Source organism: Triturus cristatus, chromosome 2_1, assembly GCF_964204655.1.
Source record: "Triturus cristatus chromosome 2_1, aTriCri1.1, whole genome shotgun sequence".
NCBI classification, from domain to species: Eukaryota; Metazoa; Chordata; class Amphibia; order Caudata; family Salamandridae; genus Triturus; species Triturus cristatus.
The window spans coordinates 815564610-815636698 of record NC_140581.1 but is presented as its reverse complement, the minus strand read 5'-3'; positions in this window follow the sequence as shown (position 1 = coordinate 815636698).

The following is a 72089-nucleotide window of genomic DNA, read 5'->3' as shown; positions in this document are numbered from 1 at the left end:
CCCCCTCACAGGGAAGCAGAGTCAAGAGGGAGGAAGCATCGGCATGCTGGGAAGGTGGGCGTAGCCAAGAGTATGATGGGACTCGCAGTCCCAGACAACCTACACCCACCCACATGGCCCAGCAAGATCAAACTGAACCATACTCGCCTCACAGGGAGTGGGAAGGGACTGACAGGATGTCTGACACTGGGCTCTGCTGTGGGGAGCACAAGGCCATGCTGGCAAATGGCCAATAACAAGATCAAACTCTGTCTGTGACAAGCTGGGAAAAAGCAGTGTAAAGGCAGGCATCTGTTTGAAAAGTAGAAAATGTCATGTTTGTGAACCAACGTTGCATGTAGAAACATAAATCACATTGTGTGTCTCTTTCAAACACAGGTCGTGCTGGGCACCCGGCACCAAATGACGAGGATACCCAGTCCCAGACTCTGGTGGACACTTAGCTCTCTGGTCTGACTCTCTCACTGTCCTCTTCAGATGACGACGACCAACCTGGCCCCTCCGGTGTGAGCCATCATGCAGCACCAGCAGGAGCAACATCTGCCCCCCCTGTACCCATGCCTCCAGCATCTGGACACTGACAGGGCACCCCCGCCAACACGGACAGACCAAGGACAATCAACACCCACAGCACACGGACACAGGACCCCCCGGAAGCTACAGCCAACACCACCAGCAACACCACCCAAGTGGTCCCAGTGTCACCTGTACGTACCGCCGCTGGTCCTGCCCGTGTGGAGAGGGGTGCTGGGAGGGGTGGGAGGAACAGGGCACGCCTTGCAGAGGGGTCTGGACTGCATGATGACGCCCAACTGGCACATATCTTAGATGCGTACCAGGATAGCACCGGAGGATTTGGCCAGGTAGTGGGGATCCTCAAGGACATGCAACACGAGCAGGTCACCCACCATGCCCGCATAGAGGCCAAGTGGGATGACATCACTGCGGTGCATCAGGACATACTACAATGCCTCCACCAGATCAACACCAACCTTTCCACACCCCCCTGTGTGCCCACAACATCTGTCGCAAGACCATCTACCAGCGCCACAGGGAGGAAGGAGGACTCTGGCGGAGAGTCCCCTGCACCGCAGAGGCCTGCACATGAGGAACCCCCCCCCGGAAGAAGAGGGGTCGTCCGAAGAAGGACATGTGCGAGGCAGATGTCCCAGCACATTCCCCACGGCCTCCAAAACTGTTCTGGACAATGTTCTTTGTGCACAACCCATTCACCTTGTCCAATCGCACACAACACGCCCACATGACATGGAGGGTTCATGTTGGGCCAATGTATCAGATGACTGTGGACTTTATTCTGGACATTTCATCTACCAGCACTTCCAACTCCAATGTGAACTTTGGATTCCCAAAACACTGTACAGCACCCACCATCCTATGCACTTCACTCACACATGTTTGTAAATAGACTCACCAGTACACCATACTTGCCTCTGTTGTGATTCCACTTGTGATATTCAGGGAGATGCCGATCTGTTACACAACACAGTGCATGCCAAAAACTGCAATAATGTGACCAACATAAGGTGTGTCATGGGGATGTGACACATGTGAGGGAGACACACCACTATGGCAACACAAAACATACTCGCCATGTTACTCATCACACACAATGATGTTGACCTGAAACACATTGGCATGCACAGACAAAACACCAAGCACAGTCAGTGGTAACAAGTCCACAGGTGAGGTAAGCAGATGTCACTCAGATGTGGGAAGACAGACAACGCACATAACAAAGCGTAGCACAGGTTCATTACACATCAGCAACACATTTATTCCACACTAGTTGCACGGTAATTCCACGTAACAGTGCACACACACGCTCACAATGTGTTGGAGAATGGAAGTCCAGGGATGTGTGGTACATCAGTTGATGGGAATTGTTAACTTCCACCCTGGTGTTGGCTTCTGGGTGTTGGGGGTCAGTGTTGACCACACAACAGGCAAAGGACCCTGGGAGGGACCGACAAGATACAGTCAAAAGCACAGAAGAACAGGAGAGAAATGCAATACACATGCACAAAACATGTCGCAAAACACCTACACAAACACTAGTTAGCAGTACTACCCTATTGTGGAGTACACACCACTTGAATGGACACATCACAGCACGCATCAAGTCAAGTGGCACACAGACACACTCAGACAGCAACAGAGCTGGCTCAACGCATTCCAGGCTACCACCATGCATTCACATAACAACACTGGAAACTCACATTCAGGTGAAGAAGTTGTTGATGAGCTGGGAGCGGACGTCACCATCATCTTCATCATCACTGGCATCTTGGCCCAGGCCGGGATCCTCCACAGGTGCCGGACGTTGGTCGTCATCATCGTCATCCTAGATGAGAGACACCTCCTTCTGCACCGCCATGTTGTGTAGCATGCAGCAGACCAGTATCATTTTGCACACCTTTGCAGGCTCATATGGGAGGGCCCCTCCGGTCTTGTCCAGGCAGCGAAAGTGGCTTTTCAGGAGGCCGAATGTCTGCTCAATCACCCTCCTGCACCGACCATGTGCCTCATTGTAGTGCGGCTCGGCTGGTGTCACAGGGTTCCTGAGGGGTGTCAGCAACCATGGCATGTTGGGGTATCCAGAGTCACCTACACACACAAAAATGAACAAGTAGCTGAGTTTTGTAGGAGTGTGGAATACAACACTGACAAACACACACAATGAGAAACAGTCAGTACACACCGACAAGCCAGGCACGCTGAGCTGGCATCTGTGACATCAGTGTTGCAATGCGACTACTCCTCATAATGTAGGCACCGTGCGCTGAACCAGGGAACCGTGCACACACATGTGTGATCAACATGTCAGCAAGACAGACCACCAGAGCATTGATCGAATGGTAGTGATTCCTGTTCTGGTATGCCTGCTCATGTGCCTGTGGTGGTATCAGGGCAACATGTGTCCCGTCAATTGATCCAATGATGTTTGGCATCCTCCCCAGTGTATAAAAGGCATCCTTAATTTCAGGGAGTTCATCTTGGCTCGGGAACTTGATATACAGGTCGAGGAATTGCAACAATCCCTCCAAGACATCGCTTAGCACCCGACTAAACATCGTTTGCGACATACCACCAGCAGTAGCCACAGTGTACTGGAAGGTACCGGTAGCAAAGAAGTGCAGGGCTGCCATCACCTTCACCTCTGGGGTCAGTGCTGTAGGGTATGTCCGGCCAGGTAGCAGATGTGGCACCAACTGCTTCACCAACTCCTCAATCAGTGGCCTGGTGAAGCGGTACCGTCTGATGCTGTCGCGTTTCTGCATGGTTGCAAGGTCTGGGAACGGACGATGGACAGCTGGTGCCCTGCAGTACAGAGATGCACAAAGGAAGATTGTCAGTACATTCACCCATGTGGCCATGACCACGATCACTATCACATGCTAGTTCATGACATTACACAATGTACTGAGGTGTGTGCTGTTGGTCATGGACACATATATCACCTATAAGACCACAACCTCACATCTCAATTCCATATGTCCACATGAGTGCCATATAGTGAAATGTGCTAATCATCTGGCTGTGTCACCCAACCTATGTGCTGCTGCAGCGTTCAAAAAACCCACCCCAGTGACAAATGAGGACTCATGTCTCCCAGGCATCACAGATCTTTGCCATGCAGAAACCCAGGCTCCCTGTATTGCCACATCAACACAGCAATGGACATGGCGTAGCACGTACACACCACAAGGCAAGCGTAAGTCCCACAGGTAGTGGGTACTGTTGTTCCTGCCGGCCCTACATGTACGTCTCGTAGACACACACCCCATCAAGGTCGATGCATATACCACATGGATGTGGAGTCTGTCACCCATTGGTAACATGTGATCAGACACATCTGAGACACAACCTGCACACAGACTGTGGGTGCACATGAGTATTGGGGCTACAGGTCTCACTGTGACGTACATGCCATCACCCCCAGGACTCAGGGTGTATGTGACATGTCTTAAACATATCCAACCTGACACTGTGGCCGTCACTCATGCCCATTACTGTCCAATTGCACATCACAGTGGTAATGTGCACAACACACAAAGAACTCGGCCCCCATGTTCAAGATAACAGCCTGGGAGTGGCTGCACAAAGTGCCAGACAAAAAAACAGCTGTGGCCCCCTCAAACACCCAGGGAATGCAGCCTTACATGCCATGGGACACTGTGTGGCCAATGCTATAGTGTGGCAGGTGTGCGCAGGTGTCCATGGCCAGTATATGTGTGTTGCATCCGTCTAATAATAACACTAATGAGGTCCGACACGGGTGACAATGCGTACGCAATGCACGGTTCATGACCGAGTCGTGCGTGCGCTTTGTCATTGAATCCAATGAGGTCCGACAAGGGTGACAATGCATACGCATTGCACGGTTCATGACCGAGCCGTGAGTACGCTTTGTCATTGAATCCATTGAGGTCCGACGCGGGTGACAATGCGTACGCATTGCACGGTTCATGACCGAGCCGTGCGTACGCTTTGTCATTGAATCCAATGAGGTCCGACGCGAACGACAATGCGTACGCATTGCACGGTTCATGACCGAGCCGTGCGTACGATTTGTCATTGAATCCAATGAGGTCCGGCGCGGGTGACAATGCGTACGTATTGCACGGTTCATGACCGAGCCGTGCGTACGCTTTGTCATTGAATCCAATGAGGTCTGATGCAGGTGACTGTCATGCATACGCGTCGGACAGACATGGTCCGAGACAGGCGTACGCCTTGGCCATTGAATCGTACGGAGATGGGTGCATGTGTATATTCAAAAAACGCGTTGTACAGTCAGTTGAACGAGCCGGGCGCATCCATTGGCTCAGGACTGTCATGGAGACGGATGCGGATTCAAAACTTGTAAGAGTTGTGCACTGCAAATTAGGGGTGGGCCGAATTTGCGAAAGTGACTTTCGCAAATTATCGCGAAAATGTTAAAAATCTCCGCAAACACGCGGAAATACCGCGAAGATGCGGACGTTTTTTTCCCGCCCATTCGCGGTATTTTCTGCGTGGTCGCGGCTCGCCAACTTACCCATGCGGTTGCTCGCGGGCGCGGCCATCTTGTTTTCACTCTTCTCGCGGTGCATGATCACGAGAAGAAAGACGTGATCGCGTGACCAATGACATTACTGCGGGCGCGAACTGTCGCGAGACAGCGCAAATGGCTACCAACAATCCAACATCTCATGGAGAACGCGACCGGATCGGGAAAACTTGCCGGTGAATGCGGGGATTCAGATAAGGCAATCGCGTGAGAATGTATTATTTTACAGCGCGAGCAAGAACCAAATTATCGCTAAGCTGCGGAATGCGGAAATTGTGACATTTTCGCGCTCTCCGCAGAACGCGAAAATGTCAAATTATCGCAATTTCCGCGAGCGGAACAGAAATTTAGCCCAGGCCTACTGCAAATTCAGTTGGATGCCTACAGCAATGTTGCAATTTCAAGTGTTCCATGAAGGTGAAGATTTGAACGATGTGGAAGGTGTGTACGAGTCGTACTTTTGAATGGATTGGCCAGATTCATAGAATGCAACTGTGTTGGACCTATCACTTGGGACACATGGCACAGAGTCTGCCTCTGCAGCACAGATATAAGGCTGGCTGGCCCCCAGGGAGCTCACTTGCCTGCACTACATGCTACTGGACCACATCCCTGCTACCACTGCTGCAGTCTATGCATCCTCTGGCTCCTGCTATGGCACGTTCTCTGGAGAGGGCCCCAGCCTTCACTGAGGAGGAGAACCAGGCCCTGCTGGACGGGCTCCTTCCTGAGTACAGAAAGCTCTATGGGACACCAGGGGAGCAGGTGAGTGTGCTGTCCACTGCCTTCCTAATTATGCATGTTGTCTGACTAGCAGTACTAGCAGTGTGTACACCAGTGGCAAGCATTCTCATTGACTACTTTCATCCACCAAAGTGTGTAGGTACATGTAATGATTAGTTTCCCTGCTGCTAAAGTGCATTATTGCAAGCTTAAACTATCCAGGCATTGTTAATATGTCAGACATGCATGTGAGTTTTCATTCCCCATGGTTGCACTACCTATGTAATTTATTTCCCTTTGTGATGATGACATGTATATTCAATTGTGTGCTGTACAAATCTGGGGCATGTGTGTTAATGTACTTTTCACTTTGTCATCCTCACAGGTTGATGCCCACCAGAAGCAGGAGATCTGGCTGACCATCGCCCGGGCTGTTCGTTCTGTGGGGGTCTACAAGCGCCGCATCCGCAACTGCCAGAAGAGGTGGCAGGACCTTCGAGGCAGGACCTGGAGGATAGCTAGAGTCCAGCTGAAGCTGTCACCTCCATGCAGGAGGGGCGGACAGCGGACCCAGACTCCCCACATGCTCCGGATACTGGTGGTGGTCTTCCTGGACCTGGGTAGGCAGCTGAAGGCCAGACAGCAGCAGGAAGGGGGTAAGTCCATGCCTGATCTGTGTACTATGTCTGACATGCAAATAGCAGTCTTTTGTCTGGGTCACACTTCCACATTACGTAGGTCTTGTAGTCCCAAAATCAGGTCCCTCATTTGTGTGATGCACCCTCCTCATCTGTTCCACAGGTGTGGCCCCTACAGTCTGTTGCTTGTGTCACTAGGGCACTGTGTCCTTGCAGTCAGCTATGCTTTAGGTACCAGTCAGCATCAGTTCCCGTGACTCTGTTGTGTGTTTCATGGGTGGGTCAATTGTTTACACAATGCCTGAGATCTGACATGTGAACTGTGTGTGCCCTTGAGATGTGTACCAATTGCTGGTCTGACTCGCAACATGTGTCTGGGGTATTCCAAACAAAACCATGCAGCAGGGGACTCCAATTTTTGGGCATCAGGAGTATGTATATCAAGTATGTCACAATTGCTTAGCCACCTGACTACTGTCCGGGGCAAAACACTGTTTCACTTAGTCCTGCCCAGTCGTGCCCCCTCAAGGGCATTCAGAAACACTCTGTAATCCCAATCCTGTGTATGAAATTGCAGGCTGTGCTTAGTGACATGTTCCCTCAGGTGTCTGCCTCTGCGTCATTAGGGTGTGGCTTGTTGCTACATACAACTGGGGTGTCCATGATTCAGAGGGTCAGCGTGACATCTGCAATGTGACTGTGGGAGACAAGACCTGTGTGACATATAGGAGTGTGATCATCTGACAGCACACAAGGGTGTATGCAACTGTGTCCCTCATGCAGCTGGGTTACATGCATGGCAGACTGTGATGTGCTAATGTACATGGATTTTAATTTGCTGAGACTCATATGAATGAGTTGCATGATGTGGGGCCTTCTGGGTCCTGGATATGTTGTTTGCATGGGATGTGCAAGTGCGCCGGTCATCTGCAGAGTCAGCTTTACTCCTGAGCTGGGATTGTGAGTCAGTGCATATTGTTGTTGTCTGGATGCCCTGCCCCTGTGACAGGAGACAGTGTTGACTGACTTTCAGGGCATCCCAGTGCCATGGCATTGAACTTGCTATGAGTGAGCCTGCATTGTGTTCAAGTGTGCACCATGCACCCCATTGTGGCCTTGCCCATCAGGACATGAGTACATCATAGTGTGTGTTGCTGGCATGCATCCCAAGCATGTGAAATGAGTCTCTGCCCATCCCTTCATCCGGACACCTGTACTGAGTCAGTCGCAAGAGATGTGCTGTGTGTATAGTGACATACTCCTACATGTTCACTTGCATGTACAACTAATGTGTGGGTGGTGCATGTTGGCACATTGGTGTGTTAGCATCCAACATGCAACGGACATATGTGTGAAAGTCAAGGAGGGATATGTGTGCCATGGTTGATGTTGAGAATGACAATTGTCTTATCCTAAACAGTGTTGGCCCTTTGAGCTGTGTTCAGCTGATGATGCCAGGGCTTGCCCTGTGATGTGATGTACTCACTGTGGTGTGTGCAGTCAGTGCAGGTGACTGATGTAGTTCTGTTACTTCCTATTCCTATCCAGATACATCCACGGCCACAGGAGGGGACAGCTCCACGGACCAGGAGGAGCCACAGAGCCTTACAGGGACAGAAGGAGAGGAGTCAGGTGGACCCAGTGGCACGGAGGGCGAGTTGAGCCACACAGAAAAGTCGTCAGCACCATCCCCACAGCTGAAGGCCACAGCAGCTCTGAGGATGACTCCCTTGTGGAGGCAGGTGTCAGCAGCCACCAAACCCCAGCTAGTGAGGCTGTCTCCGCCACCGCCACTGCCACCACTACCACCGCCTCCCATCAGTTCCCATCCCAGAGGTCCCTGTGGGCTCCCGTGTTCGTGAACATGTCTCCTTTGTGCCAGGCACCGCACCCCCTGCCCCTGTGTCCCCTGCTGCTCTGAGTGAGGAGTCTGTGGACTTACTTCGACAGATCCATGTAGGGCAGATGTCGATGCTGAAGGTCCTCCATGCACACACAGGTCTGTTGACACAACTGGTGTCACTCATGGAGGGCATTTCCTCGGGCATGTCTGCCCTACAGAGGACCAACCTGTCCGTGGCCTCCTCCCTGATGGCAACAGTGTCCCTCCTCCAACAGTCACGCACCCCTCCTACCCCTGCACCACCCACGATTCCTAGCACCCTATCTGTACCAAGCACAGAAACCCCCAAACCAAGGGCTAGACGTGCACACAAGCAAGCGCAGGGGACTGATTCCACACTCACAGGGGCTGGTTTGCTGACACACACACAGTCATCCACAACCACTCCACAGTCCTCCGAGACCTCTCCCTCCCAGCCCCCTTCCCTTGCCTCACCTGCAACCCCATCCCCTAGTAGCTCTTCCTCTGTGCCCTTGGCCTCTTCCCCACCGACCAAGCAGATTCTGATTACAAGGGGAAGAGGAAGTCCCCACACACAGAAGGGAGTACCCCTCACACCAGGACACGCTCCCCCAGGCACAGTCAGACCGAGATGCCCACCCGCAAGTCCCCCCCCGCGCAAGAAGAGCAAGACCCCCCCACCACCAGGCAGCTCCAAGGCAAAGTCTCTGTCCTTCATCCCCCAGGCCACCACTCCAGAGGTTCCCCTGCCACTCCCTGCCCTGGGTTCCCCCACACACAGATACACCATCCCCAAAATGCCAAGGCCATCCCCCCTAGCACTTACTCCTCCACACCTGGTCAGCCAGTTGGTGCCACTGATGTGGGGACCGAGTCCCCCCTGCCCTGCTGACCTCACCTGTCCCCCATTTCGCTCCCATGGATGTAGGCGCTGCTTTGGAGTCCACGACCACCCCTTCTGACTTGGGCACTGCTGTGGTGAGCCAATCCACTCCATCTGACCTGCCCACTGGAGTTGTGCCGGCACCCACCCCATCTGACTTGTGCCCCACAGTTGTGACAGCACCCACCACTTCAGTCATCTCCACTCAGTTGCAAGTGTCTCACCTGCATCCCCCACCTCTTCACTGCCTCCTTCTGCTGCACCATGATCCTGTCCCTGCGGTGCCTGGCCTGCCCCCATGTATGCCCCTTCAAGGGGATGACCCCGCTCCTTAGCCGTGCAGGCAAGCAAGGTGTGATAGTTGTCACTCTAGTTCACTCCTTGGCATTTTGACATGGACTGGCCATTGGCCTTTTGGTTGCACAGACGTTTAGAATTTCATATACTGAATTTGTCACTCTAGTTCACTCCGTGGCATTTGGACATGGACTGGCCATTGGCCTTTTGGTTGCACAGACGTTTAGAATTTCATATACTGAATTTGTCACTCTAGTTCACTCCTTGGCATTTGGACATGGACTGGCCATTGGCCTTTTGTTGGAACAGACGTTTCACTTTTCATATGCTGAATAAAGCTTTTTTCTTTGTCCCTGTTAACTTGATTTAGCTGTACATCATGTTGATGTTTTTTTACATGCCCTTGCACCTGTAATTCTTGGTTTACAATGTTGCATACTGATGTGTTGATGTGAGGTACTCCCTGTGGTACATGAGATATGTATCCTATTCTGGTGGGTATCCATGTCATACTTTGCAGCTACCTGGGTGTGTCTGGATCAACTATTTGTGTACATCTCTCTGTGAGCATTTCATTGGCATGGTCACATCTGTGGCTTGCACCCCTGCACAAATGATGTGCTTCCCATTGTCCAAATTGTCACTTCCACATACTTTGTGCTCATCAATACTGTACCTACAGGTGTGGGCATCATTGTAATAGGAGCAACTGGGGCCTCTGTGCAACTTGCTAGACATATGTTTTGGGTATGTTCAGATGACTTAGGGGAGACTCACGTACCCAGGCTGTTGACCAAGTGTTCTGCAGACATGAGTGGGACTTGCGGTGAATATGTTTGGCACAGCTGGGCTCCCACAGGAGTTGTGTCCCCTCAAGTTAGTGTATTGTCCAGTGACATGGCCTGGGCCCATGGTGTGTGTTGTATGTGCATGTGTGTGTGTCCACATCCCTGTTCATACACAGACAGTGTTCCCACTACTTTTCCAATGGGCTACCAGCTGTGTGGGTGCATGACACACTACTGTTGATTGTTGTATCATCATTGGGATTTGTCAGTTCTGAGTGGTGATGATGTTGTCAGACACAGATGGGACACAGTCAGGGAACCTCAAGGCACTTGTTTGTTCACAATATCATGTAGTTGTCCCTAGGTGGTAGTTTTCAGTGATTGAGACATTTGTATGTGTGTGTGACTGCTCCCACTTGTTGGGTTCACGGCTGCGATGCAGGCAGGTGTCAGCATGGGTGCCTTGTGTTTCTCCTTGGCATCTACATAGTCATAGGACTGTGGCAGGGATTCTGAAGGTTACATGACCTTTGAGGTCATGGCCATGTACCGCATACTGTGCAGTGTGTCTGTCATTCCCCAGGGTTGTAAACAGTCCTTGTGTGATGTGTGTGTGCACCTTAGTTCCTGCCAACATTCCTGTGTTTGTCATGGGTGCATGTGCAATGTCACCTGTCCATGTGGACTTCACAGATACTCATTGTTGCAGTTCAGGTATGTGGTGTTGAGGGTGGACTGATGTGAATGTTTGCATGGATGGTCCCCTAGCTCCTGTTTGTCCATGGATGAGGGGCCATGCTGAGTGATTTGTGTTTGTGTATGTGTGATGTACGTTTGTGGCACAGGACACATGTCTGGGTTTCCCAGTTTGTACGACATTTGCCTTTGTCATCACAGTGGAGGTGTCATGCATGCTTGTGTCACCCCACTGTCTGTTCCCTGGGGGTAGTGGTGTTGTGTGTCAGTCTCTTGCTGTGTTAGTTGGTGTTCATTCCAGCTTGTGTCACATGTGTCTGTTGAGCTTCCTCTCATCTCCCAACGCCTGATTATCCACTGAGGGTGTCCCAATGATGGTTTACTTTTGTATGGCACTGTGTCCACATCTGTGTCACTGTGGTTCATTCCCCCTCATGTGTTGTGTAGTTGCCTGCGGATGCTGTGACACACACACACACACATGTTGTGTCCGATGTGCAGTGTGAGTTTGCCTGTTTGTGCATCTGCACCAGTGCACTGGTATTGCTGTTGTGGGCCTTGGTCTGGATGCTGTTTCTGTGATTTTGCATGCTATCCCTGTGAGTCATTTCACATCATTGTGCACATTCATCCTGGTTGTTGGGTGCCATTGCTGGCATGGAATTTGAGTTTGTGAGCTGACACCTATAGTCTACACATGTTGTTTTTATTGGTGTCTCTATTTTCGAGATGTGTGCATGCTTGGTGATGCTCACTTCTGCTGTTGTGTCATTGTACGCTGTGTGCATTGTCAGCCCCCATGTGTGGTGTTGTCTGCACATGGCCGAGAGTGTTATGTTTTCACAGCACTGTCAGCCTCACCACATCTCTGTGTGTATGGGACACAACCACTAGTTTGCCCCAGAAGTGTTTGATGTGTTGGGAGCAGGGATCATACATGATGTTTGTTATTAGCAGCTTTGACCATGATGACACTTACCTTTTGGTCACTGTGATGAGGGGGGTTGGTCCCCATCACCACAATGCTCCACATCTGCTGCATTTTGTGAGCCCCCACTTAACTTCTGCTCTATACATTGAGGGGGTGTTCTTTTTACATTGCCACAGTTCTATGATGATGCTTGCCTTGTGTATGTCACACTCATGTGTTGGTCACACATGTGCTGTTACTTACATTGTATGCTCGTAGCCATATTCACTGTTGTGGGCATTTGTCACAAACTACACACTGTTGTCATGATGTCATGGGGGATGTATTTTGTGGACATACCTGATGTTTGCGTATGCTGGATGTGTTGCGCATCACCCATCCTATGGCTGGGGGTGACAGAGGTGATGGGCAACAGGTCCCCTGTGAGTGGGGGTGGCCGGGGTGATGGGTAACATAAGCCCTGTGAGTGGGGGTGGCAGGGGTGATGGGCAACAGGTCCTCTGTGAGTGGGGGTGGCAGGGGTGATGGGCAACAGGTCTGCTATGGTTGTGGGTGGCAGGGGTGATGGGCAACATAAGCCCTATGGCTGGGGGTGGCAGTGGTGATGGGCAACATAAGCCCTGTGAGTGGGGGTGGCAGGGGTGATGGGCAACAGGTCCCCTGTGAGTGGGGGTGGCAGCGGTGATGGGCAACAGGTCCTTTGTGAGTGGGGTGGCAGGGGTGATGGGCAACAGGTCCCCTGTGAGTGGGGGTGGCAGGGGTGATGGGTAACATAGTCCCTATGGGTGGGGGTGGCAGTAGTGATGGGCAACAGGTCCCCTATGGGTGTGGGTGGCAGGGGTGACGGGCAACATAAGCCCTATGGCTGGGAGTGGCAGGGGTGATGGGCAACATAAGCCCTGTGAGTGGGGGTGGCAGGGGTGATGGGCAACAGGTCCCCTGTGAGTGGGGGTGGCAGGGGTAATGGGCAACAGGTCCCCTGTGAGTGGGGGTGGCAGGGGTGATGGTCAACATAAGCACTATGGGTGTGGGTGGCAGGGGTGATGGGCAACATAGTCCCTATTGGTGGGGGCGGCAGTAGTGATGGGCAACAGGTGCACTATGGGTGGGGGTGTTAGTGGTGCTGGCCATGCAACCCCTATGGTGGGCTGTTGTTAGTGGCCAGGATGTGGATCCCCTGTGTGTGTGTGTGACATTTTGCGTGTTCGTGTCATACACGCTGCTTGTTGCTCCGTCTCGTACCCGATGCAAGCTGGTCCGTCTCGTACGGAGAATGGGGCTTGATTCAGAGCCTACGTGTTGGTCGTGTTTTTGGCAGTTATGCGCATCGTACTTACTCGACAGGACGGAGCGGCTCCAGGTACATGTCGGTCGCACGGTAATGCTACGGACAGCTGTCCGACCACCCATCGGAATCGGCCCCTAAGTTGAATACTAGCTTTGTGCAAAAAATGTTGACCATAGTGTTGGTAACAGAACATTTCACCAAAGTTAGATGTACCATCATACAATTCATTATTTGAAAATGCAGTGGATTGTTCTAAATCAGGCAGCATAGTATGCACAGTTTCACTGCCCCAATCATCAGAGAGAGTACTAGAGGTGATGATATCACTAAGAGAAATTTTCAATAAATTAGGTATTCTTAAAAGTTCAGTAGGACCCATACATCATAGGAAACTCCATCCCGGACAATTCCTTCAGGAACTGCAACACCTGTAATGTTTACTAAGGACAGGTCCCTCTGTTCATGGTGTGATGATGCATGGGGTTTCAGGACCAAGTTCACATGTTGTACTGCAGAGCCTTCTGGGAGGTAATATCCATTCAGGAGCAGGAAGAAGACACTCACTATACCAATCCAAAGGACTAGGAACAGTAGACCAATTGCAATCCAGAGCTGTAGACAGAGAAAAACAAAGTAAGTCTTTTTCAGGCAAAGGTATAAATCACGTATTTGTTGTTTGGGGGAATAGGTAATAGTAACTCTGGTTCACTAGGATCCGATGAGAAACCATCAAAATTGATGAAGTATTCAGATGCAGTCCGATCTATCTTAGGTAGCTCAGCAGGTTTTGTGTAAGTGGCAGATGCCTCTTTTCGAGACATATTCACATAGACGTCGATGTTAGGCCGAAATAAGATCTGTGTGTCATTTGTAGTTTGATGTTGTTCAGTTTCAACAGGTTCAAGTTGCATTCTATTGTTGGTAACTCCTTCACTTTGCAGAGTGGAGTCTTCAAAAGTTATTAATCTTTTCATCTGAACTTCCTGTATGGTAGCGAGAGGATATGGGTTGCTACCCAGGAGCCCACACAACCTACTATTGAGTATAGGCCACAAAGTGTGGTTTGAGCAGATCAATTGAGACAAATCTCTTGTCTTTGCAGCCAACAAGGGGCGGAAGAAGTACTATTCTTGTTCCTTCAACAGTCAGGACAGGTACAGGCACTCAAATCTTTTTTGTCTACTATCTTTTCTCTGACCAGGTCCCCAATCTTCGGGACCCAGGCAGGTCTAGACAGAACAGCTTTCACTTCTCCAGTGGTGGTGCATTTTACTTGGATGCTGTTTTGTAATGCCCAGACTTCATTGAGTGTCTGTAAAACAGCCAAACGATCAATGATGTCAAATGGTTTTTCATCCCCCAATGTGCTGCCACAATCAAGGTCTGGTACCCACATTCGTATCCCAAACAGGACTTCATTTGGAGTACGGCCCCCAGGGATTTTCTTGGCATGTTGTTAAGTGCCCCCTGGACCCCATTACGTGATTGACCCAACTGCCACCCGAGCCTAATACCCTGGCTGTTAAGGATTGCTTTAATTCCTGGTTCTTCCTCTCCATGATCAAATTTCCCTCAGGATAATATGGGGAGGAGTACAGCAATGCTACACCCAAATTTCCCATGTCTTCTTTGTAATCCCATGAGCTAAACGCAGGGCTACGGTCGGAATGTAATATGGCAATTGCATATATCGCTATGAAGACTCGCAAATCCTTTATAACAGTTGGGGCCAAACCCACAGGAATCTAGAGCATGAATCCACTGCACCAAGATGTACTTGTAAGCCCCATCAGATTGTAAGGGGCTGCTGTGGTCCAAATAGACATATGCTAGTGGTCTATCTGATATCAGTAGTGGTGTATGACAGATGTAACACTTGAGGACAAAGCCCCTGGTCTAATTAGCAAGACTAGGCCACCAATAACACTGCTTTAGCAGGGAAACAGTCGCAGCAATACTACCTGCACGTGCTGAACCTAGACACTCATGTGCAGCTAGAAGAAATCCTAATCTGAGATCCATGCTTGACATTACTCTATCCCCCACTCCTGGAAATTGAGCATATGGAATGCTTTGCACATCTAACATGTAGGAGTACTTGATTGGAAAACCTTTTGGCAAGGTTGAGCTGGTGCGTGTAGCGTTTACAGCTATCATTATTTGTCCGTCAATTCTCATTCTGGAACGAGTGATTGCTGCAACGATAGCAGTTCGTACTGTCGCCTTAGCGGCTTCATCAGACAATGAATTCCCTTCAACATGCATGCCAACATGCTGATAACTCAATGTGTGAATTACATGAGCCTGTGGAACCTGTTCCCAAAACCAGCTTATACCTTATTGTGCAACTTTCAGAATCTCTACACCCATTCTGGCCCCAATAGTGAAGATATTCATTGTATTACTGGACACGATAAAATGAATAGCACACAATAAGTGTGGGGAATTCCCGATTCATATTTTTTAGTGGCAGTATCAGGTCTTTCCCTTCCGCCAGCTGTGCCGTGCAATCTCCTAGAGACTGCATCTGTGTATTGCTACGACTGAACTTTCCGCATTGCATACGTCCCTTCACAATCCTACATGCTGCGCTGTGTTGCTGTTTACTTCCTATGGCATTTTGGGCAGATCCGTCAGTATAAATGATTCGGGAGAGTATATTCTTGTTTGTACTGTAGAAATGCTTGTGTTTTCAGTGTAGGATCCTATCTGTAATCTATATCTGTTGCAGTGAGAGTATTTTTTTATCCATCGTGGATGCAGTGCTTTTGCGTTTGGAATGCTTGCTTTGGTAACAGCCGCTATGGTTGGTACTGGAGTCACAACAATTATGTGTTTACCCTGTGCTAGTGCTCTTTCAGTTTGTACTGCTGTAAGTATGTTTTCTGTGGATGCAAAACGCATTTCAGCATTCATGTACAAATGTGATTTGTATGCTATGGGTACCGTTTTGCCTTCATTGAAGGTAAGGTAAGTGTACCCTGAATGACCCACAACTACACAGATCACCAAATTAGTGGCATTTACAGGTATGTGTAAGTGTGTATAAGCTAGCTATCATGTCAGTTTGCACAGAACGGAGAATTTCTGTATGTTCCTGTGTCCAATGTTGGACTGAAAATCCGGTCTGGTTAGGTCGTAAAAAGGTTTAATCCTTTCAGCATAATCCAAAATGTATGTTCTGCCAAAATGTAGGGATCCTAAAATGGATTGTAAACCTTTCAGAGTCTTTGGAGGTTGGAGCAGCACACATTTTTCAAAAAATATTAGTTGCCAGGCTTTTCCCTTCACTTGATAGTTCACATCCCATAAATAGGACACTGAGGTGGGCAATTTTTGATTTTTTAAAGTTGCATTTGTTGCCCAGATTGGCGAACCACACAATTATGTTGTTCACCCTGTTCAAGTGATCCAATGACTCATCAACCAGCAGATAAACATCATCTATGTAGGACAATGCCTCCTCATCACAATTTTGAAGTAATTCTGTTACTCTTGCTGAGAACAACCCAGGGGTATTCTTCTACCCTTGGGACAGTCTACAGAATTGGCATTGAGAGCCGAGGGCCGAGAATTCTGTCAAATATCTGCTTACAGGCACCATATTTTGGAAGAGAAATCATTCAAGATATCTACTGTTGTTTTGTATTTTTAACGTACGTTTTTGATTAATGTGGCACTGTGTGCATTTTGTACTGCAAATGTTCATGTATATGTCTTCAAATGCCTGTAGTCTAAAACTAGATGGTATAAATTGTCGCGTTTCATTATGGGAAACAAAGGATCATTTATGGAAGAGGTGCATTTTTCTATCACACCTTGGTACTCAAGTTGATCTAAGATCTCTCTGACTTGTTTCTTTGCATTATGTTTTATTGGGAAATGCCTCTGTGGCGTAGGAGTATACTTTAATGGGATTTCATGGTGAGGTGACTCAGCATCCCACCCTACATGATTGCGATAAAGTGTGGGAGCTAGAGCTTATGCCCACTCCTGCGAGTATGAATTTTTAAGTGACTGAACGAGGTCGGACAAAGCTGGTAAAATTACATCTGCACTCTTAGGGCAGTCCATAATGAACTCAGGCTGCCAATCTCTTTCAGCCAAAAGGATGTAGTATCCATAAGTCAGGTTCTCCTAAAAGATACCTTTCACTTTCCTGGGTATGTCCCCTTCCATTTGGAGCACAATTCCGTATAAACAATGTGGGCCACTTACCCCTGTATCTGGTGTCTCCACCGTGATATGTTCATTCAAAGCTGCTGTCACCAGAAATTCCATCAGGTTCTGGAGAGCTATTGTTACTTCTGCTGTGCTGTCTAGCATCGTCAGAGCCCATTCCCCTTTCTGTAGTAGAGTCCTTACTAGTCTGGGCATTTCTCATTTTAAGGCCAGCTATCTTCTTCTTTTTTAATTGAGGTTTTGTGTTTATGTTCTTGTTTGATAATATAGTCTGAAGTGCGATGTTTCCCTTTTTTTGGCTTGAATCACTCTTCTGATTTATGCTCTTACCGTCCTTCCCTCTCTGAGTGTTTTGACATACTCTGAAAGGAATGTGTATCAGGATCCTTATACCTGTCAGGTATTTTAATATTATCACGATTTCTAAGATTATATCTTTTTTCAGAGGGAGTTATCCCTATTGGCAAGTAAATTGTTAGTATTTTGTGTTTTTCCTGTGGGCCAGTATGGGGAAATAATGCTTCAAGCGGTGCTATTTTCTGTGCTATCCAGAATGGTATTTGATCACATTTGGTGTGCATTCTTCCCATAAACGCGTTCAGCGTTTGTGGGCTGATATTTGTCGTAGTCATTTGAGGTTGACCAGCTAAAATAATCATCGCAGGTTAAATTGTAAGTGTTTGCATTATGCACTGTGTAAGGTTTCTGTATTCTTTTACTACGTCTCTGTAAAGTGTACGTATTTCTGCTGTTGGCAATGTATCTGTCTCTGGATGCAGTGTGTCAGCAGCTAGGACCGGCCAGGTCGCTCTTTCTCTGCTAAGCGGACCAAGTCTCACATTTGTTGTGGTGTGGTGGAGGGTGCCTTTAAGCCAACTAATATGCTCTTGGTACTTTAACAGGACTTCTACGTCCACATATGGAAAGTGTTCTTCAGGTCTGCCACCTTCAATGTATGTATGAAATAAATGTGGGCATGCATCTGCAGGTGGGAATTCAACCCAAGAATAGAATACTTCTGTTCTGAATGCCTAGTGTGCCTCAATCATGAAGGTAACACTACCACCCCTTACATTATTGTCATAATTTCATAGTAACATGTCTCCAATTTTCTGTAATATTAAGAGCACATTTCTGATCTTCTTCCCCTGCAACTGCAGCGCCAGCTCCATTGATAGACATTGTGGGACGAAGTAGTAAGCAAAAGAGATAAGGAATCGCACAATTTGGGGTACTATAATCGTTCAAGCTTGAAAAACCTACAGCCAATACATAGAATATACCTACTCAACTGCGGTGGATTTCCCTTCCCACTCCAAAAGTCTCTTTTTAAATGTGAGTAGGGGTCTCTGAGAAAGCACGACTGAACTACTCAGATTTGACCATTAAATAGGATCCAAACCAACGTTGGGTGCAATGTTGTGTAGTTCCTAAATATACATAGGATCTGAACATTTGTTGGATAACATAAACTAAGGGATTGGTGCCTAGACTGATTCTGGACACCCCCCACAGGATATGTCAGCCTATAGCCCAGCTAGCTCACAGTGCCACCATACGCCCCCAAACCTTACCAAGGAGTGAATAGTTTCTGGAAACCATTGAACATGACAACCCTTGACCCTTCAGGGATCATGGAAACAGGTCAGTCCTTTTGGTCAGTCAATCATGCTCACTTAGTCTCAGAGAGATACGCAGAATAAACGTTGGGGATGTTTTCAATAAGTATTTATTGATCCAGCATCATTCTAGTATAAAACATGTTTGCTGCTAGAATCAATAGACAGAAGCTTATGTAAGATATTACAAGCACCAACAGATTAAATAGTAGGTAGAATTCTACCATGGTGCTAAAACAGTGACTATATGCAGGCATATAAACATGACAGTAATCAAGCGTACTCCTACTATGCATACCTTACCTAAGTGTACCACAATGTGCCTAGCAAGTATGTGGGTGTGAAGCTCAGAATCCCAGAAGAAAGAGCCAACCCCATTAACTGATGGGAGAAAATGAAGGACCCAGTCTTGGTCACGGGTTGGACCCCCTCAAAGGATGTCGGACCACTGCGTGTTGAAGCTTTAGCATGCAGGGACTTCCATGCTCAAGATTGAAGGGACTTATGTACCAAGATTCCAAGTAAGAAATTGTAAATTAGGATTAATAACTATTCGCAGCTTGCAATTATGTTATTTGGAATCTGCTTATATGGTTTCGGTAAAATAGGTTACAATTTTTTTCACCTACTTCTACCAAATGCATTGATATTTTCTGAACCGACCTATGTACAAATAGGTCACTCCACACAATACAGAAGCCTAGTAAGTCACAAAGCAAACTACCTCATCATTTTTCATGATGTAGATTTCAAATTGCAACCCTGTACTATTGGCCTCAGTCACAAGGATGATGGCCTCATGGGGTCAGCGTTACAACAAACAAATAATGGACGGAATGCTGACAATGCAGACATTCTCCCCCAGTCAAGAGATCTGGGTTAAATCCATCGTTCTTTTGCCCACTACGCCACCCCAGTTTAGACATGGCCATATGCAAATCAGTCTTGACCCTGTGCCTCATGGGAACAGTCCAGCCTGAACTGCCAAGCCATGTCTTTCCTGGACCGGAATCAAGCATCCTAGGACCGGTTTCTGGCTATCAGCCGTCATCAGCCAGGATAGCTTGACTCCAGTGGCGTAGTGAGCACGGGTCCCACGTCTGGGAATACCCATCCCACTTAGGGCGAAAAGCGTTACAACAAACAAATAATGGACGGAATGCTGACAATGCAGACATTCTCCCCCAGTCAAGAGATCTGGGTTAAATCCATCGTTCTTTTGCCCACTACGCCACCCCAGTTTAGACATGGCCAAAAGCAAATCAGTCTTGACCCTGTGCCTCATGGGAACAGTCCAGCCCGAACTGCCAAGCCATGTCTTTCCTGGACCGGAATCAAGCATCCTAGGACTGGTTTCTGGCTATCAGCCGTCATCAGCCAGGATAGCTTGACTCCAGTGGCGTAGTGAGCACGGGTCCCACGTCTGGGAATACCCATCCCACTTAGGGCGAAAAGCGTTACAACAAACAAATAATGGACGGAATGCTGACAATGCAGACATTCTCCCCCAGTCAAGAGATCTGGGTTAAATCCATCGTTCTTTTGCCCACTACGCCACCCCAGTTTAGACATGGCCATATGCAAATCAGTCTTGACCCTGTGCTTCATGGGAACAGTCCAGCCCGAACTGCCAAGCCATGTCTTTCCTGGACCGGAATCAAGCATCCTAGGACCGGTTTCTGGCTATCAGCCGTCATCAGCCAGGATAGCTTGACTCCAGTGGCGTAGTGAGCACGGGTCCCACGTCTGGGAATACCCATCCCACTTAGGGCGAAAAGCGTTACAACAAACAAATAATGGACGGAATGCTGACAATGCAGACAGTCTCCCCCAGTCAAGAGATCTGGGTTAAATCCATCGTTCTTTTGCCCGCTACGCCACCCCAGTTTAGACATGGCCATTTGCAAATCAGTCTTGACCCTGTGCCTCATGGGAACAGTCCAGCCCGAACTGCCAAGCCATGTCTTTCCTGGACCGGAATCAAGCATCCTAGGACCGGTTTCTGGCTATCAGCCGTCATCAGCCAGGATAGCTTGACTCCAGTGGCGTAATGAGCACGGGTCCCACGTCTGGGAATACCCATCCCACTTAGGGCGAAAAGCGTTACAACAAACAAATAATGGACGGAATGCTGACAATGCAGACATTCTCCCCCAGTCAAGAGATCTGGGTTAAATCCATCGTTCTTTTGCCCACTACGCCACCCCAGTTTGACTGGGGGAGACTGGGGGAGAATGTCTGCATTGTCAGCATTCCGTCCATCATTTGTTTGTTGTAACGCTTTTCGCCCTAAGTGGGATGGGTATTCCCAGACGTGGGACCCGTGCTCACTACGCCACTGGAATCAAGCTATCCTGGCTGATGACGGCTGATAGCCAGAAACCGGTCCTAGGATGCTTGATTCCGGTCCAGGGAAAACATGGCTTGGCAGTTCGGGCTGGACTGTTCCCATGAGGCACAGGGTCAAGACTGATTTGCATATGGCCATGTCTAAACTGGGGTGGCGTAGTGGGCAAAAGAACGATGGATTTAACCCAGATCTCTTGACTGGGGGAGAATGTCTGCATTGTCAGCATTGCGTCCATCAATTGTTTGTTGTAACGCTTTTCGCCCTAAGTGGGATGGGTATTCCCAGACGTGGGACCCGTGCTCACTACGCCACTGGAATCAAGCTATCCTGGCTGATGACGGCTGATAGCCAGAAACCGGTCCTAGGATGCTTGATTCCGGTCCAGGGAAGACATGGCTTGGCAGTTCGGGCTGGACTGTTCCCATGAGGCACAGGGTCAAGACTGATTTGCATATGGCCATGTCTAAACTGGGGTGGCGTAGTGGGCAAAAGAACGATGGATTTAACCCAGATCTCTTGACTGGGGGAGAATGTCTGCATTGTCAGCATTCCGTCCATCATTTGTTTGTTGTAACGCTTTTCGCCCTAAGTGGGATGGGTATTCCCAGACGTGGGACCCGTGCTCACTACGCCACTGGAATCAAGCTATCCTGGCTGATGACGGCTGATAGCCAGAAACCGGTCCTAGGATGCTTGATTCCGGTCCAGGGAAGACATGGCTTGGCAGTTCGGGCTGGACTGTTCCCATGAGGCACAGGTTCAATACTGATTTGCATATGGCCATGTCTAAACTGGGGTGGCGTAGTGGGCAAAAGAACGATGGATTTAACCCAGATCTCTTGACTGGGGGAGAATGTCTGCATTGTCAGCATTCCGTCCATCATTTGTTTGTTGTAACGCTTTTCGCCCTAAGTGGGATGGGTATTCCCAGACGTGGGACCCGTGCTCACTACGCCACTGGAATCAAGCTATCCTGGCTGATGACGGCTGATAGCCAGAAACCGGTCCTAGGATGCTTGATTCCGGTCCAGGGAAGACATGGCTTGGCAGTTCGGGCTGGACTGTTCCCATGAGGCACAGGGTCAAGACTGATTTGCATATGGCCATGTCTAAACTGGGGTGGCGTAGTGGGCAAAAGAACGATGGATTTAACCCAGATCTCTTGACTGGGGGAGAATGTCTGCATTGTCAGCATTCCGTCCATCATTTGTTTGTTGTAACGCTTTTCGCCCTAAGTGGGATGGGTATTCCCAGACGTGGGACCCGTGCTCACTACGCCACTGGAATCAAGCTATCCTGGCTGATGACGGCTGATAGCCAGAAACCGGTCCTAGGATGCTTGATTCCGGTCCAGGGAAGACATGGCTTGGCAGTTCGGGCTGGACTGTTCCCATGAGGCACAGGGTCAAGACTGATTTGCATATGGCCATGTCTAAACTGGGGTGGCGTAGTGGGCAAAAGAACGATGGATTTAACCCAGATCTCTTGACTGGGGGAGAATGTCTGCATTGTCAGCATTCCGTCCATCATTTGTTTGTTGTAACGCTTTTCGCCCTAAGTGGGATGGGTATTCCCAGACGTGGGACCCGTGCTCACTACGCCACTGGAATCAAGCTATCCTGGCTGATGACGGCTGATAGCCAGAAACCGGTCCTAGGATGCTTCATTCCGGTCCAGGGAAGACATGGCTTGGCAGTTCGGGCTGGACTGTTCCCATGAGGCACAGGGTCAAGACTGATTTGCATATGGCCATGTCTAAACTGGGGTGGCGTAGTGGGCAAAAAAACGATGGATTTAACCCAGATATCTTGACTGGGGAAGAATGTCTGCATTGTCAGCATTCCGTCCATCATTTGTTTGTTGTAACGCTTTTCGCCCTAAGTGGGATGGGTATTCCCAGACGTGGGACCCTTGCTCACTACGCCACTGGAATCAAGCTATCCTGGCTGATGACGGCTGATAGCCAGAAACCGGTCCTAGGATGCTTGATTCCGGTCCAGGGAAGACATGGCATGGCAGTTCGGGCTGGACTGTTCCCATGAGGCACAGGGTCAAGACTGATTTGCATATGGCTATGTCTAAACTGGGGTGGCGTAGTGGGCAAAAGAACGATGGATTTAACCCAGATCTCTTGACTGGGGGAGAATGTCTGCATTGTCAGCATTCCGTCCATCATTTGTTTGTTGTAACGCTTTTTGCCCTAAGTGAGATGGGTATTCCCAGACGTGGGACGCGTGCTCACTACGCCACTGGAATCAAGCTATCCTGGCTGATGACGGCTGATAGCCAGAAACCGGTCCTAGGATGCTTGATTCCGGTCCAGGGAAGACATGGCTTGGCAGTTCGGGCTGGACTGTTCCCATGAGGCACAGGGTCAAGACTGATTTGCATATGGCCATGTCTAAACTGGGATGGCGTAGTGGGCAAAAGAACGATGGATTTAACCCAGATCTCTTGACTGGGGGAGAATGTCTGCATTGTCAGCATTCCGTCCATCATTTGAATGTTGTAACGCTTTTCGCCCTAAGTGGGATGGGTATTCCCAGACGTGGGACCCGTGCTCACTACGCCACTGGAATCAAGCTATCCTGGCTGATGACGGCTGATAGCCAGAAACCGGTCCTAGGATGCTTGATTCCGGTCCAGGGAAGACATGGCTTGGCAGTTCGGGCTGGACTGTTCCCATGAGGCACAGGGTCAAGACTGATTTGCATATGGCCATGTCTAAACTGGGGTGGCGTAGTGGGCAAAAGAACGATGGATTTAACCCAGATCTCTTGACTGGGGGAGAATGTCTGCATTGTCAGCATTCCGTCCATCATTTGTTTGTTGTAACGCTTTTCGCCCTAAGTGGGATGGGTATTCCCAGACGTGGGACCCGTGCTCACTACGCCACTGGAATCAAGCTATCCTGGCTGATGACGGCTGATAGCCAGAAACCGGTCCTAGGATGCTTGATTCCGGTCCAGGGAAGACATGGCTTGGCAGTTCGGGCTTGACTGTTCCCATGAGGCACAGGGTCAAGACTGATTTGCATATGGCCATGTCTAAACTGGGGTGGCGTAGTGGGCAAAAGAACGATGGATTTAACCCAGATCTCTTGACTGGGGGAGAATGTCTGCATTGTCAGCATTCCGTCCATCATTTGTTTGTTGTAACGCTCATGGGGTCAGCAGCAGCCCCTACAGCAAATATTGTTGCTCCTTGGAATCCAAGGCATACTCTCTTTTGGCTGATGATATGTGGAGGCTATTTATGCCCAGATCTGAATAATTTACATATTTGTCAAGATTTATTATTGATATTGGGAATTGTATGTGTCTTTTTCCTGAAGAAGGTGATGGCCACAAATTAATGCCCACCAAAACGCGTTGATGAATTGAGAAGAAAAGTCTACTCTAAATCTATGAGGACAATTGTACTAAATATGACCGATAAAATAATGTTCTAAGATGATTACAATTGATTTGTTGTTGATTCAGTAGCACTTTTCTGTGATCTGGAATTATTTTTCCGACTTGCTTTCCCAATTCATTTTAGCATTAGGATTTTAATAGTGTGATAAGGTTTCTACCTTTTCAAGAATTTTACTTTATGTCACATATAGTTCAGATAGGGACTGCATATTTTAAAAATGTTATATATCTGTATACTGTTATTTATTGATACTGGCATATGTGCTATTTAATAAATTGGTATCTTGTATATTAGGCCATTTTTTGTTTGCACTGTCTCTTTATCCACTGTCATCATACTGGTGATTTGAGGTTCCATGTGTAAGTGAGGTATGGTGAGTGTGGTTTGACCCAAAGGGGGTTCTTTTTGACCTAGGTCTAATTTGTAGCAACAACATGGCTTGTAAAAGTGACGCTAGTCCTTGTCTAGTTTAGGCATGGAGTATCCAGCACAATGTACTGATTTTTTATTTTGTTTTTCATTGCACGTGTGTGTGTGTGTGTGTGTGTGTGTGAGCATGCATGTGAATAATGTTCTTTCATGAAATTGAACTACATGGAGTTAAGCTGTATAGCCTGTTTTACTTTTTCCAGGTAGCAGTTCTCTTGCAATTTGTTATCAGCATCTGATATGGGACCCAAGAATCATGTTGAATTCTGAAACATGTACTAATCAAGTGTTTAGCACACTTCTTAGGTTGAGATGTTATGTCCATTTCTGCACCATCCAGGGCATCAAGACATTCGCCCAAGTTCTCAAGGCCATCATATTCCATGGTTCTCCTGACCACAGTTACAGTCATCGAGGCAGGATCCAGAAGGCCATATCTAATGTACTTTTTCCTTAGTTGAGGTCTGCGTGCCTAGAATTTCTGCCTCTTATAGTTGGTTTTAGAAAAGCCTGCTGATTTGGAGCTCTTGACTGTTATAAATTGGTATGCACCATGTTTTAGCTGCTTTACAGAGCCTGATGATGTCTTAGGCAGAATGCCAGGATTTGGTGTGGTCTGGTTGTATCGTAAACGTGTTGTGTTCTCACACGGTAGGCCCGCTGAAACTTTAGGAGAGACTCAGACATGAGATACAAGAGGGACGGTAGAAACGTATTCTCAGTAATTTATGCATATTGTACTTTTCCTCATGTTCGAGGACACTGGAAATTCAAACATCGTTCCTTCTGCTCATGTTCTCCAGATCAACCACTTTGAGGTGAAGTCTTCACAAATCTGGACCCTAGATTTAGAATTTATCCAAATGTTGTTTAACATTGTTAATTCTGGACTCCATTGTCAACAGTTGGTGGCTGAAAGAGGAGACTTCAGCCTTGAGTCATTTTACATCCATAGCTGTTGAAGTGATGGTGAGTTAATGGAATTGATAGGCAACTTGATGTCCGCTAGTTTCCTTGAGAAATGTTGTGAATGTGGGATTTAAGGACTCTGATGAGGATATCACAGAGCCTGGTTGTGGATGTTTACATTAATTAGAAATGGTCTCTGAGAAAAGTATCTGTAGACACTTTTTAGAATACGACATGTGAGGGTTGCTAATAAATACCAGTCAATAAGGTGCAGAGAGGACCGCTGCCCATGCTGTTCAAAGAACTAACTGCTAGATGCAATATGGACCATCAGAAGAATCAGGCAGAAATCTAACCTAGGTGTTCATCCCCTCCCAGTGGGGAACTAAATCAAGCTTTTCTGCATTTCAGACAGATTGGTTGCCTGGACTTGTTCAGATTTTGGTTCTTATCCCTTAAATAAAAAGGTAAAGGTATGGTGGTTAATTTGTGACTGATAAGAAGTTAATTGAATTGCCAATGGCATGAAAGGATATACAATTTCAATTTTGTTTCACTGTGTGGGATCAGAGAAATCAGGAACACAATCAACATTATTGGGCATCAGGAACATAGCATGTTTCCAAAACGCTTAAATGTGACATGCACATGACGAGATAGCAGTGAATTGTTGCTTTTGTTGCATTATATTGTATTTATTGCATTTAGTTGTGTTGGACTTCCTTGTATTGATTGTATTGTGTTTAAGGACTTTTTTTCAGCACAACATTCTTTGGCGCAGCATCTCAAAAAATCAGTTCTAAAAATGATATAACATACACAGTTTTTGGATTGGGGTCGTTTCTGCTGTTTGTAGCAACAACCCCTTGACAGTACCCTTTGTGTTGCTGGATGTGCTGTGTTAGGGTGTTTGAAAAAGTCTGGTTGGAGTGAGCGGAGTCATGTGACCAGAGTAGGGCCCGCTGCTTGCCTCGCCCACGTAGTCCACTCAACTCCTGGGACCCAGGATGGTGTGAGCCCTGTTGAGCCTGGTCACAGCAAATACCACACTGTCTCCTGTGCTAGAAGAGGGGACCTTCCAGTGTTTTGCAGTGCTAGATGGGCCACGTTTTGGCTATGACAATCTGCCATGTAACAAGGCCGCAATCTGCATCCTGTATTTGAGAGAGAATGCTGGCTGGTGACTTTGGAAGGTAGAAAGATGTTTGTGCCATCTCCCCAGCAAACACCGAATATGCCAGAGGGAACCCAGTCTCAAGGCAAGCAGGGCATCCCAGGAAGGGATCTTCTGCTGTGATTACTGCAGGCATTCATGGATGGACCTGTGTTGCCCTTGGCCCGCAAAAGCGCACACCCTTTACACACCGCAGATATTGGGGTGGTCATTTGGTGACTTCTGACTTATTGATGAGAACCAGCATCCTAGTGGATATTGCGGCTTCCTGAATGAGGAGGTTTGTGGCTTCATCCTTCAGACAGCACTGAGATCTAGAGACATCGGCCTCTGCTGGTAAAATCCTGAGCTGTGGAGCCACGGGCAGTACTTTTTGGTACCCTGGTTATCTGTTCCTTTCATCTGACCTACATTTCTGACCCAATGTAACCAGGCAACTGTCCTTCACGAAAGCTCTGTCAGGGGGCTTCCCAGATGACTGCTGAAGCCGACACCATGGCCGAACACACTCTCAGTACCAAACTGACTGCTTTCAACACTACTATTACCTCCATGAAGACCGACATTAAATCTCTATGCTTCAACCTATCATACATGCTTCTGCGTCTTGACTCTATGGACAAGAGAATAGATAAGCCTGATAGGATGTACAGTATGCAGCCAGTCTGGAAGGGCGATATATTGCAACTGCACAGGTGAGACAATATATGCCTGTATGGGATCTCCGAGGGCAGGTGAGGGGAGGACATGCTTATATCCCTTTGGACACTTCTACTGACTCTGTGTGGCCTCATCTTTGCAGTGCCTATGGAATTTCAGAGGACACACAGGAAAAACTGCTGGCCCTTTGCCCTCGTCTACGGAATGTGGGGATAAACTTTGGCCTCATTGATCCAGCAGTGATTGTGCCAGTACAAGGTCGCACCATGGAATTTGAAGACTCCCAACCAGCTCTCAGCGTATCTGGATACCCTAGGTGAGTTCATGGACATTATTCTGGTCACTGGGCCGAAGGGGGCAATGGCTCTGGCCAGACCATGTCTTCCCCAGAATAAATCTTGTACAACCCCATATTGTAGTTCTGATAGTGAAGGTTAGGACCATGTGATTGATGTGCATTACAGCACCTGTCCAGAGGCAAATCTAGACTCTCCCTCAAGGACTGCATTAGTGTATCCCCAAAGAACCTACCTGAATCAATGTTTTGGCCATGTAACAGTGGGCCTCATGCACACCATGGACTGCATGCTGTAGCCGATTGACCTGATTCTTCTGTTATTGCTCTGTATCCGTTTACATATTGGTGGGGGTTGCCTATTTTTGACCGCACAAGTTATCAGTTGCTGTTATGCCTCTGATGGGGTTGTTTATTGTTCCAGCCCCACTCACCTGAATCACATGTACTGCGGGAACGAAGAGAGTCTCATTCACCCACCCTGTGCCTTGACCCTCCGTGCCCACATAAACAAAAGCGCGAGCGGACAACGCACGGGGGGAAAGGTAGGAAGGAAAAGAGAACAAGGATGGCAGTATTAACACTAGTCTGCTTTCCACAGGACTGTACCAGGACTTCAGGCACACCAACAAACCCCAAAAGGGTCACACTGCAGGAAGAGAAAGAACAAATATCAGTAAGAAATGCCCCAAAGAGCAAGGCGCGTAATACACAAAACATGATCAACATAGATGGTCCCTTGCTCACCCCCTCTTATGGTAGGGACTGGCCTCCACTGAATCCAGGAGAAGGTGTTCTCCTTTACGGTGTGTTGAAGGCAGAAATAAGGTGAAGCCCCAATATATAAATATGGTAACCAGGCAATATTCAGAGGAGGAAAACTGGGAAATACTGGAAATGCGAGAAAAAGCAAGTAGTGCAAAAAACCCGCCTTTGATATTCAAAATGATCAAAAACGTCAGGAGGAAGTCCATTCCAAAACAATCCTCCAGTGCACTGGAAACAAAACAAGGTTCAGGAGCAACAAGGTTAGGAGGCACCTCACAAACCTGACAACGTATTGCAAGTCCAAATTCCGAAACAAGTAAAAGGAGAGTTGCTCCAACCGGAACAAATGGCTACTCGGAAAGCCGAAGAGGAATCAGGAGCTCCGTAAACAACAAGGCGCCAGGCCAGCAACGCCGGCGGCCAGAATCCTTCCGGGGCAAGAACCTGCCTAGCTCTTCTGCATGACATTTCCGGTTGTGAGAAACTGACAAAACATGGGCAATTGTGGATGGCAACAGGATTAGCCACGGCCAAGCTCTGCATCCTCCACGAGCGTCGACAATTGACAGTTTCTTGCGGGGCTGATTGGCTTTCTGAAATGTCATAAACTGCTGACTACGAAGGTATCAAATACAAGAGCTTTGGATGGCCAGGGGTTCTCCTCAGTGAATTTTTGGAAATCTCGCTCCTTCTGGCTTTGGTGACGGAGGTCTGCTAGGTTTTGGATGTGCATATACTATACTATGCGGTTGTTAGACAACACTACTACGCCCTAGTCCTGATTTTCCTTTGTCTAACAGATGTGCCCCGCAATATGGGGCATATTATCAAGAACAGCGTTAAAAATTATCGCCGGTTTAGCGGCAGAAAACTGCCGCTAAAGCGGCGATAATGGGCTTGATAATATGCCCTTGAGAATTCCCATAGAAGCCCATGTTCTGGTGCGAACATGGGCTTCTATTGGAATTCTCACGGGCATATTATCAATCCCATTATCGCCGCTTTAGCGGCAGTTTTCTGCCGCTAAACCGGCGATAATTTTAATGCCGTCCTTGATAATATGCACTATTGGCTTCTATTGGAATTCTCAAGGGCATATTATCAAGCCCATTATCGCTGCTTTAGCGTCAGTCTTCTGCCGCTAAACTGGCGAAAATTGTAATGCTGTCCTTGATAATATGTCCCTGTGTACTGCACGCAAAGAGCCAATAAATTCCAATGAAGAATCGAAGCAAAAAAAGAAAATAATTTGTTGGATTGTTGAGTCGTTCAATAGAACGCATGTAGAGGAATACTGCTTTTATTTTCATTAAAAAAACATTGCCCTTTCACATCACTTAAACAAATTCCATTTATAGTACATGAGATGTATATTGATTATGGAATATGATTTCAGATCATGGGTCTGCTGTTCTTGATTGAAATACAAATCCAGGCAGAACAATACTGAAATGTGAACAGTTTTGAAGGAACGCTTTAAAAAACAGTACAAAATTAGACGACCTAATTGCATACTCCAGGAATAGGGGTCTTTCTAGATTCCTTTCTTTCGCGTGAAAAACACATTTAATATTCACTGAAAATTACTCCTCTGTATCAAAACACAAAATAGTTATTAAAATGTAAATTTCTGTTATTCTCTGATAAATATGTAGCATTATACTGCTGCAATAGTTTTTAGTAATGCAAAACTAAAATCACTTTCCAAAGACTTGATGCAGTGTGTTTGTAATAATTGATAACAGTGTGGAAATGAACTGTTTCCGAAGCCCAAAGACGTCACTCAGGAAAGACAGGAGACCTTTCTCTGTTAATTACAATTTGTGATTGTATTAAAAAAAATGGGCGCAGCATAGTTTACAATACGATCCCTCTTGCCATCTTCTTGTGACTAAATATGCTGAAATATATTCATACCAAGCAATCATTTTAAAAAGCTTAAGGATTTATTTTAATTTGATATCGCTGATAATGATATAATTATTGTTTTCATTGTTATTAGTAATAGTAGTTTTGTATTAAGGTCATTATTATGCGTAGTAACAGTTGTTGTAAAATAGTAATTACATATGTGTATGCAGTATTTGAAAAACCCGTCATTCTAGCAAAGGCCGCCACCGAAGGGGGCCTAAAGGGATGGCGCCATAACGGATGTCGAGCCGCGGACGAAACCGTTTTTTTTGCACCAAGGAGCAGGGAAGCTCCCACCCCCACCCCCGTTGCGGCCGCCAGAGAGACCCCAGCCCCCCCAGCCAATGGGGGCCTAGGCGCAATACAAACCTCCCAATAGGGGGAGACCAGGCACAAGGCGGCCCAGCACCTGAGGGGGGATATAAGCACTGCTCCCCCAGGTAAGCTCCTATCTTTTGGGAGCGGGGGAGCAGCACCTGCAAAAATCTTTGTGGTCCCAAGGAAGGCGCGGTGAAGCTCTGTCTGCAAACAGGGCAATCAGGAGCAGGAAGACGACCAGGCGCCAGGCTGCACCAAGGACAAAAGGGCACCACCGGAAAGGATCGCGGTGCCTACCCTGACTCCACTGAGGGCCGTGGTGAGCAGCACCCGACTCCCGGGTGCCCCCAGCGTGGCCAGCGGTGGGCGGTAAGAATCAGAGGAACGGGAGCCCACCCCGGCTTACTCGGTGTCAATGAAGAGCAGCAAGGCGGTAGGAAGGGTCCGACACGGCTACAGACGATCGGGAGCCTACCCCGGCCTCCTTGGCACCGTAGAAAACCAGCAACTCATCAACCAACACAGCTGCGGACAACTGGGAGCCCCCCCCGGCCACCTGGGTGCCAAGGAAAGGATCAATCAATCAATCAATCAGGATATTTGTAAAGCGCACTACTTACCCGTGAGGGTCTCAAGGCGCTTGGGGGGGTGCTGCTGCTGCTCGAATAGCCAGGTCTTGAGGAGTCTTCTGAAGGGTAGCAGGTCCTGGGTCTGTCGTTGGAGGATGGGGAGGGTGTTCCAGGTCTTGGCGACGAGGTGGGAGAACGATCTGCCACCGGAGGTCGCTCTTTGGATACGGGGGACTGTTGTGAGGGCGAGGTCGGCAGAGCGGAGCTGGCGGTTGGGGGAGTAGAAGCTGAGTCGTCTGTTGAGGTATGCTGGTCCGGTGTTGTGGAGTGCCTTGTGTGCGTGGGTGAGGAGCTTGGAGGTGATCCTCTTGTTGACAGGGAGCCAGTGCAGGTCTCTCAGGTGGGGTGTGATGTGGCTGCGGCGAGGGATGTTGAGGATCAGGTGAGCAGAGGCACTTTGAATGCACTGGAGTCGTTTCACGAGTTTGGACGAGGCTCCTGCGTAGAGGGCGTTTCCGTAGTCCAGCCTGCTGCTGACGAGGGCCTGGGTGACCGTTCTTCTTGTTTCGGTGGGGATCCACCTGTAGATCTTGCGGAGCATGCAGAGGGTGTTGAAGCAGGAGGACCAGACGGTGTTGACCTGCTTTGTCATGGAGAGAGTAGAGTCGAGGATGAACCCTAAGTTGTGTGCATGGTCGGTGGGTGATGGAGCTGTTCCCAGTGCGGTCGGCCACCAGGAGTCATCCCAGGCCGAGGGGGTGGAGCCGAGGATGAGGCCTTCCATCTTGTCCGAGTTTAGCTTCAGTCGGCTTTCATTCCTTTGTGGAGGTTGGTTTTGGCGGTGAGGGGGTCCTTGGTGAGGGAGAGGATCAGCTCAGTGTCCTCGGCATAGGAGATGATGTTGAGGTCATGCAGTCGGCCGACGTGGGCAAGCGGTGCCATGTAGATGTTGAACAATGTCGGGCTGAGGGATGAGCCCTGGGGTATGCCGCAGATGATCTCTGTGGCTTTGGAGTGGAAGGGGGGGAGGCGGACGCTCTGGCTCTGCCAGAGAGGAAGGAGGTGGTCCAGTCCAGAGCCTTGTCTTGGATGCCACCGTCGTGGAGGCATGTGCCAAGGGTGAGGTGGCAGACAGTGTCGACGGCAGCTGACAGGTCCAGGAGGATGAGAGCCGCGGTTTCTCCGTTGTCCAGCAGGGCCCTGATGTCACCGGTGGCGGCGATGAGGGCAGTTTCGGTGCTGTGGTTGCTGCGGAACCCGGACTGGGATGGGCCCAGGATGCTGTTCTCCTCGAGGTAGCGGGTCAGTTGTCTGTTGACGGTCTTCTCGATGACGTTCGCCAGAAACGGGAACAGGGAGATGGGCCAGAAGTTCTTGAGGTCCTTTGGGTCAGCCTTGGGTTTCTTGAGTAAGGCGTTGATCTTGGCGTGCTTCCAGCTCTCTGGGAAGGTCGCTGTCTCAAAGGAGATGTTGATGGCTTTCCAAAGATGGGGTGCGATGGTGGCGCTGGCTTTGTTGAAGATGTGGTGTGGGCATGGGTCTGACGGAGATCTAGACTGGATGGTGTTCATGATTTTGATGGTGTCATCATAATTTATGTTGGCGCAGGAGAGCAGGGGGTCGTTGCGGATGGTGGCCGTGGGGGCGGGGGTTTCGGTGGTTGTCGGGGCGGTCGTGGCGTTGAAGCTGTTGTGGATGTCTGCGATCTTGCGATGGAAAAAGGTGGCAAGGGAGTCCCACAGGTCTTGCGAAAGTGGGATGACGTTGGTATTGGCACTGGGGTTGGAGAGTTCCTTCACGATATTGAAGAGCTCTTTGCTGTTGTGTGCGTTGTTGTCTAGGCAGTCTTTGAAGGAGGCCCTTTTGGTGTATCTGATGAGGTGGTGGTGTCTGCCGGTGGCATTCTTGTGGGCTGCGTAGCTGTCCGGTGTCTGTTCATGGTGCCATTTCTTCTCTAGCTTTCGTCAGGTTTGCTTGGAGGCCTGGAGGTCTTCAGTGAACCAGCTGGCTTTCTTGCTGGTGTGTCTGTTGGAAGGTTTCTTGAACGGGGCGAAGGTGTTGGCGCAGTTGTCGATCCATTGTCTGAGGTTGCGGGCGGCGGTTTCGGGGTAGTTGGGGTCGGCGGGTGGGCTCCAGGCGAGGGTGGTGGTTAGTTGGTCTTCGGTGACTTTGCTCCAGCGGGGGATCTGTTGGGTGTAGTGGTGCGTGGTAGGTTTCCGGAAGGTGAAGTGGATGCAGCGATGGTCAGTCCAGTGGAGTTCGGTGGTGTGGCTGAAGGAGACGTGGGAGCTTGCGGAGAAGATGGGGTCAAGCATGTGACCGGCGGAGTGGGTGGGCATTGTGACGAGTTGTCAGAGTCCGAGGTTGGTGAGGTTGTCGATCAGGGTGGTGGAGTTGCGGTCGTTGTTGTTCTCGAGGTGGAAGTTCAGGTCCCCGAGGAGGATGTAGTCTGCAGAGGCGAGGGCATGTGTACTGAAGAAGTCGGCGATGGAGTCGCTGAACTGTTGTCGGGGTCCGGGGGGTCTTTAGACAAGGGTTCCTCTGAAGGTGGTGTTGGGATCAGTGTGGATCTGGAAGTGCAGGTGTTCGGCAGTGCTTAGGGTATCGTCGGTGTTGGTCAAGACTCTGAGAGTGTTCCTGTCGACGATGACGATTCCTCCTCCCACTCCGTTGGTGCGGTCCTGCAGGAGATCTTGTAGCCATCCGGGATGGCTATGGCGGTTTCCAGTGCCGAGGAGGGGTTCAGCCAGGTCTCTGTCAGGAAGGCGACGTCTGGGGAGGTTGAGTCGAATAGGTCCCAGAGTTCAGCAGTGTGTTTGCAGGCGGAGCGGGTGTTGAGAAAAATGCATCTGAGGTGGTTGGGTTCTTTCCCGGTGGGTGGGATGGTGGGTCAGATGGTTGTGAAGCTGCAGTTCCGGCAGGAGAAGGGTCCTTGGGTGCGATTTGGGGTGGCCAGGAAGCAGCTGTGTGATCGTCCGGTGTTGAGTGCGTGGATGGTGCTGGCATCATAGCGGTGTCGAGCATCGTGGTGGTCGCGGGGGCCAGGGGGTCTGGCACTGGGCACGGTCCAGGCGCGGACGGGCGCAGACAGGCTTGCTTTTGGTGCGCCATCAGTGCGCCCACTGCGCGCGGCCGCACAGCAGCCGCCATATATGGGGAGGTGGGAGGGAGGAGCAGCCGAGAGGCGGGAGTGGGGCAGCGAATGGGAGAGCAGGGGGCGGGGCTGCAGGGGACTGAGCGGCGGGAGAACCAAGCAGGCAGGATACAGAAGGCAAAAAGGGGGGTGGGGGTAACAATAATACACAGGAATTGAGACAAGAAGCAGATAAGGCAACAAACCCCTAAGACAAAATGCAGGAAACTAAGACAGGAACAGAGGCACAAAATGAGGCAATACAGCTGCTGGGGGCAGCGAACTCACGACGGCGGCAGCAGCGGCCTGGGAGACACTGACACAGTGGTGGTGCTGTGCGGCGTGGGAAGTGGTCTGACCTGAAAACATGGTCGCTCTACTCACCGTGCAGTGGCCACCATATGAGGGGAAGTGGGAGGGAGGAGCAACTGGGAGGCAGAGGCGGGAGCGGGGTGGCAAATGGGAGAGCAGGTGGCGGGGCTGCAGGGGACTGAGCGGTGGGAGAACCGAGCGGGCGGGATACAGAAGGCAAAAAGGGGGTGGGGGTAACAATAATACACAGGAATGGAGACAAGAAACAGATAATGCAACAAACCCCTAAGACAAAATGCAGGAAACTAAGACAGGAACAGAGGTGCTGTGCAGCGTGGGGAATGGCCTGACCTGAAATCAGCGCACGGCGGATGACCAGGAGCCCACCCCGGCCTCCGAGGCCCAGAAAGACGACATTGCGGCGGGCAAAGATGCCCCAATAAACGCCCCGCATCCCCACCACCAGGAGACCGGAGTCGGGACAAAGGCCGTATTGGGGTTTGAGAGGCCTGAACTCACCCGGCAGGTGCTCTCCAGTGGCGGCACCAGGGCTGCTGCACATCCCCAGTCACTCCTGGCTTTCCAATCCAGAGTCGGGAGCGCACGCCGCCGAGGAGCAGGAGCGGGCACGAGGGCAAGTTTTAAAGGGACAGGTGCCTCGGTGTCACGGAGCCCGGCAGAGGTTTTACGGGGAAACAAGCCACAGGGCAAACAGCGGAGTCGTGGTGCATTAGGCTGCAGCAGCACCCTGCATTTATAATTAATCAATCTGGCTATGCAACCCAAAGCTGGGAGCGTGCGCCGCCGAGAGCCTTAATGAGACAGGCACCTCAGACTCGGCTCCACGAAGCCCAGCAGAGGCTTGCACAGCGCGAAGTGCTGGGTCTTGGTGCATTAGGCTCCTGCAGCACCTCGCATTAATAATCAATCACATCTGACCCCACAGCAAGGGGTAGACAGCAGAGTTTGATGCATACAGTGGTGGCAGCACCCTGCATTGAAGCACGTGAGGGATAAGCTGCAGGAGGATCACAGGTGGGCAGCTGCTACGGCGACAAGAGAGATGGCGAAGAGGGGGAACAAGAGACAGCAGGAGGACCTCAACGACCTGCTGCTGTGGATCTGGGTGGCATCAGAGGTCAGGGGAGTGACTGACTGCACCCCCATCTGCAGGAGGACGCCAGGGAAGGGTTGTGGAAGGGCCAAGTCACCAGCATCAGAGCGTGCTCAGCACACCGGCGGCCACGCGACACAGGAGGAGGGCACCAGGCAAGCTTGCAGAGGCAGCAGCTCCCAAAAAGGTGCCCCAGAAGAAGGCCCAGCCACCTGTAGCCAGCACGGTGGCGGCGGGACCCAACAGAGGGACAACAGACACAGCGACAGAGGATGAGGATATCAGTGCAGTTGTGCAAGAATGCTTCAAGACTATGGCGCCACTTTTTATGCAAGGGTTAGTCATGCAGGCTGGAGCACCAGGTGTGCAGGCAGGAGGGTGGCAAGGAGACACGGGAGGAGGGATGGGTGCCCAGGCAGAGGAAGAGACCTCTGGGTTACCATGGCACCTGATAGACCAAGGCCACGCGTGCCGGCAACGCTTAGGGGATCAGATCACCCGGGGGGGGGCAAGGCAGGATCTCCCACAATGGCCTGGGGGAGCACGCCCCTGGCACCCATCCCGCCCACCACACCAGCGGCATCCGACGCATATACATGTCCCTCACCGGGCCCTGCGTCCTTAACTACCAGGGCCACGGGGATAGCTAGCCTCATAACACTGGTGGTCAAGGAAAGAATTTGGAGGACGGAGTTCATTTTTTCATTGGTGGAGATACAGTTAGAGGGGCTTGACTTGACCACCTGCGATAAGAGGGATGAGGACAAAAGGGAAAGAAGAAAAGAGCGAAAGGAGAGAAATTTTGATAATTGGCCAGACGCTTTCCGTATAATGGCCTACATTATAGTAGAAATATTCCTGCGCTGCGCAGCCGACCTATGGCTGTATGAGTCCAACATCCACAATGCGCACAGACAGTTCCCTGGCGAAGCATGGCTGGAATATGATAAAGGTTTCAGGCTAAAAATGCAAACACACCCAGAAATGAAGTGGAACGAGGAGGACGTATCGGGATTCATTCACAAAATGATGGTGGCGAGGGAGGCCAAGTCATGTGGGGTTAGAAACGAGCAGTCCTTTCGAGGGTCCTCCCACAAGGGGAATGGGAGGCCATTTCATAAGCCCAAGCAATTCAGCTCATGGAGAGCACCTCACAACAACGGAACCCCAGCTATCTGCTGGAAGTTCAAAGCAAACAAATGTACCTACGGGGCAGCTTGCAAGTTCCAGCACATCTGCTCCTCCTGCAGGGGTCACTCGGCAGCAGGGCTCAAGTGCAAAAAAGACACAAGGGAGAGAGGAAAGAGAAAAAGAAGCAATGACCTAGGCACAGGGGGCACGGGGACACAACGGGTTTACAAACTTACAGGCAAGCACGGTCCCCCATTAATATGCAACTTTTGCGCAAGCTAGCCAACGGCTACCATAACAGGACTGACGCAGAGACCCTAGTCCATGGCTTTGAAGAAGGTTTTACCATCCCGTTTACAGGCCACCTCCTGCCAGGCAGTGTCAGAAACCTGATATCAGCAATGCAACATCCGGGGGTAGTAGCAAAGAAAATAGAGAAAGAGAGGGTCCTGGGTAGGATAGAGGGCCCTCTGCCCGATCACATGAACTGGTGATCTCTCCGCTAGGGGTAGTCCCCAAGAAGGAGTGAGGGCAATATCGATTAATTCATCACCTGTTATTCCCCGACGGTGCTTCGATAAACGATGGGATTAGCGCGGAGGTATGTTCAGTGACATACTTCACTGTAGATGATGCCATCTACCTAGTTAGGGCAACAGGCCCAGGGGCCCTCATGGCAAAAGCAGACATCGAGTCCGCCTTCCGCTTACTCCCAGTCCACCCCGCAAGTTTTCATCTACCAGGTTTCCAAAGGGAGGGCAAACTCTACTTCGACAAAGCTATGCCCATGGGGTGCTCGGTGTCGTGTGCCTATTTTGAATTATTTAGCACCTTTATGGAATGGGCACTACATGTAAGACACCTGTCAGGTGGAAAACTACACTACTTTTCCTCTTCACTGGTCCCGCAGCGTCCGCCGAGTGCGGTGATACCCTATCAGCATTTGTGAAGTTGGCTGGGGAACTAGGGGTCCCACTCTCAGCAGAAAAAACAGTAGGCCTGGCGACAAAAATCACATTCCTGGGAATAGAGCTAGATTCCGTCGCCGGGACATCCAGGCTCCCCCCAGAGAAGGTGGAAGATTTCAGGGGGGAAATCGGGAGCCTCTGTGGGCGGGAAAAAGCAACACTGAGGGACCTCCAGAGGCTAATAGGCAAACTGAACTTTGCGGCTAGGGTAATCCCAGCTGGCCGGACATTCGCCAGGTGTTTGACCCAATTTCCATGTGGGCTCACCCGTAAACACCACCATGTCAGGCTAGGAGCAGAATTCAAGAAAGACCTAGCAATGTGGGACACGTTCCTGGCAGACTTTAACGGCTTACTTACCTGGAGGGAAGGCTGCGTAACTAGCAAACAGATCGCGCTATACACAGACGTGTCAGGTAGCACAGGTTTTGGGGCAATCCTGGGCAAGAAGTGGTGCACAGGGCAGTGGCCTGACAGCTGGCACAAGACGGGCATGACCAATAATATCACCTTCCTGGAACTATTTCCCATCATAGTCGCACTCACCGTCTGGAATCGCGCGTTACTGAGCATGAAGCTAACACTATGGTCCGAACACAAGTGGGTAGTGCAAGCAATTCATAGGGGAACAGCCAGATGCCTGAATACACTTCAACTAATGTGCAGATTGGTTAAGTTACAGCTGGAGGGCAACATAGACCTGCCGGCTGCCACGTACCAGGGGTGAACAATGAAGTTGCAGACGCCCTGTCCCGCGCATGGATGGAGAAGTTCAGGGAGCTGGCGCCTGGCGCAGAGCAGGAAATGACCCCTTTCGACGGGCCAGCTGTGGGACCTGGCAGGATAGATTTATCAGAGCTAGTCAGCCAAGTCCTCACCCTGGAAGCCACCAGGAGATGCAAAACGTATATCAATACTGTATTGCGGGTGGGGGATCCAGTCACTGGGCAATATGAGAGCCCCCCGCAGGGCAGCAGAACAGTTCATACAGTGGGCATTTAACTCCCAGAAGTCCAGGTCATGGACACAAGCCCACCTGTCTGCCTTGGCATACTAAACCAAGCTAGAGACCGGGCTGGAACCCGTGGCCACACACTACACCAAGGCAGCAATGAAGGGGTGGAGGCGCGCAGAAGGTGCAAAGAGGGACACCAGACGCCTGATAGACTACACAAAGCTGGGGTCCTTGTTGGGAGCACTGCGGGGGAACCACAAAGGACAATTCCGAGCACCTACTGCTCAGGGCAGCTTTTTCTACCGCTTTCTTTGGGGAGATCCGCATTAGCAAATTAGTAGTGCCTGCAAGGACAGGCCCAGCAGAATACTGCCTACAGGCAAGTGATGTCACACTGCAAACAGGGGAAATAGAGCTACTACTAAGGCGTTCAAATAACAGACAGAACCGGTAAAGGGGCAGTGGTGAGGTTACGGTGCATTGAGGATAAGAACTGCTGCGCGGTGTGCTGTTTGCTCGCCTTTATGACAATACGTCCAGCCGGCGAGAGCCCTCTATTCAAGCACAGTGACGGTACACACCTTTGCAGATTCCAGTTCAACTCGATCATGCACCTCACACTCAGCAGGGAGGGCTGCCACCGTCAGTTTTTGGATCCATTCATTCAGGATAGGGGCCGCCACGACAGCCGCACAGCATGGGATGTCTGAGGCTGGGATACAGGCTGTGGGTAGATGGCGGTCAAAGGCATACCGGATGTACGTAAGGCCCCAGCTGGTATAAAATATAAAAAATATTAAAAAAAGACACAGCGCCTGCCCAGCTGAAGAATTAAGTGACATGTCATCATTCCCCCGGCGGGACGGAGACCACACTTGGTGTGGGTGGTGGGCCACTCCTTCATAACTCAGATGCAATCCTGGTGGTGGCAAAAGGGGTACAAGCAAGAAGGACGGTCAGCGGACACCTGCATAAGGTGGTCTGGCCAACCGGGAATGAAATTGGAGCAGCTGCCGGCAAGGCTCGCGGAACTAAGAGCAGAGGCATTTTGCCACCCGGACATTTTGGTCATTCATACACTTAGGGGGGAACGATTTGGCTAAGTGAGGGAGGTGTGGTCTGCTTCAAGACATACAGAGGGATTTGAACGGAGGCAGGCAAAGCATTTGGAGGCACCACCATCATCTGGTCAGAACTAATCAGCAGGAACGAATGGCGAGGGGCCCAATAACAGAGCGCGATTGAGAACTCACAGAAAAAACTGAACCTCACTGTGAGCAAGTACTGTAGAACCAATGGGTTTGAATCAGTTAGGCATGGGCTCATCCACACAGGCCGCATGGATTTCTATGCGACAGATGGGGTGTACTTGTCCGATGAAGGCATGGGTGTCTTCTGGAGCAACCTGTGGGGCGCAATGGCGTTAGCAGGTTACAGATGAAAGAGCCGACAAAGGGAGGAATGGGGGGCTGCACGAAGACGGAAGCATCCCTGGCGGCATGGCGAGTAACTACTGGGATAATGGTTGGTATGGAGGCACACTGAAGTGCGGCGCACTGGAATAGGACCACTCACCTTGGGATGCCTCACGGCTGGGTGAGTTGGCCAAAGGGCGGTGTGTAGGACCACTCACTCTGGGATGCCTTGCGGCTGGGTGAGTTGGCCTACCTCAAAGGGGTAGCTAACGGAGACAGCGCTTGCTGCCCAGCCCCTGCCGGATGGCAGGGCACAGCTAGAATTGGCAAGGTAGCGAGTTGTGGCCTAACTCCTGGATGGAAGCTACACCCCCTGCGAGGGCAAATCCAACCAAACTAAGCAACTACCCAGTAGGGCCAAGAGACAATGCAAGCCTGCAAATTACCTGTACAACGAACTGTCAGTCTAATCTGCTATTGTGCAATGTACATATGATTTACGCAAATGCAATCTATAACGAGAAAGGCACGACACAAAGATGACAGCTCACCAATAATGATTTATGGCAGGATGCAAAACAATAGGCAATATGTATATGCATGTATTCCAAATAAAACGGCGGCCAACAAAGGACCACCACAAGACAAAAATGTATGTTGGCTTATTTATGACAAGGAATACAGGGATGAAAAGTTTGGAGGGGGCAAAGTGCGGGGGTTATAGCAAAGGCTGCCAATGAAGGGGGACTAAAGGGCCGGTGCCATAACCAACGCCAAGCTCAGGATTAAACCGGTTTTTCACGCCAAGGAGCAGGGAAGCTCCCGCACTGCCCGCTGCAACCACCAGAGAGGTGCCGGCCCCCCCGGCCAATGGGGGCCTAGGCGCAATACAAACCCCCGAATGGGGGGAGACTAGGCACAAGGGGGCCCAGCACATGAGGGGATATAAGCACTGCTCCCCCAGGTAAGCTCCTATCTTTTGGGAGTGGGGGAGCAGCACCGGCGAAAATCTTTGTCCCACCCACCCACACCTAAGGAACAGCTATGTCACAGTACGGAGGAACAGGCAAGATGCTGGTGAGAAACTACGGGGATAATGGTTGGTACGGAGTGTGGTGTGCCGGAAAAGAACCACTCACCTTGGGATGCGTCACGGCTGGGTGAGTTGGCCTGAGGGCGGTGTGTAGGACCACTCACTCTGGGATGCCTTATGGCTGGGTGAGTTGGCCTACCACAAGGGGGTAGCTAACAGAAAAGGCACTCGCTGCCCAGCCCCCACCGGATGGCAGGGCACAACAAGAATCGGCAAGGTAACGAGATGTGGCCTAACTCAGGGATGGAAGCTACATCCCCTGTGAGGGCAAATCCAACCGAACTAAGCAACGACCCAGTAGGGCCAAGAGACAATGCAAGCCTGCAAATGACCTGTACAACGAACTGTCAGTCTAATCTGTTATTGTGCAATGTACATATGATTTACTCAAACGCAATGTATAACAAGATGCAAACAAGACACGACATAAAGAGGACAGCTCACCAATAATGATTTACGGCAGGATGCACAGCAATAGGCAATATGTATATGCGTGTATTCCTAATAAAACTGCGGCCAACAAAGGACCACCACAAGACAAAAGTGTATTGATTAGTTGTCTGAGTATCTGTATGGGTGCCTAAGTGTTTGTGTGGGTAGGGTGCATGGTTTTAAGAGTGCAATTGTGATGGACTGTATGGTTGGTTGAGTGTATGTATGGGTGTGTTAGTGATTGAATATATATCTCAGTTGTACATGTGTCAGTAACTAAATATGTGAAACGCACTGTATATGTGTGTAAGAGTATATAACTATCTATATGTGATAGTGTGTGATTGCGGGAGTGGCTGTATGCATGAGTGTGTGCTTGTATTAGTAATTGTATAAGAGCGTCAGAATTTGTTAGTATTTTTATGAGTAAGTGAACTTGAGTGTGTTTAACTGTATAGGTGAGTAAATTGGACTGTGTTTAATTATTTGCATGACTGACTAGGTGTGTTAGTACCTCAATGGATGATTGACGGTGTGTGAGTGTCTATATAGGTGTATAAATGCATATGATAGTCTTGTACGGAGTGACTGTAAGTATGAGTGACTGTACAGGTGAGTGAGTGAAGATGTATGTAGACCTAAGAGTCAATGAGTGGGTATGTAGTTATTGGTATTGGAGTATCTATGGTTTTGAGAATGGCCGTCTGAAATTTTGAGTCGGTGTATCAAAGGTTATATTATGGTGTGAGAAGATGCACTAATTTATCACGTGGATGATGTCATCAGTGATGTCATCAGTGATGTCATTTGAGATGTCATCAGTGATGTCATCAGTGATGTCACTGACCATGTCATGAGTGATGTAATATGTGACGTCATCAGCAGTGCATTGCGGGGGCGCGAGTTATAGTTAGCTGAGCTAACTATAACAGGGGAATTTCTAGTGTTTTGTACGAGGGAAATGTCCAGCTAACTATAACGCCCCTGAAACCTATGGTTTTTTAGTGAATTCCTAAGGTTTTTTAAATGCCAATTCCTAACTATAACGCCCCTGAAACCTTTGGTTTTTTCAGTGAATTTCAAAGGTTTTTTAAATGCCAATTCCTAACTATAACGTACATGAAACCTATGGTTTTTCAGTGAATTTCAAAGGTTTTTTAAATGCTAATTCCTGTCTATAACTTATCTCTAAAGATATCGGGCCAGATTCACAGAACAAACTTAAGACAAAATCCTAAACTTAGTACCATTTTGGTATTCACAGAATGCACTTACTACTTTTGCGATTCACAGAATAAACTTACTACTTTTGCTATTCACAGAATGGATTTACGACTACTAACCTTACGTCCGCACTCGGGCCCGAAATTCCGGCCCGGAGGCGGAGCTTTCGGCCAGGAGGCGGAGCTTCCGGCCAAGAGGCGGAGCTTCCGGCCCGGAGGCGGGGCTTCCGGCCCGGAGGCGGAGCTTCTGGCCCAGAGGTGGAGATTTTGGCCATGGCTAAATCTCCGCACTGGCCGGAATCCCCACCTCCGGGCCGGAAGCTCTGCCTCCGGCCCGGAAGCTCCGCCTCCGGCCCGGAAGCCCCACCTCCGGCCCGGAAGCCCCGCCTCCGGGGCAGAATTTCCGGCCCGAGTGCAGACATAAAGTTAGTAGTCGTAAATCCATTCTGTGAATAGCAAAAGTAGTAAGTTTATTCTGTGAATCGCAAAAGTAGTAAGTTCATGCTGTGAATACCAGAAGTAGTAAGTGCATTCTGTGAATACCAAAATGGTACTAAGTTTAGGATTTTGTCTTAAGTTTGTTCTGTGAATCGGGCCCATCATGTTTAATGATTTTCATTGGATTTCAATATTTTTCAAATTCAGTGTGTCAATCAATTTCATTAATTATGTTTTTTTGAAATTCTTCTTTATCACCATTTTTTAAATTAATTTTTTTAATTAATTCTTTTAAAAATTAAAAAATATTATTTGTTTTTATTGGGTTTTTCAAACATATTTTATTATATTTTTTAAAATATTTCTTTAACTATATGTTCAAAACTTTATTTTATATATTTTTTCCCATGTTTTTTGATCCGCGCACCCGATGTGCACCGTTCTCGATCCCTACGCGTTAGCATCTGCGCATGGTATGCGTTGGGTACGTGTTTAGTGCGCGATCGCAATGCGACAGGTACGCGACTCCCAGCCTATACGCGACACGTTTGATGTACATAACGCAACTCATACGCGCTTCCGCGATGCGTCATCTGCGTCTATGACGCGGTAGGTGCGCGGTTCCCGCGAAATATTTAACATTTAAAAAAACATATATATATGTATTTCATGTGAATATTAATTGATGACAAACTCTAAACTAGTCTTAAAACTAATATATTTTTACATCTAACCCTATACTTTTTTTTTATTCAATTTTGCGGATGGTTCATTACACTTCCTCTTCTAACTATTGAAAGACCCCACCCAATTCAATCATTCTTCTTTGACCTTCTTTGGAGGAGCATCTCTTTGCATAGAAGAAGATTTTTTTAGACTAAGTTTACACTTAGCTCTAACTTTTTTCAACTAAAAATGGCTTCAGGGCAGCAGGCATCACCTGCATCTCCTCATACATCTGAGGATGAATTTTTGGAGGAGGCACCACGCAAAGAACGTTTTTCTTCAGTGGTGTGGACATTTTTTACTTTTCCCGAGGGGCAGAATAAGACCAATGCCACCTTGATCACATGCAAGATTTGCAAAAGAGTGCTGTCGCGAGGGGATCCTAACAAGAAATACTCGTGCGGCACGGCTAGTATGATGAAGCACCTAAGGACCCTTCATCCAAACAATCTTGCACGAGAAGAGTGCAAACGGATGAGAAACACTCCTGCTCCTGCGCCTTCCACCTCATCGCAGCCGAGCACTTCACGAGTGCATCCATCAGCCCAAAATTTGGACATCCGTCCTCAATTTCAATTTTTAAAAGTGCTCTGCACTAAGTGCAATGCGACTTTGTGCTACGGTGAGCAGTCGATCGATCTGATCTGCAGCCGGCAAGAAAGTCACATTTGCTCGCTATTTTTTTATTTTTATTTTATTGTTCCCTGAAGGTCATTGTTTGGTTCCTCCTGTTTTTTTTTTTTTTTTGCAGAAAAAACAACATTTTTTAAAAATTGTTCAGAAAACCCCCCAAAAATTAAAAAACAAAAAAGAAGAAAAAAAATGTTCTTGTAAGAACTAACTTTCCTGGTTTAAAAAAAGAGCTAAATATCTCTGTTAGTGTGTGAAAGTTTAGATGAATGTATGTAATTGACTGAATGAATGCATTAGTAGTGTATGGTTAATGTATAAGTGCAGACCTATGAGTAAGTACTGCAGCATCACACAGTAACCTCTTTAACTGCAGTGTGCTGTAGTACTTCGGAAGCACAGGGATGCAACATATGTACATAAATATGTTGCAAATCTTTGCTTCTCTCTCTTCACGGCTGCTTAAACTGCAGCCATGTGGTGACACAGGCACTCTTGCACCATAGTGCAGGGATATCTGTGTCATGTGCTGTTTGTTTTTGTGCAGGAAGACACACCTTCCTGCACAAAAACAGTAAAGGCATTTTTCTCTTTCAATGTATGCTGAGCATTGTAGCATGCATTGAAGAAATAAAAATGTAGAGAAAGGAAAACAATTCTCCTTGTTGTGCTTTCCTACACCAATTTTAGAATGGTGCAGCATTCACACACATATCGAGATTTATGATTTCTGATAAATGTAGACATGTGTCTTGTTCTATGAGTATTCAGTGCAATCATGCACAACAACACTTATAGAACACCCTTTCAACGCAAACTGGTGTGCATAATGAGGTTGTATTTACATGGAGTATAAAAAGTGCACAGAGTGCCTTTTCCTCTCTTTGTAAATATGAAAGAGTGTCTTGCGCAATAACTATGTTACAAAAAGTGACATATTTCCGTTTTTAAAATTACTTGCGAATGATAGAAGGTAAGCAAGCACAGAGTTTTGTCTGCAAAGATGTTCAAAGAAGAATGATTGAAATGATTGTGGTCCTTTAATAGGTACAATGGGAAATATTATGAACCCCTCAAATCTCTTTTTTTGCAGGTCACATGATATCTGATTATGGTCAGATTTCAAAACTACATAGGTATAAACACGGTGTTTTTCGAAACGTGTTTCAACTTTGCAGCTTCTTGCAGACCTCCTCATTCTGCATATTGAGACTTAGTTAAACTTACCTTCAAAGTAATAGGAATAAAAAATGGTATACATTTTTTTCAGATTTTCATTGCAATCTAAATTCATATAAATTGCTTAATTTAAAATTTGGATCTGTGAAAGAAAAGGAAAAAAACATATAACATATAATAATTCATTTTTTACAACACAGCATAATTTCCACAAAGTAATTTGTTTGCCTTTTTTGCTGTTCTCAGAATATGTTGCAGCTTTAAAATATTCACTGAATCTGAGGATAAATTTTTGGAGAAGGCACCACCCCCACATCGTTTTTCTTCAGTGGTGTGGACATTTTTTACTTTTCCCGAGGGGCAAACAAAGACCAATGCCACCTTGGTCACTTGCAAGATTTGCAAAAGAGTTCTGTCGCGAGGGGATCCTAACAAGAAATACTCGTACGGCAAGTATGATGAAACACCTAAGGACCCTTCATCCACACAATCTTGCATGAGAAGAGTGCAAACGGATGAGAAACACTCCTGCTCCTGCGCCTTTCTGAGTTTCTTTACTTTTTCTTTTTTTTCTGGCATGATTTCTCTATTTTTACGTTGGAAAACAGTATCTGTAAAAAAGAATCACAAATAAATGTATATTAATAACTTTCAAATGTATACTAATCCATTACTGTACAAACACATTTTATATGAAAACTGGCTAAGAAACTATAGCCCTGAACCACAAGTGTGACGATGGTTAAAACACTACATGCATAGTGCATACTACTTTGAAGCAGTTCATGCCCTAAAGCCTACCTCACTAAAAGACTAAGGGCCATATGTAGGAAGCCAAATACCGGTCGGTAACGGCCGAAATTCGGTAAATATCCCGTTACCGACCGGTATTGAGGCACTTGGGATGTAGGTGGCTGATTTCTGGATTCGGTATTTACCGAATCGGAATTTTAAGAAATCGGTAAAATACCGATTCGGTAAATACCGAATCCAGAAATGCTATGTAGGGGGCACTCAAGTGAGTGCATAATTGGTGTCTGGATTCGTTATTTACCACCAACTACAAGTTGATGGTAAATGACGAATACCTTTAAAAAAGCATTTTTGTGCAATTTGTGAAGTGCTATGTGGCAGACATACATGTATGTGCGCCACATGTGCACACATGCACGAATCAGGGGTGCAACAGGGTGTCAATGTGACACCCTGCCACCCATGATAATGCCTCCCCTATTACCGATTCGGTATTTACCGAATCGGTAATAGTAACTGGCTTCCCATTCATTCCTATGGGCCTCCAGGCCCATAGGAATCAATGGGAAGGGATCAATTATTACCGATTCGGTAAATACCGATTCATAAATACCGATATTTACCGAATCGGTAATGATTACCGATTAATTACCTACATACTATTTACCGATTCATAAATACCGAATCAGTAAAATTCGGTATTAATGAATCGGTAAATGTTATACTACCTACATATGGCCCTAAATGCTAACTGATTACAGTACTATACGGAGACACACTGGGTGAGTGACAGGGTGTTTGCTAGAAGTGTATGAATACTGATTGTGGAATTGAAGGTGTGAAAGACAACTGTGTAGGTGATTAGAGGACTGCATCCATAGTGAATAGGCATTTGAAGCAGTCTATGTGCTAAGGCCTGGCTCACTGCATGAGTACTTGGGTACTGACGAAATGATTAGAGTACAGCAAGGAGAGTGCCTGGGTGAATTTATAAGTGGTTGGCTTTTGACACAGTGAATGGATTAGTAGTTGGTACTGAATGGGTCACTAGAGGAGTGCAAAGGGAGGGACAGGATGTTTGCTGGACTGTATGGATACTGACTAGGGAATTGAAGGTGTGAAAGACAAGTGTATAGTATGTTAGAAGACTGCATGCATACTGCATAGACATTTGAAGCAGTCTATGTGGTAATGTATGGTTCACAACATGAGTACTTGGAAACTGACTAAATCATCAGACTACTGCTAGGACAGTGCCTGGGTAAAACTTTTAAATTTTCAGTTCTGGCACAGTGAAGAGAATAGTACATGGTACTGCACTTTAGTGTCAAACCCTGACTTATTTTATCAATGCATCAGCAAAGAATAGCTTCTAAAGCTTCTAAAACTTGACAACATTACCGGTTTTAAAACAGTTATCTGTCAGCAAATACACAATGTTACCAAATGCTTCTATCACAGTCCTTACCCAAATGCACACAGACTCACAGTGTGATTTTAGACAAGCAAAACTATCCTAGGAGTTTACCAAAACTCATTCACTAGTCTAGAAGAGGTAAGGGTACTGCACACAATCTACATATTTAAGTACAGCACATTAGTGTCAAAGCATGACTCATTTGATCAACGCATAAGCAAAGACTGGCTTCTCTAATGCTACTAAAACTTGACAACATGACAGGTTTTAAAAGAGTTATCTGCCAGAAAAAAAAGATGTTACCAAATGCTTCTCTCACAGTGGTTCCCAAATGCACACAGACTCACAGTGTGATTCTAGACAACAACCACTATACCTAGGAGTTTACCAAAAATCATTCACTACTGTGGAAGTGGTAAGGGAACTGCACACAATCTACATATTTCAGGACTGCACTTTTGTGTCAAAGCCTAACTCATTTAATCAACGCATAAGCAAAGACTGGCTTCTAATGCTACTAAAACATGACAACATGACATGTTTAAAAAAAGTTATCTGTCAGAAAAAACACGATGTTACCTAATGCTTCTCTCACAGTGGTTCCCAAATGCACACAGACTCACAGTGTGATTCTAGACAAGCACCACTATCCCTAGGAGTTTACCAAACTCATTCATTACAGTGGAAGTGATAAGGGAACTGCACACAATCTACATATTTCAGGACTGAACTTTTGTGTCAAAGCCTGACTCATTTAATCAAAGCATAAGCAAAAACTGCCTTCTAATGCTACTAAAACTTGACAACAAGACAGGTTTTAAAACAGTTATCTGTCAGCAAATACACGATGTTACCAAATACTTCTCTCACAGTGGTTCCCAAATGCACACACACTCACAGTGTGAGTCTAGACAAGCAACACTATCCCTAGCAGCTTACAAAAACTAATTCACTACTGTGCAAGGGGTAAGGAGACTACACACAATCTACATATTAAAGTACAGCACATTAGTGTCAAAGCATGACTTATTTTATCAATGCATAAGCAAAGACTGGCTTCTAATGCTACTAAAACTTGACAACATGACAGGTTTTAAAACAGTTATCTGTCAGCAAATACACGATGTTACCAAATGCTTCTCTCACAGTGGTTCCCAAATGCACACATACTCACTGTGTGATTCTAGACAAACAACACTATCCCTTGCACTATACCAAAACACATTTCTTCATCTAGAAGGAGTACTACATTTTAGTATAGAAACATAACTCATTTCACAAATTCATAAACAATGACTGGTTTCTAATTCTACCAAAAAACAGCACAGTTATCTGTCTGCAAACACATGAAAAACACAAATGCTTATCACAGAATGGTTTCTACATGCACACACACTGTCAATAAGATTGTAGAGAAAAAAAGTACTCCCTACACTTTAGCAGGAGAAATACATTAGTCTGATCAAGTTGTTTTGTAGATTAAGAAGTATATCAGTCACACACCAGATACCAGTCACACACCAGATTTTCTTATACAGAATCTCTGCACTGTGCACCTCTCAGCAAAAACAAAGAATGGCAAAGTTTCCCTTTCATTTTCCACACATATACATGTAAACATCAAATCACAATGCTTCACACATAAATACATCTGTAATGAGATACAAAGTGGGCGTTCCTGACCTAACATGACAGGAGAAATGTCGCTAAGCGACATTTCTCCTATCATCAAGCCCCACGCTATGAAGCATAGCGGCAGGAAAAGTAGCGATAACCCCTGTTATCGCTACTTTCCTTACGCCTGCGTCAGGACTGACTAAGTCATGATATCCTATGGAAAGTGGATATCATGGCTAAGTTTGTGAGTCCCTATCAACAAGCTAACGTGAGATTATCGCTGGGTTTCCAGCGATAATCTCACGTTAGGCAGTTAGCGTGAGGATTTTTATCGCTTTTGAGATAAGCGTTGCTAATAGCACGCTATCTCATTTTCAGCAATAAAAATCCACGCTTGCCGGCGATAATTATCCTAGCGCTTAGCGATAATTATCGCCGGTTGTTGTTGATATGCCCCTAAGTGATTTGACCAGAATCACAGAAAGTTGAGCTAAAGAAGAAACTCCAACCTGGTTCCCCAGTTGCAAAGTCTGCCGCTCTGGAAGTAACACCACATCCTCTCCCCTAGGTGCAACTTTTAATCAAGTGGTCAACTGGATAAAAAAACATAAAGATTACAAATAATTTAAAAGTTCTTTGTTGCTATTTGAAAACTCAGAAAATATGTCCTCATTTTAGTTTTTTAGAGCACTAACCATAATTTTGATGCAAATAAGACCCTCTCATATATGTAATTTCTAAAGGAAATGCCCTAGGTATTACAGTTTTGATTACATTAAGATGACGTCTGGCGTTCCACAATTTTGTAATAAATATAGAATGTTAGCAATCTAGTTGTTCATTGGTATACTGTTGAGAGGCAGAGGCCAGGGGCACGGACTCTGAAAATTTGAAGGCAGGTAGGAGAGTGCAGAGGCAACAATTTGACCACAATGGGCAGGCAGGAAGAGCAGTGACAGCACAACAGACTATGGAGGGCAGTGGAAAGGGGGGCAGGGGCAACAAACCAACAATACAGGACTGGCAAGAGAGGTTGTGGCAATATAATAGACCATTGTGGGCAGAAGGAAGAGGTAGTGGTAGTACAACCATACATGCCAACAGACCCGTTTCAGCCAGGAAACGTCCAATGTTTTTAAGCTCAAATGGGCTTTATTTGATCTGCCTCCTGTCTAAAATCTCCTCTTTTTCAATGTAATTCAAAGGGGAAAATCAATACCCCAGTTTTTTTTCAAAATCTCCCTCTTACCAAGTTCAAAATATTCGCAAGTATGGTACATTGGATCATGGTAGGCAGGAGGAATTGGGGTAGGTACATGAACTCCGATAACAGAGGACAGGAGGACATGGAGAGGTGCACCAAACTGACCCTACAGGGCAGGCATCAGGGTTTGCAGCAGCACAATATACCACACAGGGCATGCGGGACGGGAGTGCAGCACAACAATCCATAGAAAGCAATAGGGAGGGGACAGGACCATTCACATGGACAACAGAGAAGAGAGGGGAAAGAGGCAATGGTAGCAAGCTGACCATAATGGACAGACAGGAGAGAAAGCTGCAGCATAACAGACCATCAAGGGCAGGAGGGACGGATCAGGCGCATTACAATGGAACAGACAAGCCAGGAGGGAGGGAATAGGGGTCTGCACATGGAAACATAGGGTTGGGGGCAAGGGGGCAGGGCAGGAGCAGCAGGATGACCATGGAGGTCAGGCAGGATGGGCACTAGAAACAAGACAAACCATGGAGAGCAACAATGAGACTATGATGGCATACACACAGACCACAGAGGGAAGGTGGGAGGGGGCCAGGAGAAGCTAGCTGACCACACAGTGAAGGTGGGAGGGGCCATGGCAGCACAGAAGACCATGCATGGCAAGTGGGAGGGTTAGTGGCAGCACAATGGCTATGATGGGCAAGAAGGAGGGTGAAGGGGCATGCACAAAGGACCATGGAGGATAGAAGGGAGGGTCAGGACCTGTGTACAGACAAGAGAGTTCAGGGGGAAGTGCCCTCACAACAGATCACACAGGGCAGGCTGGAGGAGCAGTTGCAGCACAACAGACCAGGGAGGGCAGAAGGGTGTGACAGTAAAATGGACCATGGAGGACAGGAGGAAGGGGATAGGGGCATGGCATGTGGACAGGCAGGGTGGAGGTGACAGGGACAGGTTACAGTCATCTGAGAATGCTAGGCAGGTGGGAGGGGAGTGGCAGCTCAACAGAACACTCAGAGTAGATAGGAGTGGCAGGTCCATGGAACATGGTGGGCAAAAAGGATGGAGCAGGGGCATGCTCAAAGACATCGGAGGGCAGGGGGAAGGAGAATAGGGGCAGCAAGCTAAGCACAGAGGCTAAGCAGGAGGTCAATGATGGGCCATATAATTGGGCAATGGAGGGCAGGAGGAGTGGACTGGTACATCATGCTAAATGGAGGGCAGTGGCAGTACATCAGACCATGCATTGCAGGAGGGAGGAGGCTAGTCCATGGATTCAGACAACAGAGGATAGGGAGGCGGTGGATGGGGCAGCAAGCTAACTGTTCAGAGAAAGTGGGTATTAGGAACTGTATTGTTTTTAAAATGTGTGTCTGTGCGAACTACTTAAAATATGAACAAGTATGTAGCATAATCTCACTTTTATTCAGAAAGAAGAGGACGTTTGTGACTGTGACTCCGGGCTCACTTGGCAGAAACACCCCCTGACCCTCCACCCCCCATCGCAAAATGTAATGCCCGTGAAAAGGGTAGGTGGACACAGTGTTATATAGAACATAGTCCTGAGAGCACGATTGAAAATGAAAACTAGATATAGTATATGGTATAAATTATGCACCAAAAAGTGTGATATAAGATGAACCGGGGCATGAAATATAATATGCAATACATTGTGCGCAATGACAGATTCATTGGAGAGCGCGAGATAGCACAGGCACTAGCGCGTGCTATGCGATATACGCCTTGGAGTGTAATATGCACAGGGCAGTGTTGTGTAACCTAACTAGTCTCTAAAGTTGTAATATAAAATATGTGCTGGGGAGTGTAACGTTGCATATGCACTGTGACAAAGATATGGATCCCAGATTGTAATATGTATGGCATAGCGCTGTGTGTTATAACATAGGCATCGAGGAAGGCATGTTAGATGGGGCAATATAACCCGTGCGAAGGCATATTCAAGGGGTGGTGTTACAGTGCACATGGGCTAGAGAGTGTCATAGCATACGCACTAGCTGGTGGAATACAACACAGAGGTGTGTGGCACTTGGCGGGCACTGGTGGGTGTAACACAGCATTGGGCTCAGCCAGGAGCACGCTGTGACTCTCAAGTGAGGTTCGTCTCCTTTCCAGAGAGTAAAATAAAAAGTATTACACATCCGGCAGTGGATGTGTGTTTTATTAACCTTGAGGGGGGTTTCTTGCATAGTTTGGTCGAATTTTCGTCGAATCCCCTTTGAATGGCTTGGTGTGCGTGTGTATTAAATGTGCCAGTCAATAGCTACCCATGTTTTTATAAATAAACGTCAAGGGTGTCTACTTGGAGAGTACCCACCGGCGGGGGCGCTGGGATTAGGCACGGTAGGGCGCCAGACACGTCAGAGCTTCACTAGCGGAGTAAATACATTCCACGTGGATTCATTGTATGCATAGCCGCCTTTTAATGAATATCACGCAAATTGTCATGGTGATAGGTACATACAGTTTGTCCAGCATGTCCTAGGTGTTCTATAAATATATTTAAAAAGAAAATAATAAAAAACAAAGGCCGGCCCAGGGGGATGGGGTCCCCGGGTCCATAAGTGGCCTGAGGAGGGGGGCAACGCAGCCCCACTCCTAAAGAATGCAAAAACAAAAGGCCATGACCCGGGGATTGGGGTCCCCGGTGCCGATTAAGGCCTTGGGAGGGCCAAATTAATTTTTTTCAACAAAAGAAATTAGGGTGCAGGCCCTGGGGGATGGGGTCCCCAGGGCCAATAAATTAGAAAAAGAAGGGGGGCCACACAGCCCTCCTTCTCAAAAAAATAAAATAAATAAAAGACTGGCATTGCGCCGGAAGCCACGCCCCCTCCTTGCAGCCCTCTGCAAACGCGCCCCCTTGCCAGTTGTAAGTTGGGGAATTAATTCCCCTTCAATACTGAGGGTCCCTGAGGGCCAACTAGCCCAAAGGTATCTCCAGTATGCGCCAGGGAGCTGCGTTGCAGACAGGTGTTCTGAGGCCACACCCCTTTTTACACCTCTATGCAACGCAGCTCTGTGGCGCTTACTGGAGGTACCTAGTGGGCTAGTTTGACCCTAGGAACCCTTAGGATTCAAGGGGACTTAATCTCTCAACTTAGAACAGCCACAGGGCGCGTTTACACAGTGGTGAAGGGAAGGGACGGGGCCTGAGGTGACGTGTGCAAACACACCCTGTGGCGCGTTTTAAGTTGGGGAAATAATTCCCTTTCAATCCTGAGGGACCCTGGGGGCCAAATAGCCCACCAGGTGCTTCCAGTAAGCGCCACTGCTCTGCGTTGCAGAGAGGTGGTGCAGGCCGTGCCCCTTTCAACACCTCTCTGCAATGGCGCTTACTGGACGTACCTAGTGGGCTATTTTGCCCCTAGGGACCCTCAGGATTCAAGGGGACTTAATCCCCCAACTTAAAAAACAGCCACAGGGCGTGTTTACACAGTGGGGAAGGGAGGGGACGGGGCCTGAGGTGACGTGTGCAAACAAGCCCTGTAGCCCATTTTAAGTTGGGGAAATAATTCCCCTTCAATCCTGCGGGACCCTGGGGGCCAACTAGCCCACCAGGTGCTTCCAGTAAGTGCCACTGCGCTGCTTTGCAGAGAGGTGGTCTAGGCCGTGCCCCTTTTTACATCTCTTTGCAACACAGCTCTGTGGCACTTACTGGAGGTACCTAGTGGTCTAGTTGGACCCTAGGGACCCTCAGGATTCAAGGGGACTTAATCTCCCAACTTAAAACGGCCACAGGGCATGTTTACACAGTGGGGAAGGGAGGGGACGGGGCCTGAGGTGACGTGTGTAAACACGCCCTGTGGCGCGTTTTAAGAGGTAGTTTTAATCCCCTGTCCTAATATATATTAGGGGCTTACAGAGGAGGTCATGCTAATCACAGGGGGACCCCAACGCATAGTGTTCCTTAGTGTATGTAGGTGTTTTCACTGTATTCTGAGTGTCTTTTAACATAGCACTGGCTCTCGGACTGGTTAGTCAGACTCAGTTACCACCAGTGTTCGTCTGAAAAAGTTAAGGGTACAGGATGATTTTGCAACAAGGCTTCTTTCTGTTCTTCTGTTTGTTCTTTCTGCACGTTATCCTTCTTCCTGCACTTTTCTTCGTCTTTGAGGACTTCTGTTGCTTCTTTCTGCATTTCCTTTTTTTTCTTTCTGTGCGTTTTTTATTCTTTCTCCACATGCCCTATCTCTGTAGGCATAGTTAGAAATTAGCATTTAAAAAACCTTTGAAATTCACTGAAAAAACCATAGGTTTCAGGCACGTTATAGTTAGGAATTAGCATTTAAAAAACCTTAGAAATTCACTGAAAAAAACATAGGTTTCAGGGGCATTATAGTTAGCTAGACTTTTCACTCGTACAAAACCATTGAAATTCCCCCTTTATAGTAAGTTCAGCTAACTATACCTCGCGCGCCCGCAATGCACTGCTGATGACGTCACATATTACATCACTCATGACATGGTCAGTGACATCACTCGTGACATCAATGATGACATCTCAAATTACATCACTGATGACATCATCCTTGTGATAGAGTGGCAGACCTACTCTCCCCCTAATATAACCTTTGATACACGCATTTAAAAATAGAAACTAAAATTTTCAAAACAATGGACATACCAATACCAGTTACAACAACCTATTCAGTAATTCTAAGATCCACATACACATCCACTCATTCACCAACAGTCCTATACAGTCACTCATACATGTACTCACTCATCATATGTAGTCATACACCTATACATCCTGTTACACAACGCCACTCAACCATAGAGTTACTCACACACATAGTCACTCATGCTAATAAAGAATCAAACATCCATTTACTTGCATATACAGTTATACACACACCACCACACTTACTTCTACAGAAACATACACATACTTAGTCTTTTAAACAATCACTTATAGAAACACATACTTATTCATACAGGAACTCTTTCAATCTCTCACTCTCACATATACTCACTTATATACACCAATAGTCACATATACTAGTTTAAAACATATGTAGTTACTCATAAATACACTATTGAGACAGTCATTCACTCACTAACACACCCATGCACACACTCATCCACCCATACAGTCCTGCACACATGCTGTCTTCAACACATACAAACAATGAGTCACTCATTCATGCACCTATGCACTACGTAATACCCCCCACCGAACCATACAGACACTCAGACACTCATACCGATACTCAAACACCAACTAATAACCTATATAGACACTCATGTAGCTACTCACCAACCCATGCAGCCACTTATACACAAAGTGAGAGACTGATACAGATATTTACATATTTAAACATTACTCACTAAGCCATGTATTCACTAAGATACTCTTAATCAGTCAGGTATACAATCAATTTTTCAAAAACAATTCATCCATTTAGACACTTATATACCCATTTATTCTTCCATCGACCTTGAGATATACATATATAAAACATATTTAATTTTCAGAAAAACACACATTCACTGGATGATGTCATCAGTGATGTCATCAGTGATGTCATTTGAGATGTCATCAGTGATGTCATCAGTGATGTCACTGACCATGTCATGAGTGATGTAATATGTGACGTCATCAGCAGTGCATTGCGGGCGCGCGAGTTATAGTTAGCTGAACTAACTATAACTGGGGAATTTCAATAGTTTTGTACAAGTGAAAAGTCCAGCTAACTATAACGCCCCTGAAACCTATGGTTTTTTCAGTGAATTTCTAAGGTTTTTTAAATGCTAATTCCTAACTATAACGTGCCTGAAACCTATGATTTTTTCAGTGAATATATATATATATATATATATATACAGGGCCGGCTTTAGCGCTCTTGGCGCCCTGTGCGACAATGTCTGTTGGCGCCCCCCCCAATGACCACCTCTGCCACGGATTCCCTCACTAGCACCCTTTAACAGTGCCTCTCAAGTCTCCATAACCACTGTCTCTTAGATCCATTTAGTTTTATAGCACCACTCATACTAGTGTAAGGTGTCAGAGCACTTTATACCACACACACATTGCAGGGAGACAAGCATATGTGTGGAAATCTGTGTATAGGAAATGTTACATCAGACGGTACTACTCATATTAGTGTAAGGTGTCAGAGCACTTTATACCACACACATTGAAGAGAGACAATCATATGTGTGGAAATCTGTGTATAGGAAATGTTACATCAGACAGTACTACAAAGTGTAGTGTAGGAGGGGCATGTCATTGATACTGGTAGGCAATATAGTTAACGTTCTTATTCAGGAAAGGCACAAATTCAGAAGTGAAAACACAACATCATTGTTAAGGGTTCTCTTCATAATAGGAATTGTTTTCTACCCAAATGAACCCTTTTCACAAGATTAGGATAATGAAAGACTGGGAGAAGAATATATAGCTCTAACATATACCTTGCAGTTTGCAGCTGCTCCGGGGTGACAGATAATAGCTCAATGTTCTATATTAGGATTTTGACTTATAAAAAACAAGTAACAAAAGGAGCTCTCTTACATAAGCTGTAACCCACTGACCTATTTACATTATATGCACTTCGTTATCCGCATGGTACACTTTCTTAGCAGCAGGCATTTTAACCCTCTGTGCTACCTTAGGATGAGTCCAAATTTCCACTAGACAAACCTCCAGTCTCTTTCCAGGAAGACAATTAATCACGGGACTTCTCCTGACATTTTAATTGATGTCTGAAAGTTGCTGGAGGCCAGGAACGAGTCAGCAGGTGCTTTTAAAAATTACGCCCTCATCCCAAGTCAACGCCTGGTGCGGTCGCATGGATTGCAATGCCCTAGAGCCGGCCCGTATATATATAAGTCACTTAAAAAAAGGGCATAGGGACGTTACAGCTCAGCTCAGATTTCACTCATACAAACCCATAGAAATTCAGCAGTTATAGTTACTTGAGCTAACTATAACTTACAACCTGCAGTGCACTGCTTATGTCCTCACATATTAGTGACATCACTGATGACATTTGAAATGACATCACTGATGATGTCATCTAGTGAGTGTCAGTGTTTTGTAAAAGTTTAGCATGCTAAACATTTATACCAATGTACCACCAAAGTTAAATTAGTTTACTTTGTGAACTACTAATGAGTGATACTATTTCTAAAATATATTATGTGAGTGGCTGAGTGGCTGGGTGTATCTGTATGTGAGTCAGTACCTGAGTGACTATTTGGATGTGTAAGTGGGTGTGTGAGTGGCTGTATGGGTGGATAGGTGGGTGTGTGAGTGGATGTATAGGTGTGTGAGTGTGTGTATGGATCTGTCATTGGGTATATGAGTGGGTATATTGCTCTGTCAGTGGGTAAGTGACTGGTTGTATAGGTCTGTGAATGGGTTTGTGAGTGCTTTTAAGGTGTGCGATTGGCTATGTGAGTGGTTTCATGGGTATGTGAGTGGATGTATTAGTGAGTTAGTGATTGTAGAGGTTTGTTAGTGGTTTTATGAGTCCGTGAGTGAGTGTGTGAGTGGTTGTCTGGGTATGTGTGTGAGAGGTTGTGTGGGTGTGTAAGTGGTTGTGAGTGGTTGTATAGGTCTGTGAGTTGCTGTGTTAGTGATTTTGTGGGTGAATGAGTGGCTGTGTGAGTAGGTGTATGGGTAGGTGAATGGGGGTGGGAGTGGCTCTATGGATGATGAGGGCGTATTGGAGTAGTTGTTTGGGTTTGTGAGTGGGTGTATGAGAGGCTGTATAGGTGTGTGAGTATGTGTATGGGTGACTGTGTGGCTGAATAAGTGAGTGTATGGGTAAGTGACTGGGTGTCTAAGTCCCTGTATGAGTGAGTGAGTTGCTGTATGTGTGGGTGTGTGTTTTATTCAGTGGGTTTGGCAGTGACTGTATTGGAGAGTGACTGTTGAGTGGGTATATGAGTGAATAAGAAGACATGTGAGTGCTTGTATGGATATGGGAATGGGTATATAAGTGGGTGTGTGAGTGGCTTTTTTGAGAAGCTGTATGGGTGAGTAACTGGGTGTGTGAGTAGCTGCGTTGGTGAATGAGTGGTTGTTAGACCTGGCAACTTGGCGTGGGTCTCCCTTCCATTTTTTGCTGTTGCCTCATGTGTTTTTGCTGGCTATAGATGCTTTGGGCACTGTGCCACTGCTGTCCAGTGCCACAGTGTAAGTGCTCCCGATGGTAAATTGATGTATGGATTAGTGATTCCATGATTAGCCAGTTTGGTTTACCTGTCAGACCCTAGTACAGTGCACCAGGAGTGCCCAGGGCTTGTAAACCAAATGCTGCTGGTTGCCTTGCAGCACTGGTTGTGCCACCCACAGAAGCAGCCTGTAAAAGTGTGTCTCAGGTCTGCCATTGCAGAGCCTGCGTGCAGTCTGGTACTGCCATGCTGACTGGGCAAGTGCACCCACTTGCCAGCCCCTAAACCTTCCCTTTTCTGCATACTAGTCACCCCTATGGTAGGCCCAAGGGCAGGGTGCATTGTAGGTAAAAGGTAGGACATGCCCTGATGTGTGTGGCATGTCCTAATAGTGAATTACAACCATTTTTGTTTTTCACTATTGCAAGGCCACCTGTTCCCCGTAGGCCAGAATGGGCAGTTTGATTATTACATCTTATAATCCTAACTGACTCGGGGAACTAGGTAGAAATTTGAGTCTAGTATGCCTGAGCTCAGAATGATAAAATACATATTTTAGTGAAGTTGGTTTTAACATTCTGTGTTTGAAAATACCACTTTTAGAAGGTAGGGATTTTCTTGTCTCACCATCCAAGCCTACCTCTGCTAGGTTGTGTATTCCTTGTCTGGAGTTTGAGTGACAGGGGCTGGGGAGATTTCAGGAGACAGGGTGAGTCAGCACAGGGGTGAATAGAAAGATCTGCATGTAGATGGGTGGGAGGAGTTGCACCTGGGACCTGAATAGGGCTGTGCCTTCCCTCCACAATGCTGGCTCCACCTTTTGTGGTGTGTCTGATGTCTCTGCCCTGCACTGTGAAAGGAAAGAAGGAGTCATGTCAACAAAGTGCTCCAGGACTGACCAGAACTGGTTTGGACTAGGCAAAGACCTCTCAGCCTTCAGAGAACAAAGGGAAACTGAGTATAAATATTGGGACTCAAACCCAAGAACTTTAGATCACTTTGGGAAACAAGAAGAAACCTTTGCTGAGGAGTGGAACCAGAGAGACTGAGGAGTGACTATCCCTAAGCTGGAGTGCTGCTTGGGGGATTCGCCTGCAGTGGTTGCCTAAACGGCCAAAGAAAGGAGAGAGGAACTTTGTGTGTACTTTCATCAACTTGTAAAGGATCTCTAAGAGCTTGAGAGAGAGCTTGCCTCCTGCTGAAGTCTCAGGGACAACAGACTTCACCCACCAGCTCCCCAAGAGTTCTTCTGGAAGCCCCTGCTGCTGTACGAGGCTTTCTGAAGGACTGCGTTTCGCAAGGAGCTGGAAGCGTGACTCACGAAGAAGAAGCGTGTCGCCACCGCAGCCGCTGTCATCGCATCGCCGAAGAAGAGGATCGACGTCGCATCAGACGCCGCCGCATCAACGGAGAAGCGTGTTGCCACCGCTGCTGTTATTGCATTGTTGCCGAAGCGCCTTGCATCGCCAGAGAAGAGGATTGACGTCGCATCAGATGACGCCGCATCCCCGAGAAGCGTGTCGCAGCACCTGTCATGGCTCAGAAGAATCGTTGAGTCGCCACACGGCCGTCGAATCATTGCCAAAGCGCCTCGCATCGCCGGAGAAGAGGATTGACGTTGCATCAGACGCCGCCACATCACCGAGAAGCGTGCCGCAGGGCCTGTCGTGGCTCAGAAGAATCGCTGAGTTGCCGCGCGGCCATCGGGCATGCACGCATCATGTCACATCAAGAAGAAGACGCCATCTTTGTCGCATTGTACCGGATCTTCATCGCATCACGGCGTTGCGTGCCGCAACACCACGGAAGTGCAGTAAGAAACCGACGCATCACCTTCCCTCACAGAGAAGGACCGGCGCATCCCCTAGGCATCAGTAGTGACCCGATGCATCACCGTTCTTGCAAGTAAGGAATCGGCGCATCTCCTTTCCTGCAACAGTTTCATTGTATAGCGTTACGCATCCTAAGGTACATTGAATTCAAAGTGTCACATTTTAACATCTAAAGAGAACTAAGCTAAATCTACCATTTAAAGTACAGTATTGTGAATTTTTGTCGTTTGTGGTCTTATGTTAATTCTATATAAAGAATACTTATTTTTAATATACAACTTGTGTGGTGTCCATCTGTAGTGTTGTCACTGAGTTACTGTATGTGTTCAAAAATGCTTTACACACTGCCTCTGAGATAAGCCTGTCTGCTCTTGCCAAGCTACCAAGGGGGTGAGCAGGGGTTATTTTAGAAGTGTACCCCCTTACCCTGACTAGACGCAAGGGCCCCTATTTGGTCAAAGGTACCTACCTCTGCCAAGTAGTGACCCCCAAATCTAACAGTGGTTATGTGAGTGACCGCATAGGTGAGTGAATGGTTGTGTGAGCAAGTGAATGGGTAAGTGAGTGACTGTGTGAGTGGCTGTATGTGCGAGTGAATGGGTGTGTGAGGGGCCCTGCAGATGAGTAAGTGGGTGTGTGAGTAGTTGTATGGGTGTGGGAGTGGTTGTGTGGGTGTGAGTGTTTCTGCGGATGATGTTATCAGTGATGTTATGTGAGATGTAATCAGCGATGCCACTGACCATGTCATTTGCGATGTAATATTTGAGGTTATAAGCAGCGCATTGCAGGGGCCTGTTATAGTTGGCTCAGTTAACTATAACTGCAGATTTTCTGTGGTTTTATATGAGATAAATCTGAGCCTAACTATAACGTCCCTGTAACTTTTGGTGTTTTTAGTGTTTTTCTACAGTTTTTGTATATTCTAGTTCCTAACTATAACAGCCCTGTAACCTTTACTATTTTACTAAATATATATGGTTCATTTAATCTATATCCTAACTATGATCTCTTGTTATTAGATACTGCACTGCAGATGTCTGTGTCTGCAATCAAAAGACACACAATTGATGGAAGGAATACAGAACAAATCAAAACATTCACCCCCAGTCAAGAGATCTGGGTTAAATCCATCATTCTTTGGCTCACCATGCCACCCCAGTTTAGACCTGGCCATATGCAAATCAATCTTGACCCTGTGCCTCATGGGAACAGTCCAGCCCGAACTGCCAAGCCAGGTCCTCCCTGGACCGGAAACAAGCATCCTAGGACCGGTTTTGGGGTTTCACTCCTCTTCAGCCAGGATAGCTTGATTCCAGTGACACAGTGAGCACAAGACCCACGACTGGGCATACCTGGTGCACTTAGGGTGAGAAAGCAAAAGACACATAATTGATGGACGGAATGCAGAACAAATCAAAACATTCACCCCTAGTCAAGAGATCTGGATTAAATCCATGATTCTTTTGCTCACCATGCCACCAGTCCTAGGATGCTTATTTCCAGTCCAGGGAGGACCTGATTTGGCAGTTCGGGCTGGACTGTTCCCATGAGGCACAGGGTCAAGACTGATTTGCATATGGCTGGGTTCAAACTGGAATGGCATGGTGAGTAAAAAAATGCTGGATTTAGGCCCAGATCTCTGTACTGGGGTAAATGTATGACATTGTTCTGCATTCTGTCCATCAACTGTTGTTTTTGCATTTGTCACCCCGAGTGGGACGGGTATGCCCAGACGTGGGTCCCGTGCTCTCCATGCCACTGGAACCAAGCTATTTTGGCTGAAGATGGTTGAAACCCCGAAACTGGTCCTAGGATGCTTGTTTCCAGTCCAGTGAGGACCTGGCTTGGCAGTTCAGGCTGGACTGTTCCCATGAGGCACAGGGTCAAGACTGATTTGCATATGGCTGAGTTCAAACTGGAATGGCATCGTGAGCAAAAAAAACAATGGATTTAGGCCCAGACCTCTGTACTGGGGTGAATGTATGACATTGTTGTGCATTCTGTCCATCAACTGTTGTTTTTGCATTTGTCACCCCGAGTGGGACGGGTATGCCCAGACGTGGGTCTCATGCTCTCCATGCCACTGGAACCAAGCTATCCTACCTGAAGAGGGGTGAAACCCCGAAACCAGTCCTAGCATGCTTGTTTCCAGTCCAGGGAGGACCTGGCTTGGCAGTTCGGGCTGGTCTGTTTCCACGAGGCACAGGGTCAAGACTGATTTGCATATGTCTGGGTTCAAACTGGAATGGCATGGTGAGCAAAATAACGATGGATTTAGGCTCATATCTCTGTATGGTGTGAATGTATGACATTGTTATGCATTCTGTCCATCAGCTGTTGTTTTTGCATGTGTCTGTAATCAGACAGCCATAGTACTAAATAACAATTGCAACATTTTGACATATTTTCTTGTGTATGTTTAGCACTAATATTTCAAATTTTGTGAGAGAAAGTTCTGATACTATCTAATTACTTATATTATGGTTGCATTGCTTACATCATGAAAATAGGGTGTTATAAAAAATTCTTAAAATCTTTAAGATATTAATATATGCTATCAGAGAGATATATTTCTTTGTACAGTATCCTAGAAACAGACTAGCAAAAGTGTGTCAAACATCAACATTCAAGAAAAAATGGCAAGTTTAAACGTGAGCATGTAAATGGTGGTGTTCCTGACCAGACCTAAAATGTTACCACATGACACTTTCCAACACATTTTACTAAAGAAATTATATGTATAAGTCGCACTAAATTCCACAACAGCCAACGTTAGGAATGCTTAGAAACCAAAAAAGATGTAATTTAGCACTTAATAAGTAATTTGTTATTTACATTATGGGATGCTGTTTCTGTAATTATGAATATATTACACAGATTACTCAATATGTTGGCGAATGAAATCCCTGTAAGAAAGAAGAGCTATAGTTTCTATGGAGTGGCAGCACAACCATATCCATTCTGCAATAGAAATCACTAAAAAAGATCACTGAATCATGTGGGAGATGTGTACAGATCACCTCGTCGACATCTTGTTCTTTCAGCCTGTACATTAAATGCATAGAGCACATCGCTCCAGCATCTCTGAGACCCGGTCAAAAGTGTATACACGCAGACCTTGATCCTTGTCGCTTTCACAGTGGCATTTATTACAGTTCCCTGCAAATACTTTTAGAGTGGTCTCACAACCTCTTCAAAGATTAATTTCCTTCCATTTCTAATAGGTCTCACCAGAGAAATCTACCTCCACAAGAGACATCAATGTCTTACACTCTTGAGTGCTTACATGGTATCAGCCACGGCCTGTGCAGGGAAGAGCGGTGGGGCCGGGCGGGTCGGGGATTTCGATGAATGATGACGAGGGAAAATGAATTAAATAATTAATTTCCTCTCGTCCTCATCCATCGAAATCCCCCCCAGTGGACCCCACCGCTCTTACCTGCATGGGCCGCGGCTGTATGCTATCTCTGTCTTTCAGTTTCCACATTTACAACATGAGGTACCAAATGTGTTCAATGGTAAACACCATTGGAGGGGACAGTGATGCATTTCATGACAAGCCATTGCTTATTTGTCCTATACCAAGGGTCAACAGCTGTTTCTGGCTGGGGCTACATACATAACTGTATAAATTGCAATCATCAGACGGAGCTCTAAAGACATGTATAGGCCAGCTATACATTTTCTGTGCAGAACAATTACTTTTGACTAGGAATAGTATGGGGGTTATTCTCAACTTTGATGAAACAGCTTAAATAACAGGAGATGACGCATATGTGTTTAAAGAGACAGCTGCAAACTTGCGACAAATCAAAATAAGATTCTAGAACATCAATATCTTTATGTCAGTAATTGCTTTCAAGCACTCTTCAGACCACCACACCATATACGGTTTAAGATTTTTCCAAATGTATATCAGTGGCCTTGAAATTAAATTTTCCAACCAGTCCCCAAAAAAAAACCATTTCCTTCTTCGCTGAATTTTAAGGGGAGGTGGCAGATAACCTCCCACTTTTTGCTCTGTGAATGCATATACCCATTGCTCAGAAAGTAACCAACAGTTCCAAAGGGTTGGGCATTACGATAATTGACAATACAACTATGTCATTACATAAGTGAAACGTCTGGGTAGCCCCATCAGAGCTTCATACCACAATATAACTCAACTAGGTTGTAGTACATTTGATGCAATGGAACATGGCCGTCTATAAGGGCCTGGATTAGCACTTAATGTAATCCAAAGTTAAGTGCAGTAAGTTGTGGGAGGTGACACCTGTGCATATCTATTTTCAATCTCTGAGTTTCAGGAATTTATTAAGCCAACTCAAGGCACTATTTTTGCCAACCTTGAAATGTATCCCCATTTAAAATTAACAATTCAATAAACCCCCAATGACATTTGCCTCCAGTTTTTCTTTTATTATTATTTAGGAAATTAAGCATTTAGGATGAGAACAGGGGACCTTCTATGCATGGTACCAGACAAAGTACAGTGCATGTTTTTAACAGCCTGTATGTATGGAAAGTGGTGGTAAGTGTGGGTGGGCCACAGGTATCCATGCAGAGTCTGATACTCAAAGGACCTGGTTGAAGTGTGATATTTTGCATTGTGCAGTGGCCAGCTTCACTCTTTACCAGGGCCGGACTGGGAACAGCAACCAACCCTGGCAGATTGTGCTCGACTGGCCCTGGAAGCGGGGAGGGGGGTGAGGGGTGGGGGCTACTAAAAAACGCTGTTCCTGCCTTTATTACTGGGAGGGAAATATTGCAGCAGTGACATAACGGGCCCCCACGGCCAGAAAACCGGCCCTCACCCATATGGCCCACCGGGAAACCGCCTTGTGCCTGCTACGGCCAGTCCTGACCTGCTCTTTACTATGTAATGTATTCCCAAATCACTTACAGCACAAACAGACTTTTTCCTTTGAGCCACAAACCATGGACATCATCGTTATTACTGGGGCTGTAACTGACTTGCAACTCATCCTGAAATGTATCTTATACTGAACAGGAGGCCTGAATTTTAATTTCATAAGCAGTGGCACATTGTGAATTTGATATCAGAGAGGGTATGCAATGCACATACCCTGTTTGCACCTTGTAATGTTAGAATTCTACACATGCTAAGAATAAGTTGTCAGAATTTGGCAGCTCGGATTTGCAAATTGGACAAACCCAACAGTTTGTAACCATTCTATATCTTGTGCCCACAAAAGCGTTTGTTAAACATTAGTGAATGGCATTATGAATCGCAAGGTTGGCATTCTCCTTTCCACTCCCTTTCACTTGTGACGTACAAGTGTTATATATGTGTACAAATGTAAATTTCAGTGACTTTTTCTACATTGAAAACTGGAACTTTCTATTCTCAAATTTACAAATGCAAAGTCATTTGCGCATCAGGCCTCCAGTCCTTTCCAAGATGGGTACACTGCTAACTGCTAAGTCACCAGGTTAATCCAACTTCATTGGGTGGCCATTGAGTTAAATGCTCATTGCTGAAACATGCAGCGAACTCCATGTCACAAGTTCAATTCCCGGAAAGGTTGAATCGGCATTCTAAATAGTCAGTACATTGAATGGCATGAATTTGGCTTGAAGTAGAAATTGATTAGAAACAGAAGCGGGAAAGTATAAAGCGCTATGTGAAAACAAATTCATCTCTTCACATAGAACCCATAAGTGATCAATGTACTTGAAGAAACTTGGCCCACACCTCACACTGCTGCTTGAAGAAGGATGGAGCGTTTGGAATGCACGATGGCCAGTTGTTGAGGGAAAGGCACGAGTGAACCATCTTCTTGATTCTCAAAAGTCTTTTCAAATGCAAACTCAGAAATCAGAATGCACAAATGTATTTTGTGATTCCTAATTCCAAATATGAATCAGATAACACAAATTGTGTTCTCCACAAAACCCAAGGGGTTATGATATGTGAAGGCCCATTCAAAAGCAATAGAAAAACAACAATATCTCAACCGGTATTATTGAGAGAACTAATTACCAAGTATGGCCATGGCATTACAAGAAAAGAAATAGGGAGACTCATAATTTTATTTAAAAGTGTTCAAGGTATCATATAATTGAATGAGTACAAGAACTTGGTGGAGCAGTAGAAAACAATGGTTGTTGAAGACAATTGGTAACAGTTGTATCAGCACTGTAAGCAATATTGCATAGGCAACCCGAAGACTTTGTGCATGCAAGTGCTCGTGACACTAAAAGGTGAACGGAAATGGGTTCTGACCTATTTAGACCTCTGGGTTTTTTGATTTTAGACAACCCAGTTTTTGGAGTTTTACTGTGAGTCAGCCTCATAAACTGAGCCTCACTCACTGTAAACTCTGTAAACATGGGCTGAGAGTGCTAGCAACCAGTGTCTGCCGAATAAAACAGGGCCTGCTGCTGCACTGGTGCAGTAAGTGGCACTGGGTTCGCTGCACATGTGTAGGCTGAGCAAGTCGGGCTACCATCCAGCTTAACTTGGTATCTATGCACAGATCGCCCATCACAGAAGGCCTGTCACAGAAGGAACCCTTCAGGAATTCGTGTTTACCTGGTGTGGCTCTTATAATGAGAATGAGCATTCATACTGTAAGTCTAAAGTGCTTTACTTAAACAAACTTGCGCTTCCAATACTATGCATTATGGGTGAAATCTGCGACAATGTATAGTTTCACATTAAAAAGACTAGAGATTAGTGGATGTGCCAAATAATTTATTGGCTCCATCATATCCGTATTGCTTCTAGCACTTCAAGGTTTTCATAACTCTCTTAGCCAACTCTCTAATTAGATATCTGGTTTTGAATTCCCCAGCTGGCCCAGTTAATGACTCAGCTGGCCAGCCAGAGGATCAAAAGCATTCCCCGCACAGGATGGCCATCCATCAAAATCAGGGCTGGACCTGGTAGTGGCAGGAGCATGGGAATGTGGTGATGACACTTTCACCAGGTGAGAGGGCTTATACCAAATAGAACAAAAGATAGAATTTAGACCTCTGGAGGCAACAATAGGATGAACTCTCCTTTAAAGTTTTATTGGAAAGGGACCATACAGCTGTGGCAGTTATGGGGTGATTTTAGGCCCTGCAAGAGTCTTTCAGCTAAGGGTGGGCGTAGTTCGCGAAGTAGCACTTCGCGAAGCTACGCAAAGTGAAGTTCGCACTACGCGAGCTACGCGTAGCACTTCGCGAACTGCGTAGTAACATGTTCGCACTGTGCAAGATGTTGTTTTCAATGATTGCGCAGTGCGGACAAGCAACCGGCACTGTGCAATCATTGAAAATGGCATCTTGCACAGTGCGAGCTGTAGTTTTCTGCTGCTCGAGTAGATTTTTACTCGAGCGGCAGCTTTCTCAACGCGAACTGGTAGTTTCTCATCGCGAGCGGTCGCGAGCATACGCGACCCCTCGCAATGAGAAGCCTGACCTCCTCGCGTTGGGAATCTCGCCGGGAGGTTTATTTTCCATGCTCGCGATCGCCAACTTGATGTTGCTGATCGCGAACAAGGAAAAAGTCTCGCCGGGATGTCATTTTGCTTGCTCGCGGTCGCCAACTTGACGTTGAGGACCGCGAGCAAGCAAAAAATGACCGCAGCACTACGCAACACTATGCTACGCTTGTTCGCAATGTGCTACGTGCAGTTCGCGTAGTGCGAAGTAGCGCGAACTTCGCAAACTACGCGAGCGTAGCGCAGTGCTTCGCCCAGGCTTACTTTCAGCAGACAGTTCAAGTCGGCATGCTGGAATGTCCCAAAACACTGTGCAGGAGGATTGGGACAAGTGAAGAATGATGATGTGTCATCCCAGGATTGGACAGAGGTGCCTAAGTCCTGGAACTGATAGCTCCCACATAAAAACCTTCCCAGTGATGAGAAAAAGAGAAAGAAGATAGATTTCACAGAACCCTGAAGAAGACCAGACCCCACTCTCGGGTTCTGGAGCACCATGAACTGAGCATGACTGGGACTATGTGGCCTCACCTCCCCTGGGCCAGTGTTACGGAGGGACAAAGCCTCCTGAGGGACAGTAGAGACATAAACTTGCAGGACGACCCTGGAGGATGAGAGCTACCCTGGAAATCTGAGGACTGGGTGGGCAGAAAGGTAACCCATGTGAGAGGGCTGCCTCTGGCTCCTGCTATCAAATGCACATCCTTCAAATGGCCTCCGACAGAAAGCCTAGGAGGAGCAGCAAACCCTTTGGAGCATTACTCGCTAACCTGTGTCGGGGGCAGCGGAAGGCAAACAGTATGGTTTAAAAAAAAACTTTTTTATAATGATTTCAAATTTTGAAATGCAGTTCACCATAATATCATTATGTGATTTTGATGCTGCGTATTATGTTTTTTTTCATTATTTATATCTTTGTGACATTTTTAAATTATTTTAAAGTGATGTATATTTTTGGGGGTGACTGAGTTTACTTGGAGGTTGGGTGGGTAGTGTTTTTGAAACTATATATTAATTCATCTGAATTAATTAATTTATTTGATATTTATTTGTTTAAATGTTTAATAACATTTTATATTTTTAAATAATTCAAGTTGTAGGGTTTATTGGGTGATTATGTGGTTATAGATCTTCAAAATTATGTATTAATAATGCATATTCATTGATGAATATGTTAATTATTTTAGTTGATATATATTTGTTTAAATATTTACTTTTTGTAATTTGTACATTTGAATTTTTGATGGTGGGGTTTATTGCCAGTTTGTGTGCGTATTGTTTAGTTTAAATGCATAATATGATGTTACTTAATAATCTATTCCTTATGCAAACTTTTATTTTAAAAGCATTTTCCTATAAGTTTAATATTTAAAATGCATAAAAGTATGTATCTATCTGCTGCGGACCCCAAAATATGCTACAGATACCATCAAGTCGCAGAGCTGTCTTCATTTATTTATTTAGGTGGTTTGTAGAGACTTGCTTGTAGTCTTCTTTTTATCATTCACTTAATCATGCAAAGGGAGGTGATTTCCCTGTGCTTTCACTAAATTAAGCCAGGAAGCACCTTGAGGGTTATTTTGTTTGCAGAACTGAGCTATATGGTTGTGTTCATTTATAGAAGCTCTTCCCTTACAGTTTGAAGGGGCAGCACTAACATATATATCCAGCTGGTAAAGCTGACGTAGAAGCTGGGCGAGCACTCACCTATGACAACAGCTGAACCAGGGTGACCCCAATGTCATAGTCACTGGGGTGTGACGCAATTTCCGATCCACCAGTGGTATCTAGTAGGGAATAGCTCTAATTACTTTTTAGTGGTGGGTCTAACATATGACATTTGCTGTAGCATAATTATGTGAAATTTCAGGAAAATATTGTGAGGTGAGATTACATGGAATTACGAGAGGAGCATAACCCAGCACTCGGCACTATTTGCTTGTCATGAAATGCATCCTTGTGTTCAAAATGTACCAAAGGTGCATTTTACACTAGGAAAACCACAGTAAATGCAAAAGCACATGAACAGAAGCAACCACTCGGCTCACACCTACTCAATTAATTGTTCTTCTGCCCACTACGGCAAGGGGTCAGCCCACTTCAGCAAGTGGCAAACTTAACAGTGATTGATTGCCTTCTGTTCTTCCCAATGATGACATCCACACATAAAGTACTTTACTTCAGTGTTAGGGACTTTAATGGCAATCTGCTCTTTTCAGAACAAAAAAGTACTTAAAGACTGGCATTCCTATTGGCTTTGCCATTGCTTCTTTTTAAAATGATATTTGCTTAAAATAACGTTCTAGAAACACTGTTCTATGTGGTGTAACCCAAAAACAATTTGGCCAGCTAAGGGAAATGTTGCCTTCAACTCACTTTCTTCTATCAGGTGTAGAGTTACTAATGATAGAATGGGTTCCCACACCACAGAACACAATTTTGTGCTGCTCCGTTGGGCCATTGCAGTGTATAGTAATAACTAGGTGCTATGTTTTGTTACGTTTGTGCCCTTGTAGAACTTTAGTAAATTTACCCCTCACGCAAACAATCTGAGACTTTATTTATCTTACATATAGGTATTATTTACTAAGTTAAAACACAAATGTAAACCCTTGGGTCTGGAACCATTACCAGCCTTGCCATCATATTGGTAATTTATTCTAATAATGTTTATGTTCCAGGTTTTCCGTTGATTCAAATTCATAAACATGAGCAAAGCAGGTGGCAGCAAAGGATCTTTACCTCCTGACAGAGTGTTGCTAACTATAAAATCTGAGGACTCGTTCAATAAAGAAAAATGTGTCATATGCCAAACTAATCCGAAAGAAAAGCTAACATCAACTGTGGCTGGACAGAAGAGAGTTTGAGATGCTGCAGAAATACAGCAAGACAAAGTTCACAAAAGATTGAAACTGATGGGTGAAGAGGATCATATATTTTATAATTGTAACAATAAGTGCTACAAGTCATATACAATGGAGAAAAGCCTGGAAAGCCTTTGGCAGACAGTCTCAATTTCTGAGAAGTGTGGGGCTCACCTCATGCTCTTGTGCTCTGTGCCACACACGGGCCAGCATCTCACTCAGTGTACTGTGTGCCACAAGCAGAGTGTAAGGCTCACCACGCACC